Below are 72,089 nucleotides of genomic sequence, written 5' to 3' on the forward strand. Positions count from 1 at the left end.
TGAACGAATGGTACACGCTGATCCTCTATGGAAGGGACTTTCAGAAAAAGGGTGAGACAGCACCTGTTTAAAAACAGACCCACAGATGGCCCTCCCAATTCATTTTATAGGTCATTATACCCAAAGATTATCCAGGTTATAGCGACTATAGAATCTAACTGGCAGTGTGGATGACACACCTTACAAAGGATTCAGTGCCACTCTGAAAATAGTAAAGGTGTCTATTGTTTACAGTATGATGATGAAAAATTATCAGTGGCCTACAAGATAATTCTATTAAGGTGAATGACTGAATTTTGTATGTATTATTTTTAGAATCATGGTTATGTGTTAGAGACTAGATGTGACAATCTTTCCATTTATTCCAGATGTTTTATATCTCTTCTACTCAATCTTGGTAGCTCTTGGTGTAGTTCTAAAGAACTGGAGCTAGAGTATTTCCCTGTAACTAATACAAGACCCTGATTGTCTCACTTCCTATCCTTTTCTAAGCACATTCACATTCTGTATTCTGTATTAGATGCAAATAGAAAATATCCCAGAATCACAGGACTCTTGATTACTTTGCTAGCTGGTAAGAGTATTGCTAGTTTATAAATCAAAGCCACTACCTTTTATGGTTTCTGAGAAGGACTCAAATAATAATATAGTAGAATGGTAGAGTAACTTATATTGTTTTCAACAGTAGATCAACTGGATTATTTCTCCATGTTTAATCTGTCTGATGGCTGATCTGACCTGATTTTGTTTTACATTGTTTGTATTAGTAGCTTATTTCCTCATACTTAAGAAAACATTACTTTTTTTTTAACTTTGTTAAAAAAGTTATAATTTACAAACAGGGAAGTTTGCTCTTTTGGTGTACAATTCTGAGTTTTAATAAACACACAGAGATATATAACTGTAACAACACTCAAGATACAGAACAGTTCTCTCATTCCCCCCAATTCCTTTGTCCAGCCCCTTTCTTTTCCTGGGCTTTTCTGCCTCTTTCCTGTGCTTACCCATTTACCTATTGAACGACATTTGTGTTGTTTCCAGTTTCTCACAATTATGAATAAAGCGACTATAAATATATAAAATAGACTCCACGACTATCACAATGTCTAAGAAAGAATGTTAAATACACTCTTAAATTGGAAAGGAGATGACAATAAGGTGTTAAGAAGTAAAACAAGCTGTAAGGAAAAGAAAACAAAGTGTAACTAATTAAACTGTTGAAACTCATAAGCCAGCCTAGTAGTGAAAATGTTATAATCCTACTAGATTTCTTTGTTTTCTGCATTTATAAGAAAGATCTTAACTTTTAACTTCAGAGCACTGACCCCATTTCTTTGGAGTCTGTTTCCCAGATGGCCATTCCCAGCTTTCTCCTTGAATAAACTCTTGGTGTTTTTGTTGTTGTTCTGAGACAGGGTCTTGCTCTGTTACCCAGGCTGGAGTGCAGTGGTGCACTCATGATTCATTGCAGCCTTGACCTCTCAGGCTCAAGTGATCTTCCCACCTGAGCCTCCCGAGTAGTTGGGACTACAGGTGCATGCCACCATGCCTGGCTATTTTTTTATTTTTTTAGAGATGGGGTCTTGCTATGTTGTCCGGGTTGGTGAATAAACTCTTTAAAACTGGATTTTAAATTTTTTATTATTTTTTTTTTAGGGACAGGGTCTCACTCTGTTGCCCAGTGAGAGTGCAGTGGTACGATCACAGCTCACTGTAGCCTCACCTTCCTGGGCTCAAGTGATCTTCCCACCCCAACCTCACAAGTAGGTATGAGTACAGGCATGTGCTGCCATACCTGGCTAATTTTTTAAATTTTTTGTAGAGATAGAGTCTTGCTATGTTGCCTAAAACAAGATTTTTGATCCTTTTGATTATTTCAGGCTGACACAGGACAACTCCTCCAGTTCCATGCTTCATACCCCTTACAAAACAGTAAACATAGCAGGGAGAAAAGGGGAGAAAGTGACTCTCTATCAGGGAAGAAGACCTCTCCCTGAAGCCTCAGCATCTTCCCTCTGTGACTCATCATGCCCAACCCATATGGATCACTGGAAAAGAAGAAGGGGGATGCCATGACTGACTTAGGTCTATCAAGAATCATGCCACAGGGTACATTGCTACAACAAAAGCTGAGTTTTGATAACAAAAGAGAAAGGAAGAATAGCTGTTGGATAGGCAACTAACATTTGCTACAATTCTTACATGTGTTTCCTGAAGATTATTAATGAAAAAAAAGTATCAGCCCCTTTATCTACCATTTTACACTGATTCTTTCAACTAGTATTTATAACATCTACTATACGTTGGGTACTGTGATAGAAGCAGGAGCCTCAAAGATCATCAAGATATAGTTCCTGTCCTCAAGGTCGAATTAAATGAGAGAAAAATTCATCAATAATTCAGAACAGTATAGCAAATGCTGTTAGATAGCATGTGCATGGTATAGTGGGGCAACAGAATAGACTGCAGCATCTTGAAAAGCAATCCTTGAATTGAGTTTTAGAGGAGAAGCAATTAAACAGAGAAAATGTAGGGATGAGTAATGATGTTCTAGATAGAGAAAAGAGCATGTAAAAAGATACCGATGATTGGAGAATACTACTATGCACTTATACAACTACAAACATTTTAATGTGGCTAGAGAACTGTGGGGAGCAGGAGGTCAGGTCAGATTGGTGAGGTGGGCGGAAGCTAGATGGAGAAGGGCTGTCTGTGCTGAAATAAGAAATTGATACTTGATACCAAAATCCATGAGGAGCTATTAAAGTATTTCAATCCAAGGGATTAACAAAACAGATTGTTTTACAGATTATTCTGGCAGTAGGTGGATGGTTCTGATTGTGTGACTGGGTAGATGGTGAAGGGCAAATAATAGTAGAGAAATGAGAATTGGGAAAAGTTATTGCATTCAGATGTGTATTTTGAAGTTTAAAATACCTGGCCCAAATGGGTCTCTCTCTCTCTTTCTCTGTCTCTCTCTTTTTTCCCTGAATAACTTCTAATATACATGCAACTTGCAACCTGTCACTTTTTTATGGAGTTTTAGGCCTCTATTGTTTTACATTATTTCCATTTTTAAAAAGAGATGCCCTTGGATTAAGAAAGGGATATATCAGAATGTTACGGGGAACTCTGTGGTGAGATTACAGATGAGTTTTAAAAAAATATATCTTTCTGTATTTCCCAAAGTGACCATTCTATACACACTTAAGAAACCCAAATCCGTCAAGTGTAACTGCCCAAGATGTTTTTCATTCCAGAGCCAACGTTTTTTTCTCCTAGACATGACATCTTCTTGGGTAATTTTAAGTAACTTCCAAGTTTCTTGTCACTTAAATTTTAAAATTTTACCTTTCAATATTTTTCTTGTGGTCATACTTTCAGTGTATCAATATACTTATCACAATCTTATAATCATTTGCTTATCAGTCTTTCTCACTGGATTATGAGGACCTCGCAGAAAGAAATCTGGCCTTAATTCATCTTGGTAGACCCAGCACCTAGTGGAGAGATAATTAATAAACATTTACTGAATTGAGGTGTATAATTTGCATCTGTGTGTCCCTAGTTTCCAGCACAGTGCCAATGCCTAATAAACATTAATGAAGCTGTATTTCAACTTTCAGAATTCTACTAGTGTTCTACCAAAATCATGGAGTGATTGGTTGGCAAAAACAAACAAATTCCATTTTCACAAAACACAGTATTCTTTTTGTCATACAATATACTATATATAATGTGTGTGTATCATTCACTTACACACACACACACGTGTATGTGCACATACACACTTTCCTCCTCTGTCAAATAGGCTCAAAGATCTTTCTACTTTTGTACCTTTGAAAGACTGCCTTGTCAGGTACCTTTTCTAATTTTTTTAAAGTATTTTTGAAAAGTCTAATTGCTTTAGCTAGTACTTCCATAACAATGTTGAAAAGGTGTAGTGAGAGGGAACATCCTTGTCTTCTTCCTGATCTCAGTGGGAAAGGATCAGGTTTCTTACCACTAGGCATAATGTTAGCTGCAGGTTTTTTGAACATGTTCTTTACCAAGTTGAGGAAGTTCCCTCTAGCTTTTCTAATTTATTAGTAAAAATATTAAGGCTGAAAGTTACCTAAGATCTTATTTATTGTGTGAAATATTTAAAAGCATTAGAGACAAATTTCTTTGTCTCTATATTTCTTTCATAAACTATATTTATAATACTATGTTCCAGATATTGTGATGTGTTCAGCATCATCTCCACCTACCCTTTTACTGTATTGCAGGGGCTAGGCAACATAGAAATTTCCTCAGACTCTGTTGCCGGCAGGGTTCCTGTTTCTGTTTTGGTTTGTTTTTAATGTTTGCAGGTACATAGCAGGCGTATATATTTATGGGGTACATGAGATATTTTAATACAGGCACACAATATGTAATAATCACATCAGAGTAAATGGGTATCCATCATCTCAAGCATTTATCTTTTGTGTCACAAACAATACAATTACACTCTTTTGTTTTTAAATGTACACTTATTGTTGACTGCAGTCACTCTACTGTGCGATCAAATACTAGATCTTATTCAGTCTATCTAATTATATTTTTGTATCCATTAACCATCCCCACTTCCCCACCCCCTCTCCCACTACCCTCCCCAGTCTTTGGTAGCCATTATTCTACTCTCAATCTCTGTGAGTTCAATTGTTTTAATTTTTAGGTCCCACAAATAAGTGAAAACATGTAAACTTTGTCTTTCTCCAACTGGCTTATTTCACTTAACATAATGACCATCAGTTCCAACCATGTTGCTGCAAATGACAGGATCTCATTCCTTTTTGTGGCTGAATACTACTCTATTTTGTATATGTACCATATTCTTCTTTCATTCATCTGCTGATGGGCACTTAGGTTGCTTCCAAATCTCGCTACTGTGAACAGTCCTGCAATAAACATGGGAGTGCAGAAATGTCTTTGATATACTGATTTCCTTTCTTTTGGGTATATATATAGCAATGGGATTTCCGGATCCTATAGAAGTTCCATTTTTAGTTTTTTGAAGAATCTCCAGACTGTTCTTTAAAATGGTTGTACTAATTTACATTCCCACCAACAGTGTACAAGGGGTCCCTTTTCTCCACATCCTCACCAGCATTTGTTATTGCCTGACTTTTGGAAAAAGGCCATTTTCACTGGTGTGAGATGACATCTCATTGTATTTTTTATTTGCATTTATCTGATGATCAATGATGTTGAGCACCTTCTCATTTGCCTGTTAGCTATTTGTATGTCTTTTGAGAAATGTCTACTCAAATTTTTTGCCCATTTTTAAATTAGATTATTAGATTTTTTCCTATATAGTTTTTGTCCATCCCGTTGATATATCACATTGATCTGCATATGTTGAACTATCTTTGCATCCCTGGGATAAATCCCACTTGCTCATGATGCATGATCTTTTTAATGCTTTGTTGAACTCAGTTTGCTTGTATTTTGTTGAGGATTTTTGCAGTAATGTTCATCAGAGATATTCGCCTGTAGTTTTCTTTTTTTGAAGTGTCTTTGTCTGGTTTCGGTATCAGGGTAATATTGGCCTTGTAGAATGAATTTGGATGTATTCCCTCCTCTATTTTTCAGAATAGTTTGAGTAGGATTGGTATTAGTTCTTCAAATGTTTGGTAGAATTTGGCAGTGAAGCCATCGGGTCTCATGTTTTTCTTTGCTGGGATACTTTTTATTACAGCTTTGGTTTCATTACTTGTTACTGGTCTGTCCAGGTTTTGACTTTCTTTATGGTTCAATCTTGGTAGGTTATATGTGTCTAGGAGTTTATCCATTTCTTCTAGGTTTTCCAATTTATTGGCATATAGTTGGTCATAGTGGCCACTATTGTTTAATTTCCATCTGTTCGTATAACCATTTCCAAAATTTCTCGTTATTGATTTCTAGTTTTATTCCATTGTGATCAGAGAAGATGCTTGATGTTATTTCAATTTTTTTGAATTTCTTAGGACTTGTTTTGTGACCTAACATATGATGTATCCTTAAGAATGATCCATCTTCTGAGGAAAAGAATGCATTTTGCAGGCACTGGATGAAATGTTCTGTAAATATCTATTAGGTCCATAGGTCTATAGTGCAGATTAAGTCCAATAATTCTTTGTTGATTTTCTGTCAGATGATCCATCCAGTGCTGAAAGCAGGGGTGTTGACATGTCCAGATATCATTTTATTGCAGTCTATCTCTCTTTTAGCTCTAAAATATTTGCTTTATATACCTAGGTGGTCCAGTGTTGGGTGCATATACATTTATAACTGTTATATCCTCTGGCTGAATCGACCCTTTTTCATTATATAATGACCTCTTTGTCTCCTTTTATAGTTTTTGTCTGGAAATCCATTGTGTCTCATAGAAGTATAGCTACTCCTGTGCTTTTTGGCTTTTATTTGCATAAAATCTTTTCCCATCCCTTTATTTTCACTCTATGTGTGCCTTTATATTTTCAGCCTATGGTGCCTTTATTTTCAGTCTATGTGCATCCTTATTTTCATTCTATGTCCTTCTTGTAGGCAAAAGATTATTGGGTCTTCTTTGCTAGTGTGTGTGTTGGGGGAGGGAGCTGGCGGGAGTTGGTTCTTGAGACAGGGTCTTGCTCTGTTCCCCAGACTGGAGTGCAGTGATGTGATCACAGCTCACTGCAGCCTTGACTTCCCATGCTCCAGTGATCCTCCTGCTTCAGTCTCCCAAGTAGCTGGGACCACAGGCATGTGCCACCATGCCCAGCTAATTTTAACATTTTTTGTAGAGAGGAGGTATCATTAGGTTGTCCAGGCTAGTCTCAAACTCCTTCACTCCAGTGATCCTCTAGCCTTGGCCTCCCAAAGTGCTGGGATTATAGGTGTGGGCCACAGTACCCAGCCTGGTCTTGTTTTTTTTTATTTTTTATTTTTTTTTATCCATTAAGTTACTCCATGTCTTTTGATTGGAGGGTTTCATCCATTTACATTCAATATTATTATTGATAAGTAAGGCCATAGTCCTACCATTTTGTTATTTGTTTTCTGGTCTTCCTTCTTTTCTTCCTTCCTGTCTTCCTTTTAGTGAAGGTGATTTTCTTTGGTGGTTGTTTCAATTTCATTTTTTGTGTATCTTTTCCATATTTTAAAATTTACCATGAGGCTTGCAAATAATGTCTGACAACCCATTATTTTAAACTGATGACAAATTAACATTGATTCCATAAACAAAGAGAAAACTAATAACTTTAACTCTGTCCCCAACTTCTTAACTTTTTATTGTTTCTATTTATTGTACTATGTCTTGAAAACTTATTTTTTTTTATTGGTTTATCTTTTTGTCTTTCTACTTAACATATGGGTAGTTTACACACCACAGTTTACAGTGTTATTATATCCTTTGTTTTTCTGTGTACTACTACCAGTGAGTTTTGTACCTTCAGATGGCATGATCTCAGCTCACTGCAGCCTCCACCTCCAGGGTTCAAGCAATTCTCCTGCCTCAGCCTCCTGAGTAGCTGGGACTACAGGTATGCACCATCATGCCCAGCTAATTTTTGTATTTTTAGTGGAGATGGGGTTTTGCCATCTTGGCCAGGCTGGTCTTGAACTCTTGACCTCAGGTAATCTGCCTGCTTCGGCCTCCCAAAATCCTGTGATTACAGGCACGAGCCACCACGCCGGCCAGGAATGTCTTTTCTTCCCTTCTCATTTGAAGGATATTTTTGCTGGATATACTATTCTAGGCTAAAAGTTTTTTTTTTTTCCTTCAGCACTTTAAATATGTCATGCCACTCTCTCCTGGGCTGTTAGGTTTCCACTAAAAAGTCTGCTGGAGACATACTGGAGCTGTGCTGTGTATTATTAGTATTTGTTTCTTTTCTCTTGCTGCTTTTATGATTCTTACTTTATCTCTGACCATTGGGAGTTTCATTTTTAAATGTCTTGAGGTAGTCATGAGCCAATAAGTCTTAAATTTGTCCTTTGGAGGGCAAATCTATATCTTGCAGTTGTGCTTCATTCTTTCTTATTGTTTCCTTTTGTCTCCTCTGTGCATAGTTTGTCTTCAAGCTTAGTAATTCTTTTGCTTGATAAATTCTGCTGTTAAGGCTGATACATTCTTCAATGTATCAATCACATTTTTCAACTCCAGAATTTCTGCTTGCTTCTTTTTATTTCAACCTCCTTGTTCAGTTTATCTGATAGAATTCTGAATTGTTTCTCTGTGTTATCTTAAATTTTGTTGAGTTTCCTCAAAACAGCTATTTTGAATTATCTGTCTGAAAAATCACACTATCTCTGTCTCTCTGATTGGTCACTGGTGCTTTATTTAGTTTGTTTGGTGAGGGCATGTTTTCTTGGAGGGTCTTGATGCTTGTGGATGTTTGTCAGTGTCTGGCCATTGAAGAGTTTATTGTAGTCTTCACAGTTTTGACTTGTTTGTACCCCTATTTCAGGCCCTAGCTTTCAGACTTTCTTCTTGAGAAGGCTTTCTAGGTATTTGAAGGAACTTGAGTGTTGTGATCTGAGTCTTTGTTCACTGCAGCCATATTTGCTTTAAGGGGCACTCCAAGCCCAGTAACGTGGTGGTCTTAAATAAGTTCCAGAAGAATTATCTGGATTACCAGGCAAAGACTCTTGTTCTCTTCCCTTAGTTCCTCCCAAACCAATGTAGTCTCTATGCTGAGCTGCGTGGAGCTGGGGGAGGGGTGACAACACCTGTGACTACCACCATTGGGACTGTGCTGGGTCAGACCTGCAGCCAGCACAGCACTGGTCCTTGCCCAAGGCCCACGATAACCACCGCCTCGCTACCAGCTATGTTTGCTCAAGGCCCTAGGGCTCTACCATCAGCAGATGGCAAAGTCAGGCTTGCATCCTTCCCTTCAGGGCAGCAAGTTCTCTCCCCACCCCCCACCCCAAGTCCTGGGCAGGTTCAGAGATGCCATCTGAGAACCAAGGCCTGGATTTTGAAACCTTAGGAATCTACCTGGTGTTCTATGTTACTGCAGCTGAACTGGCATCCAAGCCACAAGACAAAGTCCTTCTCACTCTTCCCTCCTCTTTCTACAAGCAGAAGAGTCTCTTTCCATGGCCACCACTGCCCCAGGCCCACAGTAAGTCCCGCCTGTCTACCTCCAATGTTCATTCAAGGCCCAAGGGCTCTTCAACTTGTGGTGAATGCTGCCAGGCCTGGGACTCTCCCTTCAGGGCAGTGGACTCCCCTCTGGTCCAGGGCAGGTCCAGAAATGCCTTCCACAAGCCAGAGCCTGGAACCGGGGACCCCAAGCGCCCGCTTGGTGCTGTACCCCACTATGGCCAAGCTGGTACCTAAGGATGCAAGGCAAAGTCCTCTTTACACTCCCACTTCCTTTTCTCAAGCAGGAATTCTTCCCTGTAGCTACCACAGCTGAGAATGTGCTGGCTAACATCTAAGGTCAGTATGTCTCTGAGTCTCATTCGAAGCCTATAGTGGACATTGCCTAGGTACCCACTGCTTATTTTTCACAGCCCAAGGGCTCCTTAGTCAGCAGGTGATGAATCCTGCCAGAACTTGGCCTTTCCCTTCAAGGCAGAGGGTTCCTTTCTGGCCCATAGTGTGTCTAGAAATGTCATCTGGGAGTTAGGGCTTAAAATGGGGACCTCAGGAATCTGCCTTATGTCCTATTATGTGGCTGAAGCGGTATCCAGGTTGCAAGACCAAGTCCTCTTTATTCTTTCCTCTGGAATGGTGGCCTCAGGACTCCTCCTGGTGTCCTCTCCTACTGTGGCTGACCAAACAAAGTCCTCTTTATTCTTTCCTCTCGTCTCAAGCAGAAGAAAGAAGCCTCTCCTAGAGCTGCACTGCCTTGGGTTGGGGGAGGGATGGTGGAAGCATTCCCTTTGCTGCCCAGCTGGTGTCTCACTGGGTTGCATACCCCCAAGTCTACTGGCTCCAAGTCAAGTACAGCATGAGGACTCACCTAGGAACTGCAGTCTTTGTGGCCTAAGCTGCCTTTCAAGTTTATTTAGAACCCTTGCAGTGGCAAGGCTTGCCAGAACACAGGTTCCAACCCCTGCGGTGGGCAATTCCCTTTGGACTGGGGTTCAGTCATGCTCCCTCTGTGGGCACTGGCTGAATTCTGCCCAGTGTTGCTTTCTGCTGTGACATGACTGTGCAACTCATTCAATGCAAAGTCCCGTAATCACTGTGCTCTCCCTTCTCCAGCACACAGATTCTCTCTCTCCATGCCACATGATGCTGACAGGCGATAGAGGAGTTGCTGGCAATTCAGTCTAGGCCACAAGGGCTGCAATTCTTGGGCAAGTCCTCATGCTGTACTGGGCTTGGAGTCAGTGAACTTCAGGGGCATGCAACCCAGTGAGATGCCAGCTGAGCAGCCAAGGGAATACTTGCACCACCCCTCCCCTAACCCAAGGCAGCACAGCTCTGGGAGACCCCTTCCTTCTGCTTGAGAGGAGATGAAAGAATAAAGAGGACTTTGTTTGGTCAGCCACAGTAGGAGAGGACACCAGGAGGAGTCCTGAGGCCACCATTCCAGGACCTAGCTCCCAGATGACATTTCTAGACACATCATGGGACAGAAGGGAATCCTTTGTCTTTCCTATCCTCTTAAGTGCCTTTCAGTAATAAAAAGGTAAAGCCAGGTGTTGTGATCACTGACCTGATTTTTGGTTCTTATGAAGGTGCTTTTTTTGTGTGGATAGTTGTTCAATTTGGTGTTCCTGTGGGGAGGATGATTGGTGAAGGCTTCTATTCAGCCATCTTGCTCCACCTCACAGGGTTCCTGTTAGGGTTCTGTCAACTGTAGGCATTTGCAAGAGATTGGAAAGCAAAACGACATGGAAACAATCTTCTGGCTCAGGTAGTGGTGGTACCAGCAGACTATGGTACCCAACTGTCATAAGAGTAGGCTCCTGTAGAACCTGAGTAGCAGCTGGACATTGGATCTTACAGTGGCAGCACGGGCTGCATGGGGGACAGAGGAGCACAACTCTGTTAAAGTCATTGTGTAGTATGGCTCCAGAGGAAGAAGTAGCTTATTATACTTCCTCATTTCTGGGCAACACCACCTCGTTTTGCTCCACCAGCCCTTCTAACAATTTCATCATCTAGTTTTGTCTATTAAATCCCTCCTTACTTAAAATATCGCATGTGACTTCCATTTTTCTTATCAATTATATGGCATAACATTTTATCTGGCATTCCTAGAATCAGAAAATGTGCTATGCTGGAAAAATTATTTTTCCAGGTAAGTTTAAACCTTTCAAGACTAAAATACCGATTTTCCTGAAATTTTTAACTAAATGTTTCATATATGGTCCTTTCTTCCTAAACAGAGTATTTCAAATACAATTTTTTTCCCTTTTCCATTATCCCCACTGAATATTCACTATCTTTTGTGTTTTAAATGGCCTCAGGTTGAAGCTCTATGAACAGATGGTATGGTACTCCAGGTGAAATTAGTACTGACCAGAAGCGGGTACTTACAAGTTCAATTGCAAATACCTTCACTGTTGCAGTTACTAGAGACAAAGAGTTGGTGACAACATGGTTACTTTTCCCTGGACACTCTGACAGAAAAATATCTAAGCAAATAAATGATAAGGAATGATGGACATAAAAATAGAAATATATACAACAGGCACAGATTATACAGAGGAAAAGACTACTGACTATAATCTGGAGATGACAGAAAAAGCGTACATGGGTACTGAATTATAAGCTGCATCTTGCAGTATGAACAAAGGTTTGACAGGAAAAGAGCATTTCAAAGCAGGGAAGAACCTGTGCGACAGGTGTGGTAGCTAGTCTCCAAAGACGGTTTCCAACATTTATACCCATTCTATATGCTTATATCTTCTCCCCTTGAATCTGGACTGGCTCTGCAATTGCTCTGACCAATAGAACGTGATGGAGGAGCTGTTTTGGGATTTCTGAGCCCAGCACTTAGGAGGACTAGCAGTTTCTACTTCCTTCCCCCGGGAATACTCTTGAGATGTTCATTCTTAGAATCCCACTAAGCTAAATAAAGCTCAAGCCACATGGAGGAGAATCAGGGTGCTGCAATTGACCACCCCAGCTGAGATCCCACCTGATAGTACCAGCTAACGGTCATACAAGTTAGCCATCTTGGACCTTTTAATTAATCCCTCAAATTAAATCATATATCATATGAAGAACTGCTCAGCTGAGCTCATTCAATTATCAGAATTGTAAGAGATAATGATTGTTGTTTTAAGCTGCTAAATTTTGAGGTTTTTTTTTTTTTTTTTTTTTTTTGAGACAGGGTCTTGCTCTGTCACCCAGGATGGAGTGCAGTGGCATGATCTCAGCTCACTGCAGCCTCAAACTCCTGGGCTCAAGCGATTCTCCCACCTCAGCCTCCCACGTAGCTTGCACTACGGGCACATGCCACAATGCCGACTACTTTTTGTATTTTTTGTAGAGATGGGGTTTTGCCATGTTGCCCAAGCTGGTCTCAAACTCCTGGGCTCAAGCAATCCACCTGCCTTGGCCCTCCAAAGTGCTGGGATTATAGGTGTAAGCCACTATGCCTGGCCAAGGTGATTTCTTATGCAGTGAAAAGGCCCTGTCTGGGTGCAGTGGGTCATGCCTATAATCCCAACAATTTGGGAGGCCAAGATGGGAGGATCGCTTGAGCCCAGGGGTTCGAGACCAGCCTGGGCAACATAGTGAGAGCCTATCTCTACTAAAAAAAATTAGCCGGGCATGGTGGCACACACCTGTAGTCCCAGCTACTGGGGAAGAAGAGTAAAGCCACTGAACTTCAGCCTAAGTAACAGAGTGAGACCCTGCCTCAAAAAAAAAAAGGAAAAAAATAAGGCCCTGGCACGACTGAAATTTACAGATGATCAAAGGAGTTCTTACAGTTTCTCATATCTGGGCAATAGTGCCTGCCTTACCTTTTTTGCTCCTCCAGTTCTTCTTGTAATTTTATTATCTAATCCCTATATTTAATTACTTTGCTTGAAGTATCTTTTTTTTTTTTTTTTTTTTTTTTGAGATGGAGTTTTGCTCTTGTTGCCCAAGCTGGAGTGCAATGGCATGATCTTGGCTAACTGCAACCTCCGTCTCCTGGGTTCAAGTGATTCTCTTGCCTCAGCCTCCTGAGTAGCTGGGATTACAGGCACCTGCCACCAAGCCAGGCCAATTTTTGTATTTTTAGTAGAAACGGGGTTTCACCATGTTAGCCAGGTTGGTCTCGAACTCCTGACCTCAGATGATCCGCCCGCCTCAGCCTCCCAAAGTGCTGGGATTACAGGTGTGAGCCACCGCGCCTGGCCTGCTTGAAATATCTTAAGGTGCTTCTGTTTTGCTAGCTAACCATGTGGAAAACATTGTGTTATCTTGTATTTCTAGAACCAGAGAATGCTATGACAAAAAAATAGATTTCTTCTGCTAATTTCAACCTTTTCAATATTGAAATACTGTATTCCTGAGTTTTTCTTAAAAGGTTTATTCATGCACCTTTCTTTTCTTTTTTTTAGAGACAGGGTCTCACTCTGTTGTCTAGGTTAGAGTGTGGTACAATCATAGCTCACTGCAGCCTCAAACTCCTGGGCTCAAGTGATCCTCCTGCCTCAGCCTTCCAAAGCACTGGGATTACATATGTAAGCCACCATGCCTGGTCTAGACCTTTCTTCTTAAACACAGCATATGAAATGCAATTTTTTCTTCTTTTCCATTATCACCATCAAATATTTACCAAGTTCCTATCATGTATTGTATAGTAGTTCTAGGAACAAATGGTATGGAATATCAGGTGAACTGAGGGGTAACCACAAGTAGATACTTGTAATTTCAAGTGCAAAAACCTTTACTCTGTCAGTTGCTAGGGTACTGAGAGGATAATTAAATGGTCCCTGTCCTCTAGAAGCTCCCACTATAATAGAAATGGATTTGTCAACAAATAAATTATAATATGCTAGGAAGAATTCAAAAATAGAAATATCTACCACACATAAAGAAAGGGTGATTACACACAAAAGTATCAGAGAAAATTTCATATAGGAGCTAAAATTTAAGCTGGGTCTTGAGGTATGGTTTAAAGTTTGCCAGGTAAAGATGGGAAAAGGTTACTCCAGAGTTGGGAGGAAGCATGCACAAAGGTAGTTAAAGTGATAGCATTATTTAGCCCAGATTTCATTACAATTAAGAGATTATAGAAAACAAAGTTGAGGTGTGCTGTGAAACATACCTTTTATGTAATACTTAAGAGTTTGGACTTTATACTATGATCACTAAGGAGCAGAGAAGCCTCATATTCGCTTTCGTATTTCAGAAAAATAACACTGGTGGCAATGTGAAGGATAGACCGGGACAAGGAAGGATTGGCAGGAAGGCAAGTTAGGAGGTTACTGCAAGCTTCAGAAGAGAATCAATAAAGCTACAAAGTGAGGAATTGTAGTTGCCTAACCTCCAAGGCAGCATGATTAGAATTCTGTGTAAAATAATTCCTAAAATAGTTCTTTCTCCAAGGGTTATCCTTATATATTGATAGCTGCTGACTCATCAGTACCAATGAGATCATGATCCTTAATTTCAAATTAAGAACATGATCCTCAATTTCATTTATAGTAGTTAGGGCTCATTTAAATCCTAAATAATGAGCCATAGCTATTAATTTATTTATTTTGCCACGTCCATTGCTAAAGTAGCTACTAGATGTTGTTTCCTATTTGTAGAACAGTAAGTTTGTTACTGGGATATGGAAAACAGGGACCCTGCAATTTAAAAAACGCAATTTGGCCTTGTTTTTATTTTATTTTTACTCACCACTATACTAAAGCTGATGGGCTTGTTTTTAAGAGAAAGTGTACTCCAAAAGATTACAAAATTCTGCAACATTTGGATAAGGATGAAACTAAAAACCTGACACCAGGTCACTTTTTCTATAAGCTTTCTTTAGTATTTTGACCAAAAGAAAAGACATATATAAAGCCTACACCACAAATAAACTTTATAAAATAACTTCTCATATTCTGCACAACATTGAGTGAATCACTTAGACAACAGTGGACAGAAAAAGGGAGCTGAAAATAGTACCAGACATTACCTCTGCTTCCTTAGAATGAGTTCTACAATTACCTTGCAAAAGCACACAATTTTGCTATCCTCAGGCAGGCTTATAATTTTTTTTAAAAGATCTTCAAATAAAGGTCATTTATTTTAGTATTTGTTCCAGTATTTCCAGAGTATTTTTGGGGAAAAAAGTTCTAGTGGAAGAAAAGTAGTTTTCATAATTACTTATATTGGGGTTCAAAGCCTTCACTTGTTAGATGTTATATTACAGTCATCCCTTGGTATCCGCCAGAGATTGGTTCCAGGATACCCCAAGGATACCACAATCCAAAATCCAAGGATGCTAATCATCTCTAGATTATAATATCTAATATAATGTAAATGATATATATATATTGTTATATTATTTTTAAAATTTATACTATTTCATTGTTGGGTTATTATTTTTTGTTTTTTCCCCAAATGTTTTCAATCCATTAGTCCATGGTTGGTCGAATCTATAGATGTGGAACCCCCAGACACAGAGGGCCAACTGTACTTAATTTCTTGGAATCTTAGTTTCCTCACTTATAACGTGTTTATAATAAAGACAGACCAAATTTTGTAAGGGTTACTAGTATATGTGTAAGGCAACTGCACATGAAAACCTAACACTATTTGGCTTAGAAAACATACTCTATCCTATGTAATATACCAAATAAGTGTTTCGGAAATAAATACCATTGTTCTTCATAGCTTAACCACACTACTACACCCTACTACATGGATTCTAGAAGTTTATTAGTGACATAAATATGAAGTTAATGGCATCTTTTACAGGCACAACAAAAGAAACAAACGTATTAGAAGGTATTTGCATCATCAGACCATTTTAAGCCTGGTATGTTTTCCCCAGTAATTGGAGGATCCTTAGATGCCTTAACAAGGACAGTTTCTCCATCCTTTGCTGCATACATACTTTCTAATACTATCTCTCTCCTTCCACTCCCAATTCCTAATAAAAATCTCTGATTCACACTAAAAACTTATTCTGGCAAGTATCCCTCTTCCACCTCTACTGCTTTCTATGTTAGTGACAAGTGCTATTCATATAAAATATACAAAGCCAAGAAACATAAAGGGAAACAGTATGTACTATTCTTCATACTCAATACATATTTTATGTATGAGATATATACATAAAATATGGAGTTTCATAAGTAAAACAAAATACTGCATACTATATGTCTATTACTTTTACTGGTGTGCCTGTGTTACCAGTCTATGACTGGACTATCAATACTTACCCTCACAGAGGAAATAAATGAAATAACATATGTAAAAAAACTATTACAAAAAGAGTTGATCCTCATTGTTCATATCACATACAGCAGGTCCTCAACTAATGTAATCTCTTTTTTTGTTTGTTTGTTTTTTTGAGATGAAGTCTTGCTCTGTTGTCAGGCTGGAGTGCAGTAGCACGATCTTGGCTCACTGCAACCTCCACCTTCCAGGTTCAAGCAAATCCCCTGCCTTGGCCTCCCAAGTAGCTGGGACTACAGGTGCACGCCACCAAGCCTGGCTAATTTTTTGTATTTTAGCATAGACGAGGTTTCACCATGTCGGCCAGGATGGTCTCGATCTCCTGACCTCGAGATCCGCCCGCTTCGGCCTCCCAAAGTGCTGGGATTACAGGCATAAGCCACCACACCCGGCCTGTAATTTCATTATAACATTGATGAAAAACAATTATTTACAACCAGGGCCACTGCCTGTGTGAATTTTGCATGTCCTCCACATATCTGCATGAGTTTTCTCTGGGTACCCTGGTTTCTTCTCAATTCCCAAACATGCACGTTAGGTGAACTAGTACAGCTAAATGGTCCCAGTATGTGTGTGTGTGCTGTGTGAGTGCACCCTGCGATGAAAAGGCATCCTGTCCAGGGTTGGCTCCCACTTTGCTCCCCAAGCTGCTGGGATAGGCTCCAGCTACCCAAGACACTGAACTGAAATAAGCAGGTTGAAAAATGAATGAATACAAATTACTGTAAAACAAAAATTTGTAAAGTATATGATAATCATACAAATGCACAATAAATGATGCAGTATGAAAGCACTCAGCAAGCCCACTTTCTTTCTTACTTTTTGTTTTTGAACTGCATGGTGGTAGGAGATGCTCCTTACAATTTTCACTTCCCAACAGTTATTCCTTGATTTAACCCACTACCACTACAACTGCTGTCACTCACCGATTCGCCAAATATTGGGTAAATAATTTTTACTTTTTTTTTTTTGAGACAGGGTCTCATTCTGTCACCCAGGCTGGAATGCAGTGGTACCATCACAGCTCACTGCAGCACCGACTGTGGGATTGTTTAATGCAGGGTCTATCAATAACAACCCCATAAACATTTGGGGCTGGATAATATATATATATTTTTTGAGATAGGATTTTGCTCTGTTGCCCAGACTGGAGTGAAGTAGCATGATCATGGCTCACTGCAGCCTCGACCTCCCAGGCTCAAGGGATCCTCCCACATCAGGCTCCCGAGTAGCTGGGACTACAGGCGCAAGCCACCACCTCTGGCTAATTTTTGTATTTTTTTGTAGAGACGGGTTTCACCATATTACCCAGGCTGGTTCCAAACTCCTGAGGTCAAGCCATCTGCCCACCTCGACCTCCCAGTGTTAAGATTACAGGCATAAGCCACCATGTCCGGCCAATTCTTACTTGTTTTTATCCTTTCTAAATGTATATAAAGCTCACATTAATCTCAATGTTTAATTTTAGAAGTGTTTTGGGTCTTTATTAGAAATTTGGTAGTGTTTTTGTGACCAGAAATGTATGCCATAGGGACTTAACTCTTATTTATATCAATTCACCTATGGTAAAATTATTTCATTATATGTTGTTTTTCTTAAACTCACAGTTTCCCAGAAACTATCAACAACATTGAGGACTTATTGTATTATAAATTATGTTTATATGTATATAAAGACTTTCCCTATTTCAATTGCGAATATACAGATCTGTGCACTCAAAAATAACAAGCCTATTAGGACTCAAACAGCTATTTGTATACCCACGTTCACAGAAGCATTATTCACAATAGCCAAAAAGCAGAAGCAACCCAGTGCCCATCAATGGATGAACGGACAAACAAAATACGATATTTACATACTATGGCATATTCAGCCTTTAAAAGAAATTCTAATACATGCTACAACATGAATGAACTTTGAGGACATTATGGTAAATGAAATAAGAATGAATCCATTTAGATATCTAGAGTAGTCAATTCATAGAGACTGAATGCTGGTTACCAGAGGCTGAGGAGAGGAGGTAATGAGGGGGGTTATCGTTTAATGAATACATAATTTCAGTTTGGGAAGATGAAGAGTTCTGTAGATGGATGGTGGTGGTGGTTGCACAATAGTATGAATATACTGAACACCACAGAATTGAACACTTAAAACTGGTTAAAGTGGTGAATTTTATGATATGCATATTTAATCACAATAAAAAGTGCTTATTAAAAGATGTACTAGTTATGAAATAGCATACCTCATCTGTTTCAAACTGGGTGTGGCTAACAATGAGGTAGAAAAGCAGCAAGCAGGTACAGAGATTTATAATAGCTGCTCTAGGTCCTATCAGGTAAAGGGATCAGCAGATGTGAAGTCAAGAGTCTCCTATAAGATTTGACTTTCTTGGAAACATATTTTAATCCTGGGCCTCTTCTTTCCAAATCACCTATTTCTTTTAGTCTTTTTGCAGTGATACTGTGTGTTGCTTCTAAAAGAGGTTCAGTTTCACAGCCTTTCCCTCAAGTGTCTTATCCTAAAAGTAAAACGTAGATGATCTAAGGTGGTGGTTTTCAACAGGAGGCAATTTTGCCTCCTATACTCAAAACACCCAGGGACATTTGGCAATGTCTGGAGACATTTTTGGGTTGTCACAACTGGAAGTAGGGTGAGGAGTAGTGCTAATGACATCAAGTGGGTATAAGCCAATTATGCTGCTAGAAATCCTACAATGCACAGGATAGTCTCCCACAAACAAAGACTTAACCAACCCCAAATACTAACAATGCTTGGTTTGAGAAACCATGTTCTAAGGTTTTTCTAAGTTGCTTGATTTATGGTAGAAACTGATCATAAGTTAAAAGTTTCCTCCTTTTGGATTGCTTGAGCCCAGGACTTGGAGGCTATGGTGCATTATGATTATGCCTGTGAATAGTCACTGTAATCTAGCCACTGCAATCTATATTAAGAAACATAGGCCAGGTGCAGTGGCTCACGCCTGTAATCCCATCACTTTGGGAGGCCAAGGCGGGCGGATCACAAGGTCAGGAGATCAAGACCATCCTGGCTAACATGGTGAAACCCTGTCTCTACTAAAAAAATACAAAAAAATTAGCCAGGCGTGCTAGCGGGCATCTGTAGTCCCCGCTATTCGGGAGGCTGAGACAGGAGAATGGCGTGAACCCGGGAGGTGGAGCTTGCAGTGAGCCAAGATCGCGCCACTGCACTCCAGCCTGGGCGACAGAGCGAGACTTTGTCTCAAAAAAAAAAAAAGAGAAGAAAAAAGAAACATGGTGAGACCCTGTTTCTTTAAAAAAAAAAAAAAATTCCTTCCTCTTATTCCTTACTTTGTCTTCTCATTTCTTTTGAGGAAATAGGATAAGAATCAGTGGTAATAATTTAGGTGAAAGGAGGCTACTTATGTTATTCTCTTCACCCTGGCTGATCCTAACCATGACACTTTATATCCTGGGGGATGGTGAAAAACAGAGGAGCTGGGGTAGGACTTGTGGTCAAATTGTTGGGGACAGAGGAAAAAAACAAAACAGCAACAAAAAAATACAAGTGAGGAAAGTGGAAGGCAGTGCCTATGCAATCTGAATTGGATAATTCTTCCTGATGGCCATTTGGATACAGATGAGTTGGACAGACATAATTTAGAAACCTATATAAGGAAATATCATGCATTTTAATGAGGTTATAACCCAAAATTTAAAATTCAATTAAAAAATTAAATCACAGATTTTCCCACAACATACTAATTCAACATACTACTTACGATTACTTAAAATTCGCATTTTTTCTAAGGAGCAATAACCTAATGAGTATGCAATACTAATGTGTCAGTTAATAAGGGCAATTACTTTTGCTCTTATTTTCCTCTTATACGAAATTAAATAACAACATACCTGCTGCAATATAACTCATTTGGTACAATTTAGGTGTTTTGAGAAATTCAGCCCACTAAGATCATTAGGGTAATTAAGGGTACACATTAAAATGGTGCCTTACAGTTATTTTGGAAAACTGTTTGACAGTAAATACTAAAAATGAAAATACACACACCCTACAATCTAGCAATTCCATTCTTAGGTTTATACTCAATGGAAATGTATACACTCACCAAAAGACATGTATAAGAATGTTCTCCACAGTACTATTCATAATAGCTCAGGACTGAAAAATTCTCAAATGACTATCAATGGGAGAATGAATAACTTTTGGATGTAATGAAAAATGGATAAACAAGTGGAAGACTACACAGCAATGAGAATGAATGAACTACAAATACATGCAACAATAAGAATGGATCTCACTTTGGCAGGTTGAATAATAGCCTCCAAAGATAGCCAGCATACAAATCCCTGGAACCTGTGAATGTCACTTACATGACAAAAGAGATTTTGCAGATGTGATTAAATTAAGTATTTTGAGATAGGGAGAATATCCCTGCTTTATGCATGTGAGCCCTGAACGTAGAGGCAGGGAAAGATCTGACTATAGAAGAGAAGATGATATCATGACAAAAGCAAGCTTTGATCATAGAGAGGAAGGGGTCACAAGCCCATAAATACAGGTCGTCACTGGAAGCCAAAAAAGGGAAGAAAACATTCTCCTTCACAACCTCAAGAAAGAGCCAACCCTGCTGATACTTTGATTTAGGCCTAATGAAACTGATTTTTGGACTTCTGATCTCCAGGACTATAAAAGAATAAATCTGTGTTGTTTTAAGTCACTACGTTTGTGGTAATTTGTTACAGTGGCAACAAGAAACTAAAATATTCACAAAATGAATGAAAAAAAGTGTATTATGTATGATTACATTTACATAAAATAAACAGGCAAAACTAATCTATGATTTTAAAAGTCAGCATAGTTAACTTTCAGCAAGAAAGAAGATAGTGTTAAGACGGGCAAGAGGAGGGCTTCTGGGGTACACATAATGCTGTGTTTTGATCTGAAGACTGGTATGTGAGTTTGCTTAATTTGTGAAAACCTTTATTTGTGTACTGTTTTGTGTGTGTGTGGTATATGCAGTTTTAAAAACTGATGCCTTTTAAACACTTATTAATCTGATAATCTGCCGAAAAATATATATAACATATATTCAAGGGGGTGGAAAAATACTTACTGAACAATAACTTTATTTCTCAAGAACGCTCAAGATTTTGTTTTTCTCTTCAAAAGATTTAAAAAATTTTAACTGGCAAAACATAATAGTGACTCTTAAATGCTAAAAAAAAAAAAAACAAAAAAAACCTAAAAATAAAATATTGCATAAGTAGCTTTGTTATGCCTTGATCTTAGGACTGTAAATTACAAAAACACAAGTAAAACCACATTTTTTGAAATAACCGTAAACAAAAACAAAAGGCAGGTACTACATACTAAACGACCAAAATGTCTTTTGGGCCTAAGATTCTTGAAACTAGTAAAAATGGTAATAATAGAAATCTCTCTGTAGATCATTAAATATTAAAAACCATTTATAAAACACATAACAATTTTATTGCTTGAAGAATACAGCATATGAAATCACAAGAATGTCAAAATGAAAAGTCACTAGGCTTCAAACTTATAATACATTATCAGATGCAGTAAAAAATTAACCTGAACTCTGCATCAGAAAAAAAAAAAAGGCGTGGAAAATATCTAAGCTGTTTACCTAAGAAACGGATATACTTAAAATAGAAAGTATAAGGATGTTACAGTACAAATTAGAAAAGCCAACACGTATTAACTTATTGTTCTAGACTAGACTACCTTTGGTACTTAAACTTTTTAAAAAACAATTTCTTCTATCTCATCCAAATGCACTTCATGGGTATGACATCCATGAAGTAACTTCAACTTAAAACCTTCAGCAAAATTAACCTTTTCACTTCATGGGGGAAGTATATTTAATAAATGTATAACAATATTTCCCTTTTACTAAAACTGCAAAATATGATCATTAAGAAACCTAATAGTTATAAAACTTTACTTACTTAGCTCTCCAATTAAAATTGGAATCCTGGGAGCCACAATCTATTTTTGGGCTTGGTGAATACATACGTTTAAAAGATTTGGCAACTGACATAGGAATTTAATTACTTAATACTATCTTAAGTGACTTTTCCTTTCTGTTTCCAAAATATAGACACTATGCCATTTCTTCAACATCCTGGATTCCTATAATCACTACCATACTTTATTTATTAGAACCAAATTAAAGCTTCTCTAACAAGCAGGTAGAAACTATTTATGTTCCATATATGGCTGATCAGTTATAACACAACTTATGTTTCATATAGGGCTGATCAGTTAATTCATATAGGGCTGATCAGTTGTAACATAACTTCTTAAGCAAAACTAATCTTTTTTTTAAAGCTATCACTTAATTATGATGGAGACAATAATGTCATCTCAAAAGGTAATGTTGGACTCTAGGCCATCTAGTCGGGAAAATGCAAAAGTAATTCTAAAAACAGTAAGTAAACTATAACTACAAGTTAAATTAAAAATCCCTTTCTCATAGCAAGCATACTCATTAAGTTTCATTTCTTTCCCCCAGCAAAGGTTTGAATATTCATAAACCTCAGTTAAACCAAGGGAACCAATGCAATTGTTTCAAAAGTCCCACCTATATATTTGAATAATATGAGTATGGATGGACTAGGTAAGTAATACTATCAACAATTACTGAATTGGAGTGAAAGAGTAAAAATCATGACAGACTTCCAAACTGGGCAGTCTTTGAAATGTCATAGTGGAGCTCAAAATGAATTATGCTATAATAAAACTATAGTTTTTACCTCTACAAAAAACAGAAACAAAATAAAAAAACATAACCACCAAATTTATACAACTACTATTAAACATACTCCTTCCTAGTTTTTGAATGTCTTGAAGTTTTTCTAAACAAGTATATTGATCTGAGCACATATATTTATTGCCTATATATGTACTCATTTTAAAAGACAAATTCAGATACTTACAGAACTGAACTCTTTCACCAACCCAGTCCAATGTCTACTGATTCACACAGCACCCCCCCTTAATAATTTAAAATTCACAAGTTTTAGTTTAGTTAAAAGGGCAGAGGAAATGCAAATGCAGATTTAGAGCTTTGTATAAATTTCACTGTATTTTTATAAACTTGAAGTTTTCTGTAACACTGTTTATTGATCAAATGAAGGACTCGCTGCTATCTAAAATTTCATAAACACCATTAAAAATTCAAAATTGATATACTGAACCTTAAATTTTCAATAGTTCAAAGAGACAGTTTTTACACGTATAGCACACAATAGATGAAACTTAATAGCAGACATCCCTAGAATACCAATGACAAGTCCACCAAGATGCATACAAAATTACAGATAAGCATTTCTTTCACTGTTTTTGTTGTGCAGGGAAAAACATTTATAGAAGAAATAGAAACTCAGCTGGTGAATTTCAGATATCATCATCATCTTCTTCATCCTGAGAAGATCCCGCCTGATTAGATGCACTGGCTGAGGCAGCAGCAAGCTGGGCTTGTTGGGCAGCTTGCTGCATTTGAAGCCATTCCTGTTGGGCCAATTCTGCTTGTTGCTGTCTAGCCTAAACACCCAAAACATAAAAAAAGATAACAATTTTTTATAAACCCACAATATATACACTTTGGTTAAATGTAGATTAGGCCAATTTCAGACAGTTTATTACCATACTTGAATATTGTCCAACTACTATGTAATTGTCACACATTTGGAGAACATAAACTCTACAGGTAAATATAATTAGAGATTGCTTTTTTCTAACCACACAGGTCTAAGAAATTTCTCAAACTTGGATCTCTTATAAATGGCCCTGTTTTATTTCATGTAATTTATGACCTTCGGTTCAACTGAAGAAGTTGAAAAAGTTGACAAAACCCACAATATTCCCTGGCTCTTTCCCTCTACTTTTCTCTTCCTTTCATTTCACTTGACTCTTCTGTACCCTCACATTACAACTTTGATATAAACATTTTTCAATCTAAAATTTATTTATATGGTTTAAAAGTTATCTAGTATAGTACCTCTACCTCATAGGAAAGAAGTACTGTACATGTATGCAGTAGCTACGCTGTTATTTCTTTCTGAGTTTCTATTACAATTCCCTAACCTACTATATGCCTATCTCTCTGTGTCCCTCATTCCCTCTCTGGTACACACATTTGCATATACACACATACAAATATACATATCCTTCCCGTATACACACTAGTAAAAAGATACTACTTAAAATCCATTCATCTGATATATCCTCTATTAAAAACAGCCACAGGATTTTAGAAACCAGGATGCATACATATTAATTACCTATGAAACAGCTAAGGCTCCTTCACAATTTAATTTCATCTGTTTGCAGAAAAACCACACCAAAAGGGAAAAAACGAACCCGTTCTTAAAAAGGTCTTACAATTTCCCATTAGACTCTGCCAAAATAATCTTTTTCTCCTTCTCTGTCTGTTCTTGGAATTGTTCTTTAAGTCCAACTCATACCCTCCCCTTTATGCATAGCTAATTCCTAGTCATCATTTGAAATGCAAATCAGTTAGTCTTTCTTGACCTTTCCAGGCCTTATTTTATGCTTTATTTCATATACCATAATTCCCTATGCATTCCCATATCCAACCACTTTGTTCTAGAATTATCTAAGTTTATATCCTTTTTTTCCACCACACTTGAGAATAGAGATTGTTTCCATATTCTTTGTTGCATTCCTAACACAAAGGCCCTCAGTATTTTCTGAATGAACATGCTACAGGAAAACACTGATGCCCAGCATAACCAGTAACATTTAAGATTTTACCATGTACAATCCTCACTCTTCTGAATAATCTGTCATGACTTTATTATCCAAACATTTCTAGATGTAAATTCTAATCAGGTCATTATTTCATTTTTTTAAAAAAATCATTTGTTATCAATCAAATCCAAATTTCCTAGCCTAGAGTTCAAGATCTTCCAAATTAGTGTCTACCCCAACCTCTCTCTAGTCTTTTTTTGTAACATGTACTTTGTGCTTCAAAAAAGCCTAGAATACAAAATGTTTCCCAAATGTACACCATACTTCCTCATCTTTGCTACCTTTACTCATGCTGACATTCATCCTATGTGAAATTTCCTGCCACTTACTGAAATTCTACCCTTCCTTCAAGTCAAACTGAAATACTATTTTCTCCTCCTGGTATCAGTCAGTGTATAATCAAGAGATAGAAGTCACATGAGTTACTGGAATGGAAAAAATTTAATATAAAGAACTGTTAAACAAGTATAAAGTTGTTATTAGGGAGCTGAAAAGGCAGGAAGAGAACATGAAGATGTCATTAAAGTAGCAGCTACAGGAAGCAGCCACCAACCCTAAAACTGAGGGAATAAAGGAAAATGCTGGAATTTTTAAAATTTAGAAGCTTAAGAAACCACTTCATGGAACTGAAACTCAGACCTCGGAAGAATGGGCATAGATAAGCTAGTACTAATATATCTGCGCTTGGACGAGGGCCCCAAGGGTTGGGATCCACACCGCCAGAGTGGGGGGATGGGGTGTGGGTTCAGGGTGGTCATGTATTAGAGAAAATGCAAACTGTGTTCAGTCTATGCTACAGGAAAACTGATGCAGGATGAAGAAGTGTTGCTGGGTTGTTCAAAGGAACTGAAAGACAAGAGAAAGTAAGAGAAAGCCCTTTCTCTTCCTCCATCCATGCAATCTCCCACGAGAGCCCCATACTGGCAAGAGTCTAATGAAGAGTCAGCTAGCAAAGAAACATGTGGCTTGCAGAGTACTAGGTCCAGTCACAAAGCAGAGCATAGAAAGGTGGGTCTGGAGCTAAGATAATTGCTTACTAGTTGGCATACTCCTGTACCCCCAAAATTTGATGTAATGTTTCCATACTTGGGATTTCTTTTTCCTCCTTCTTTCTATTTTTGCAGAGATAGGGTCTCACTATATTGCCCAGGTTGGTCTCAAACTCCTGGGCTCAAGTGATTCTCCCACCTGGGCCTCCTAAAGTGCTAGGATTACAGGTGTGAGCCACTATGCCCAGCCAGAATCTCTTTCTCATAAGTGGTCAGCCTTATATTATAGTTATCTTCCTCATCCAAGTAGTCAGTCTCATAATGATATATTCTTCATTTTTTTTATATCTACAGTACCACATATGTCTTGCATACAGTAGGGACATGTTAACCGAATTCTGACTTAAATTTGTTGACTGAAGGTCAGGAGTAGGGTGGTGCTGGTGTAGGTGGCAGTAGTGAAGTGGAAGAAGAAAAGCTATTACCTTGGGGGAAAGCTATCCAAGTAGCCATAGTATCAGAGACAAAGGAAGAGGTCTACATTAAATGTTATTTTTAAAAAACCAGATGAGTAAGAATTGAAAGGAAAAAAAATTACTGAATTTGGTGATTAAATGTCTCTGTGGTAGGACAGAGGTTAAATTTGAGGAATAAGTGATTGTACATTTTCAAAAAATGGTAGCACCGATCATTATTTATTTATTTTAGAGATGGGGTCTTGCTATGTTGTCCAGACTAAAGTGCAGTGGCTATTTACAGGCATAGTTGTTATGCACTGCAACCTTGAACTCCTAGCCTCAAGGGATTGTCCTGCCTCCATCTCCTGAGTAACTGGGACTACAGGAAGGTGCTACCTTTCTTGGTGGGTAACATAGATCATTATAGCAAAAGATGAAAGGGTTTGGGGGATACAAGGAGATGCAGAAGACCCACATATGGTTAAAGGCAAAGAGGAAGAAATAAGTAAGGAAAAGACTATAGATATTAGAAAAAACAAGGATAAGACAACTTTTACAGTAAACAAAAACTTTATTTTGCTTAGGAAATTAGAAACCAGCCATTCTCCCTAATAATGACTGTCATCCATTTTTGTAAAGAAATAGGAAAAATAGTTGATTCTAACACACTAGCATATTTACTTTTATGGCAGGAATACACAGAGTTCAAAACCAACTAAAAGAGCTTCGCTAAAAACATTTTAAGGCCGGGCGCGATGGCTCATGCCTGTAATCCCAGCACTGTGGGAGGCCAAGGCGGCGGATCACCTGAGGTTGGGAGTTTGAGACTAGCCTGGCCAGCAGGATGCAACCCTGTTTCTACTAAAAATACAAAAATTAGCCGGGCGTGGTGGTGCATGCCTGTAATCCCAGCTACTTGGGAAGCTGAGGCAGGAGAATCGCTTGAACCCAGGAGGCGGAGGTTGCAATGAGCTGAGATAGCACCATTGCACTCCAGCCTGGGCAACAGAGCAAGACTCCACCTCAAAAAAAAAAAAAAAAAAAAAATTGTAAGAGTTCATAAGAAAATTGCAGGGCAAATCAAATATGTAAATTCACCCAACTTAGGCATACCTATATTTTGTGGTCTAATCAACTACAAATTGGTATAATTTTGTGACATGGAAAAAATTCAAATAATTTCAAGTCTCTACAAAGGTTTTATTGCAAAGGTGCTTGATTTGGTAGTTCATTCAATGGTCTGCAAAGTTGTGTACTAGTTACATTTCCAATTTAATTGACTTTTAGGTGCCATGGCCCTGTATCAGCTCTGATACTTTTCTCTGAACATAAAAGCATTTCTATGCCTTTAAAACTAACTGTTGAGCTGGGCTCCCTAGTGCACATCTATAGTCCCAGCTACTCGTGAGGCTGCAGGAGTTCTAGGCTGAAGTGTGCCTGATCAAGCCTGTCAATAGCCACTGTACTCCGGCCTGTGCAACAGGGTGAGATCCTGTCTCTTAAAAAAAAAAAAAAAAGTTGATTGATAAAATTTGATTTGTATTCATTTCCACAAATTGAACATTTTTCAGTGATACTTACTCTATTTTTTTCTCTCTTGCCCCCTACTCAATCCATCCCAAGTATTTTTCTTCTAAAATTGGCATGTGAAAGACAGGTAAGCAGGCATATATTTCCTAATTCATTTTTCTTTAGGAGGTTTTCATTATGTTTTAAGACTCTCACTCCCACATATTAAAATGACTCATTTATAATTTAAAGTTAACTTTAATCTTGATGTATGAAAGGTTCCCTCCTTCCAAATATTTGCTGCTAGCTTCAAATGAGACTGTCGTGTTAATATTTAAAGTCTAAAAAATGAAGTGATAAAAAAGGTGTATTTACTTATCCATTCTTTCATATTTAGAACTTCAGTGCTCTAGGGAAGAAGTACTAGGCAACTGCTATAATTTTACCTCTCCGCTGGTCATCCTCACAATAGTAAAGAAATACTAGATCTTCATACATAAGCCAGGGTAAGAAACAAGGGAGATAAAAAAGAGGAATAAAAAACAGATAATAGGGATAGAGAGGTGAAGACAGATACAGCAGGCAGTCAATTATTTCTTTATATTTTGCCCTGGCAAGGATAACACATATTCTATTTAAAAGCCCCATAATAAGTTTAAGCAGATAAAATGGAGGCTAGAGCACCAGCATGGTATTGTAGAAACAGTACAGGCTTTTGGGCCAAAATACCTAAGTTTAAATATAGACTCCAACACTTCCTAACTTTCTGAACTTACTGTTTTATTTAAGTCAATCTTTCCCACTCAATCCTCCCCAGTAGACTAAGCTCTATAATGACAGGAACCCTGTCTCCTTATTCACTCTTGTAAGCCTAGCACCTAGCACGATGCTTGGTAAATAGTAATGACTTCAGTAAGTAACTGTAGAACAAATGACAAATAATTTTAAGCAAGTTTTTCCACCTGAGTCTATTTCTTAATATGTAAATGAATACAATAAAATTTGTATTTCATAAAAACTCTGCCAAGTTTTTATGTATTTAAAGTATCCAGGAGAAAATCTTCTGTCACTAAATGTTTAATTTAGCATTCTCTAGATGGTCTGCAATGGCATAAATCAATAAATAGCCATCAATGTTTTTAAAACATCAACACCTCTTCTTTCGTACCTCATATTCATATGGATTATAACATTGCATGTACTCACGCCTGCTTTTCCTCTTTAGTGCCTATGATAAGTTGTTGTGAGGATTAAATGAGATAATGCAGGAAAATTACTTGGCAATGTGATTAACACGTGGTTAGAACTTAATAAATGTAAGTTTTTCTTTTTATCTTAAGTTTAAATGGTACTTGGTGTCTAGTGACTAACAATACTTAAAACTAAAATGCAGTTTGATGTAAACCAAACTGATTGTTATGGCTGCAGAGAGATCAGCTACAGGACTAACCTGGAAGAGTTTACCTAAAATGATACTTCGCAGTTCTAATGGTTACTACAGCTTCTCTTCTATTCAATCCAAAGCTGCCTTACAATTTCAAATGAGAGGCCAGAACTTAGAAGGGAAAAAATAGCCTTGCCACCAATTCCCCTCCCTTTTCTTTTTGAAACAGAGAATATTAGTATTTGGTTCTAATCCTTCAGAGTCTAGATATTAGAATTATTACAAGCAAGGAAGAAGAAATTTTCTCCCTTTGCTCTACTAGCTTTAAAATATTTTTTAAGATTAAAATGCTTCAAACGTGTATATTAAAGACCTAATTTAACTACACAGTTGATATTAATCAATTTTGCTTGTATGTCACGCATCATAAAATTTGATATAGTATTTTCTCATCAGCTCATCATTCTAAATCTTAAGAATATTTAGGTATACTTTTCATGCCTTAAAATGGTCATTCTGTCTGAAAAAATATCAAAGTGAAACTTCAATAGGTATTTGGAGTTGTTCTCTTTAGAAAACAGACTGCTGCAAATATTTACTTTCACATAAACCAGAGTCAAATTGGTCAGCTCTGAACACCAGATTCTATAATCAACTACCTAGAAAAAGGGAATCCTCTGGGTATGTCTGTCAATTTAGGAAACAATTTCAGTTAGCAAACAGGGTAAGATGCAGAGGAAAATAATTTAAATAAATTACTTACTTTTGCAAATAATTCTTGTTGCTGTCTCAATAACTCTTCTTCAGGAATGCCAAGGTTTTCCAAACGAGAACTGGCCTTTCTTCTTTTTAATGCTACTGTTTTACACTCTTGCAAGACTTCTTTTACTTCACTGATGTAAGAGCCAAATCCCAAACTTTCTAGTGCTAGAGAAATGAACATATTAAAATATGAAAGGGTGATAAAACAGCTTTCCGCCAACCTGTGGACCATGAAGTTTTTGTGGGCTTTTCTTTGGGGGAGGGGAATGTTTTGCTGTTTTCGAATAATTTTACCTATTTTATAGATGTACAACAATTGTCTGGGCAGCCAAGACAAATATTTTATCAGATTTATCAATCTGCTAAATATTAGGTGGCAAATCAGTTAAAACTTGAAGAACCAAGGCACATGCCTTCACTTTTCATTCTGACTAATTTTTAAAAGACTAAAGCACTTCCTGTAAGCAGGAAGGAAAAAAAAAGCCCATTATAAGAACATATGGTTTTAGTAAGAAAAAACATTTTGTGTCATTTGACTTAGAAAAAGTAGGCTGGTAACACATTCTCTACTAAGTCCCAGTAGGACAGAATAAAAGAACAGAAGTTTTTCTTTTGTCCAATATACCAACAGGAAGCTATTTTTAGCAGATACTCAAACTGCCAAGTTTAAAAAATACTGGTGGAAATAAAAGTCATGAAATTCAGCACTTACAGTCAGCCAACAGGTTTCTCTTGAAAATAAAACTTAACAGGAAAAATAAAAACATATTTAAATGATGTGGCAAAAAAAACTGAGCTGAAAGAAGACTATAAGGATATAAGAAGCACTAATAAAGATTTTTCTCCTCTTTTCATATTTAGAAAGGAAATTTTATAAGGAAAAAAAAATGGGCTAGGCATGGTAGCTCATGCCTGTAATTCCAGTACTTTGGGAGGCCAAGGTGGGAGGATCCCTTTAGTCCACGAGTTCAAGACCACCCTGGGCAACATGGCAAGACCTCGTCTCTACAAAAAGTAAAAAAATTAGTCGAGTGTGGTGGCTTGTGCCTATGGTTCCAGCTACTCAGGAGGCTGAGGTGAGAGGATTTCTTGAGTCCAGGAGATTGAGGATGTCATGAGCCATGACTGCGCGTTACTGTACTCCAGCCTGGATGAGAGAGCAAGACCCCGTCTCAAAAAACAACAAAAAAAATCACACACCCTAAATACCTTCTATAATCCAGAAAAGACAAGGCATAAAATTTCCTTTTGGCTCATGGTATTTAAAATTATATTTTATAGTTTTGGTATATTGACTAATGCCCCAAAGGCATATTTTGTATTGTGAACCATTGATGAAATATAGGTGGTGAAAAACACAGTAAATCAATTTAAGTCATCAGTTCTTGAAGTCTTTCAATCATTATGTTGAACTAGACTCCTTTTAGTATATATGTTCTCACTTCTAACTTCACGGATTTGCACTTCTGGGAGAATGCCAAAAACACCTTTACAAATCTACATGCCCATGCAAACTGTGGTTTTTAAGACATTTTGAATGATTTACGATTTTAATTACTTCAAATGTTAAACTGTTTTCATCAACCTTCTTTAGAAATAATCTGATGCCAAAAAGCATAGTACTGTCCTATTATTAAGTTAACTCACCTCCCCTGACCTTCCTAAAAACTTCAGAAAGGCATTATTCTAAGTTCTGTATATCAAATTCACCAACATGGCTGGGCATGGTGGCTCACGCCTATAATCCCAGCACTTTGGAAGGCCAAGGTAGGCAGATCATGAGGTCAGGAAATCGAGACCATCCTGGCTAACAGGGTGAAACCCCATCTCTACTAAAAATACAAAAAAATTAGCCAGCGTGGTGGCAGGCGCCTGTAGTCCCAGCTACTCGGGAGGCTGAGGCAGGAAGATCGCTTGTGCCCAGGAGTTTGAGGCCACAGTGAACTATGACTGTGGCACTGCACTCCAACCTGGGTGAGAGAGCAAGACCTTGCCTCTTAAAAATTAAAAATAAAGCAATAAATATCACATTGTTATTAGTTTTAGGGTTGTAGGAATCAACAGGTAATTAATATAAGGCACTTAACAGTGTCTAGCACATAAGAATCGCTTAAACAACTCAGACTGTGTATTTCTCATCTTTATTTTTTATTTTAAATTTAAAAGAGTACCCTCATAAGTGTACAGGACCTAAATGAACGTATAGCTATACAATATCATATTTAAATTCAAGCTGGACGAGCATATTTATAAAATATTAAATTTATAAAATTAACAAATCAACACAATGGAGAGACAACCCTTCAAAATACCATAAATTACTATACTATACATTAAGGAAATCCAAGCCAGCCGGCCATGGTGGCTCATGCCTGTAATCCCAGCACTTTGGGAGGCCAAGGCGCAAGGATTACTTGAAGTCAGGAGTTAGAGACAAGCCTGGCCCACGTGGCAACACACTGTCTCTACAAAAAATACAAAAATTGGCCAGGCATGGTGGCACACGCCTGTAATCCCAGCTACTCAGGAGGCTAAGGCATGAGAATTGCTTGAACCTGGGAGGCAGAGCTTGTAGTGAGCCGAGATCATACCACTGTACTCCAGCCTGACAGCGTGACTCTGTCTCAAAAAAAAAAAAAAGAAAATCCAATCCAAGGTATTTTTAACCATGGAAGGCTTGGATTAAAAAAAATTTTTAATATATAACTACCTTTAAAAACATTCAAGGCTGTGAATGAGAACACTGCTTTCAAGAAACTGGCAAGTAGGTCCGAGGTTAATATTTAATATTATTCAAAGAGTTGCCATATGTAAAAACTATACTCTCAATAAAATGGTTGAAAAGGAGCAGCCATAAATTTAATTTCAAAAATTTCATTGACTTTAATTTTAAACACATTTGGCTAACAGATATCAATAACTGGACATAATACCTTCTAAATAGAGAGATATTTTACATCATTTGCTATCATGTATTAGTTATCATTCCCATTTTACACAAAGAGAATATTAAAGGATAAAAGAAATGACTCCCAAGCAGGGCCACCATTTACATACAGTTAGGTAGGTTGTTCAGTACACAACATACTAGAGGGCCATTCTTATTGTAAATACCATAAATTCGTATGTTTACTGTGATACTTTTTCTGGCAGACAGTAGTAATACTTTTTAAGGAAGGAGTGCCTTTTTCTAATTTGTACAAAGAGACCTTATGCACTATTGATGGCCCTATTTCTAAGGATCTCATCTTTCTAAAACAGAAAATTTTTTTTAAACATTTGTGAGAAAAACTAACACACATCACTATCTGTCACCCTATGCCGTGTATCTCAAAACTACAACCAGAAAAGTCCATGGTGTACATTAGGAGAAAAAATACTTAGCACATTTTTCAGCTTAAAAGACAGATGCTAACAAGACAGCTACTCAAAAAACAAAAAAAAAGTAAAAATTTCTTCCAAGCAACAATAATCTTCATATAGGCTTATCTTATTTTACAAAGTGATGTATTCCTGAAAGGTTCTGTCATAACATGAATTTATGTGAATCACTTTATACTTCATATGCATAAAACACGTTTTTCATTTTTAAAATTATGTGATATACAGTACCTTTTAAATATATAAATCAGCGTTCTCTATTTCTCCATTTTCTTTTGTTTGTGGGAAGGAAGCAACTAATGTATTTCACATAAAATACATTAAGAGGATGTAGGCCAAAGTGATTTCTTGGCTCATTAGCCTGGCAAAGGTTTCTGAAGACCCTTAAGAACCATGTCCTCCATGGTGTCACTACTGGAAATCTTGGACAACAATGAGAGACTAATGGCAGAGAAGGAATTGAGTATCATTTACCTTAATATCCTTAGTAGTATCTAGCACGATGCCAAATACTTGGTAGTATTCAATAAGTAATTGTGGGGTGGCAGAAGGAAAACGGAAACAAAAGATATATTAATTTTAAGAAAAGTATTAATAAAATCCTAACTTGAAAAGCATTTGATTATGTGATAAATTTTGCAGTGCAAATTAGATGTGTCCCTTCGGAAAAAAATATCTGTATAAACGATTATTTACTACTTACGTCCACTTTCCAACAGAGACTGTGGTTTAGACTTTAGAGCAAAGGTTCTCAAACTGTGGTCCATGGACTTATGCCAGAACTGCTCCTAATGGTTGACATTAGTTAAGTATGGAAATTCAAAGCATTTTAGTACCTTCATTGCAATTTAACAAAATAATTTTATGTCTATTGAATCGAATAGTAAAAAATTGAGTGTTGGTCTTTTCCTCATCTTTTCCAGTGATCTATTTTCGTGTTATCTTACAAAGGTACCAGTGTGAGAAGGACAGGAATTTTTTAAAAACTCCTTCAACATAAGACAGCTTGGAGCAACTCAACGGCTGAAGATGCAAATTCTCAGATACTCTTTCAAACTTTTACTACTTTCGGTTACAATTCTCATAAATGTGAGGGGAGATATTTCATGTAAGGTTCTTAACCCCTGACTAATTCTCAAAAATTACAAGTAATACCTGAAATCAAGTATTATTTGTACATAAATAAGAAAACCTTTGTTAAAAGATTTTCCTAAGGTTAAAGAATTCTCAGTGCAGAACTTACAGCTGACTCTCAATGTCAATTCTTTCTACAAGGCAACAGAACATGTTAGAACTCATTCAAGGATACGTGTTCACAAAAAACTGCAACAAAACAGGAACACCTTTTATAGCTTAGAACTCCCTCTATTCATGTATCTATGGTCTTCAATACCAAGTCTACTTTCTTAAACTCAAAATAAGCAAAACAGAAAAAAAAATTTAAGTTATTTCATAGATTTACTGGTGATAACATTAGTTCAACTTTAACATGCATTTTACAGAACTATCTCAGAATGCTGAATTTGCTCAGACAAGATAAAGGTGGGAAACGAACAAGTGAAATGTCCTGAAGCAAAGTCTAATTCATTACACTTATCACTAAAAACCCAAACTTCAACATGTGAGAATCATACCACTTTAAAATGTACATTATTCCATTTGGATATATTCTACATTCCTAATCAATGCTGACAGAAAAGTATAAAAATGTCCTATCTATTATGATTAGTGTATAGAAACACACTTCAAACACCTAAAACACATAAACCTTAAGAATTTCTTTAAAAATGTAATCTCTCAAAACAAAACTTCTTTGGAATAATTAAGCAATATGAGATTATAAATGTATAAAGTCTACAACCCCAATTAGGGAGAATTCTTGGGCGAAAATGTAGATTCTTGTCCACTTTTAAGAACAGCATAATACAAGAAAAAAAGGTAAATTTTTAAATTTAAGGTAACACGTCAATATATGATTTTTAAAAACAAATAAATCATCTTCATTACACAATGGAAATGCTTTTTCACTATAGCTTTCTGACTCACACATTAAACTGAATTTAGCATATTCCATAGTTGAATTATTTAGCATACTGCTTGCTACAGCTGCACTTCTATTCCATCATGTCAATCAGAAATCTAAATATACCCTAGAAAAGAAGCAACTCTCCCCAAGAAGACAGACTGTAATGTGTTATTAGGTTTTTGGAACGATCCCCACTTCTGTAGTGTAAACAAATGTTTAGGCAGACCCTGTTGAAATCTTTTGCAATTTTCATTAGAAAGGCAATGTTGATAAAAGGTTCTTTTTCCTTTTCATGAGTTGTAAAAAGAAATTATAGCTATCTGTGCTGGATAATCTTGTGAAAGACTTATGACAGCAATCACACATACAATGTAAAAATAAATACACAAGGGAAAAAATAGACAACTTGGCTTTCATTTTACTTGCTAGAGTATTCAGCACATCAAACAAGTAGAAAAAAAAAAACTAGTACTAGTTTTAAGAATCAAATATGCTTTTTCCTAGGGATTTTTCTCCTTATGTACTGAAATGGCAGGATATATTTTAGAACTACTTTCAAGACGTCATAAAGAATTAAAAATGAATCATTTAATCCTTTTGTCAATATTGACAGTAAATTGGATATGGTCAATATAAGCAGATGTGTTCTCTACTTCAGTACAACAGGAAAGTCACGTTTTAAAAAGTTAAATTATAAAAATTAAGTGACAGACAACCACTTGCCTATCAAAATCATTAAAATTAACCATTTTTTCCCTGATTTCACAAGCAATCAAAAATTTTAATTAGATTATTACGAAAGGCAAGTTCTCACCTCAAACTGAGCACAACTTTTTCACAAGAGTACATGTAAAAATATCGCAAAAGGTACATTCCCGAAACATTATGACTAGTAAATATGTTTCTCCTCTCTGAAACCATCAGAATACAGTCCCCCAAATCCCTATTACGGGACCAAATCCTTTCCAGGATAAAAGAAACTGTTGAAGCTTTCAGAAGTGCTGTTCCATAAAAGCCTACGTGTATACATTCAAATAGGAATGACAGCAGGAAAGGACGGGTAAATTTTCCGTTAAAAAAAAAACTTGCATAAACTTTCAATCAAAGATTTTAAAACTTACCTCCCCAGAATAGAACAAAGCAAACGACATAAAAGCAAACGAAAAGAAAAAAACGAAAATTTAAAGTTCACCCTTTTCTTACAGAATGGAACAGGAGCGCTTTGGTAACTCATTCATGAACATACCATCAAACCATTTTTAGAGCAGAAAACATACTCCTTTTATTCAACAACGATAAACTTGACAACGCTGAACACATTGTATGTTAAGAATTTTTTAACTCATGTGTTCAGAAAATAAATCTTTTCCTCTACATTGGTAAAAGGTCAGGTGGGGAAGGGGTGCTCTGTCTCCACCCATGCTTGAAGTTCCTCCGTCTGAATTTTAACTTTCCAAAGAACTTCTGCGTTCCTTAATTATCTAAGTTCAACTTCAGGCAAGCAATTCCTGTTGCTTCGGCTTACCTGGCTGTAAAGTGAGATCACTCTTCTTCCTTGTTTTGGGGACGTTGACCTAAATGTTTGCACTCCTTACCTGTATTCGCTGGATGAAAAGTACTGCAAAAATGCTACAAAGGGATTGTTTTTAAAGCACCGGCTGCCTACATGCCAGTCTGGCTTTTTCATTAAGTTACTTACCAGGGAAGAGGAATGAAGGCTTTAACACGAAAGGGTCACGCGATTAACAGACTGCTACCCTAGAACCTCATTCAAACCAATTCCCACACATAACTTACCTTGTATGACATGCTCTGGTGAGATGGTCTTCTTTTCCGATTTGTTACAAATTTCATTGGCTTCAGAAGATATAAGGTGAATGAATTCAGTGCAGCAGTTCACCACCAGCTCTCGAGCATCGTTGGCCACCCGGACATTAGGAAGAGTCTCTTTGATCATTTTATTGATAGCAGCTCTGGGGATAGTGAGATCATCATCGTTGCCAGACGAGGAAGCCATAGTACCTTCCTGTTTCTCGCGCCCCGGCTTTTAAAAACTCCCCAGCTCTGGTCCACTACTCCACGGAGATTTCTCAAAAAGCCGCCCTCGGAGAGTGATCCCGGGGGGTGCTTTGCGAAGAGGGTGCAGAAAATGAACGGAGGAGCAGCTGGCTTGAGGGCTGGGAACACTCGCGTGTGTGAGAGATTTAGGATGAGTTTGGGAAGAAAGTGGGGGCCTGAGGATTCTAGAGAGAGCACAGCCCAGGCTGAGGAGGGGAAAGCGCGGTGGTCCGGAAATCTGAGAGGCTGGGAACCACCTTCGTGTCTCCTCAGAGGGGCGGGCGCTGTCGCCTAACTGGTCCCCAACGACGTCGGAGCAGAGGCAAGATCCAGGGGCACTGGCCTCGCCGCGGTACCGGGCGGGTACCCAGCGGGCTCGGCTCTATAGAGCCCGAGGCCCCGCTGCCGCTGCCGCCGCCGCCAGCAGCCGTTGCCGCCGCCTCGGCCAAACCATCCTTCAGACACCCGCGCCGCCGCCTCACAACATGTCCGCCGCTGCCGCTGCCGCTGCTGGAACGGCGTCGGCCGCCTGGGAACTAATATGGACAGAGCCAGGCACAGTGGGAGTCGCAGTGGCTGCCGCCGTGGCCGCGTAGCCCGAACGCAGATAGTGGAAGCCGAAGCGGCGGCAACGGTGGTCCCTCCAGAAGCCAGGGAAGGTTTGCAGGAAGCCGCTCCCGACACCCTTTGCGCCACCGGAAGCCTCGTTCCCTCAGATTTCCCCCTCCCTCCCGGACCGACTTCCGGGTGTGGCTGCCGCCCTTCCCCCACCCACGCCGGCAGGAGCCGCCCGTTCGCGCTGCCAGCAGCTTCCGCCTGCTACGGTCCTGGCAAGCACCTCGGGATCCTATTCCTTCACAGGGGCCCTAGCCGGGCAAGCGCGCGTCACTGTACCGGAGAGCTCCAAGCACGCGCTTGGTCTGGGGCCCGGACGCTAGATCTGGGAAGGGGTGGGTGGCTAGGTAGATGGGCGAGGAAAGATCATCTCTACCCTCTCTCAAGTAGCTGAGGCCTCTGAACCCTTCCCTAGCTGGATTTGGGGACAGAGGAGCGCTGGTATTGATAAAATAACTCTCTTTGCTATTCCTTTAGGAGCCCAAATGAGGATTGAAAGTGAGAAGAATGGGACCTGGGCTTGGAAGTGAGAGGTGGGGAAAGCAGAACCCCGTGTGCCTGTTTCTACGTCGTCTGGAGAAAAAGCTTTTGAAGAAGTCTGATAGACCTTATTCGGGTCAAAGCTCTCTAAAGTCCTCCACCTTTTTTTTTTTTTTTAAACTTCATGGAAAATGAAACATTCAGAGAAGTTACTTGCCTAGAGGCAACTAAGTCGCCTAATGGCTAAGTAGAAAAGTAGAAGTAAGTTCCAACGTAGTGGAAATGCATGGCATACAATGAGCTATATTAGAAGGTTCCCATTTAGACAGTTTTAATGGTGTATTCCATTGTTGGCTTCTACAGGGGAAAAAAAGTGTTAGAGTATCTTAACTGTTTTTGCTTCTTTCCATAGTGACTAGTAATATCAACAGGTGTCAAGGTCTAAACAGAAATTGCATTTAAAAAAAAAAAGTGTGTCAGCCGGGCGCTGTGGCTCATCATACCTGTAAAACCAACCCTTTGGGAGGCTGCGGCAGGGGGATCACATGAGCCCAGGAGTTCAAGACCCGCCTGGGCAACATAGGCCTGTCCCTACAAAAAAATATATATATATATTATATATATATTCCAACATCCCACTGTTTACAGTATAGCCTCCTCTTCTATATGACAGTATGACACACTTACGGGTTTTTTTTTTTCACCAGGCTTGGTGGCAGCCATCCGTAGTCCCGGCTACTCTGGAGGGTGAGGTGGGAGGATCGATTGAGCCCAGGGGGTCAAGGCTGCAGTGAGCTGCGATTGTGCCACTGCACTTCCAGCCTGGGTGACAGAGCAAGATTCTTTGTCTCAAAAAAGATTAAAAAAAAAAAAAAGACAAAAAACTGAGTCTGTCATACTGTCATGTAGAAGAAGAGGCTATACTATAAATAGTGGGATGTTGGAATTTCTAAAAACTAAACAAGACACCGTTGAAATCCATTTTGTCACTTTGGTTCATCAGATTCATTACTCTTGATACATATGATGGCAACTGGCTTGTTGACAATGTTTTCTTAAAACGTTCTGTCTGAGCCCTATATGCTGCTCTCAAGAAGACATTACAGTTTATTACGCTGTTTTTTCATTTAGCATTTTCTCCAGGACAACTTACTGGTTCTTTAATTTCTGAAGTGTAGACACTTCTTTTTCAGTGCTACTAAATTTAGTCAAAACAAAATTTCTTTGATTAAAAACAGTATTTTAATTAAACTTTCTTCGGGCTGGGCATGGTGGCTTCATGCTTGTAATACCAGCACTTTTGAGAGGCCAAGGTGGGCGGATCACTTAAGCTCAGGAGTTCGAGACCAGCCTGGCCAACATGGTGAAACCTCACCTCTTCTAAAAATACAAAAATGAGCTGGGTGTGGTGGTGGGCACCTGTAATCCCAGTTACTTGGGAGGCTGAGGCAGGAGAATCGCTTGAACCCTGGAGGCAAAGGTTGTAGTGAGCCAAGATCACACCACTACACTCCAGCCTGGGAGACAGAGCAAGACTCTATCTCAAAAAAAAAAAAAAAAAAAATCTTTATGAAGTGGTGGGTTTTTTTTTTGTCAGTTTATTGTTTATTTAAAGATTTATTATGGTGCCTAAATTTATCTTGACCTTAACAAGTTTATCAATCTGAAAAAGCTGGCTGGCAAAAAATGTCCCAAATTGTCACAGTGTCACTGACCCCTATCTTGTCTCTCCTGAAAAAACTATAATAACTTTGCTTTTTCATGTAACATTTATGTTCTTTATAGACTTATGCTAAATAGATGAGTAGAGCACACATTATTTCAGTAATAGTTTATTGCTACAGGCTTCTGTGGTAGCATAAGCAGAATTGAATGTGTAGTAAAGAGTTGTAGGTTCCAGTCCCAGCTTTTTTTTTACTTAGACAAGTCACTCTCCAAGCCTCATTTTCTTCAGTTCAGATATAGAAATATTATGTAACACACAGGATTCAAAATCAAATGAGAGTTGTGTGAAAGTACTTTTTATAGTGTGAAGTGTTATATAATGTTAGTGTCTATTATCATCTTTATCAGGCTTGGTCAGTCTTCAACTAGTAATGAACCATGTAACTAGTTTATTACATATGTGGCTGAGAGAAATTTAATTGGATATAAATACCAGTGTGATATGTCATAAAATATGCTAATCCGTAGCCCATATTTAAATAGTTATTTACAGTACACTATATGTATCTGTATTATAAATAGGCTTTTAAGGACAAAGAGAACATCTCCTTATTAAGCTTTAAGAGTTTCAGAGAGAATGCATATATATGAAACATTTTTTTTTTTCATGTTATCTAGGTGTGATAGTGCACACCTGTGATCCTAGCTACTTGGGAGGCTGAGGTGGGAGGATCACTTGAGCCCAGGAGGCTGAGGCTGCAGTGAGCCATGATCACGCTGCTACGCTCCAGCCTAGGTGACAGAGTGAGACCCTGTCTCAAAAAAAGGAAAAAAAAAAGTTTAGCCTCAGACTAGGGGTAGGGGAGTGTCACTGTCAAAAACAGTGGAGTTGAAAGGGAGCTGTTTAGAGAAGACCTGCTTGCTTTTGCACATGTTTGGGCAGGCATCTATAGAAGTGGTGTCCTATAGAAAGTAAAGAGAAGACAGCATCTGGTTTCTACATTCATTCAATAACTGTCTAGTGTCCTGACTATGATGTGGGAGAAATAAAGATGAATATAACTCCCACCTTGTTCTTGAAGACCCTATAATCTGGTGGGAGAAGCAGAATATAAACCAGATTGAAATAAATACTGTGATAAAATATACAGGCTAAGAATGCATGGGAAGAAGTAATTAACACACTAGCTGTGAAGTACAAAGGGTTTTATGGAGGACTGAATATTTTAACTGCACCTTGAAGATTGAGTACAATTTTGATAGAGAAGGAAAGAGCATGTAGCTGAAGAAAAAACACAAAAGTACATTGTATGGCTTGGGGAAATAAAGTAGTCTAGAGTGGCTCTATTAATAGGGTTTGTAAAGAGGTGTAGTGGTATATGCTGCAGGAAAAGTAGGTTAGGGCAAAAAGAAAACAGATCGGTGCCTGATATGAATTATACACTGGGCCAAAAGTTTTCATATTTGCTATTTCATTTAATTTCCGTATAGCCATGCAAAATAGGTGTTTTGACATGGGGGGAAAACAGTCTCAGAGAGTTTACTAATTTGTTCAAAGTCTCACAAATAAGTAATGGAGCTGAAATTTCAAACCAGGTTGTTACTTAACTCCAAAGCTGAAGCTATTTGTAATTTGGTAACTATCTCTAAATTTAAAAAAAAAAGGAAAAAAGGTTATATTCATTATAGGACTTTAAAAATATAAAGCACTTTCTCATATATTTGGTCTTTATAACTAGTCATTAATCCCAATTGATGGATGGGAAAATTGAAGCCCAGTGTGATTATTCAAGGTCACAGAGTGAGTAAGTGGCAAATTGGAAATGCAACCCAAGCTTTCTGACTACAAAGTCTCAAGTCTTTCCACATCCTTTTAAGAAGTCTGGAGATCCTTTTGTAAGCAGTGGAAAGAGTTAGTGAACATTTTTGAGAAGGGGGATGACGTAAACAATAATGTTTAAAAAGATTAGTTTGAGTTCGCATATGAGATGGTCTGGAATGGACAGAGACAAGAACATTAATTATTAAGCTATTGTAAAAACAGTAATGATGTAGACCTGAACAAAGAAAGTTTGGTGATAATAAGATAGAAGAAACAAATTAGAGGCATTTGGAAACAGAATTTACAGGATTTCGCTTTTGCCTGCATCTACTGTGAGATAGGAGGACCATGCCTAAATAATAATGGAGGTGGGGACAATGATAGCTAAGAAGAGGTAGATTTGGATGGAGAGAAAGAAATAGCCATCCAAATGGATGTATCCCGTGACAGTTGGACAGCGGAGATGTGGGATCATATAGTAGGGCTATGTAACAATTCCCTCTATAGCTGGGTTTGTTTAAGCTAGACTGTAAGTACCCAGAGCCCGTGAGGGTCTGGTTTATTTCTGCATCCCCAGGGCCCAGACAGTCCTTGGCACTCAGTAAATATTTGTTAGCTTTGAAACTGGATAAAGACCTTTAAGGATGGTAGAATTTTTTGAAAAATGTTTAAAGACAGAAAGCAAAAAGAAGAAAATATTTGAGGAAAGATTTGATAGAAACCAAAAAGCATTATGTAAAGGAAGTCGTGGGGAGAGAGTTGCAAGAGTGTGAGATGCCACAGAGAGGCATTATTGGAAGGGGATCAAAGATAGTGTTACTGAAGTAAAAGTTCAGGAAGATTTGCATTTCTCTGATGGCCAATGATGATGAGCATTTTTTCATGTGTTTTTTGGCTGCATAAATGTCTTCTTTTGAGAAGTGTCTGTTCATGTCCTTCGCCCACTTTTTGATGGGGTTGTTTGTTTTTTTCTTGTAAATTTGTTTGAGTTCATTGTAGATTCTGGATATTAGCCCTTTGTCAGATGAGTAGGTTGCAAAAATTTTCTCCCATTCTGTAGGTTGCCTGTTCACTCTGATGGTAGTTTCTTTTGCTGTGCAGAAGCTCTTTAGTTTAATTAGATCCCATTTGTCAATTTTGGCTTTTGTTGCCATTGCTTTTGTGTTTTAGAAATGCAAATCAAAACCACAATGAGATACCATCTCACACCAGTTAGAATGGCAATCATTAAAAAGTCAGGAAACAACAGGTGCTGGAGAGGATGTGGAGAAACAGGAACACTTTTACACTGTTGGTGGGACTGTAAACTAGTTCAAACATTGTGGAAGTCAGTGTGGTGATTCCTCAGGGATCTAGAACTAGAAATACCATTTGACCCAGCCATCCCATTACTGGGTATATACCCAAAGGACTACAAATCATGCTGCTATAAAGACACATGCACACGTATGTTTGTTGCGGCACTATTCACAATAGCAAAGACTTGGAACCAACCCAAATGTCCAACAACGATAGACTGGATTAAGAAAATGTGGCACATATACACCATGGAATACTATGCAGCCATAAAAAATGATGAGTTCATGTCCTTTGTAGGGACATGGATGAAACTGGAAAACATCATTCTTAGTAAACTATCGCAAGGACAAAAAACCAAACACCGCATGTTCTCACTCATAGGTGGGAATTGAACAATGAGAACTCATGGACACAGGAAGGGGAACATCACACTCCGGGGACTGTTGTGGGTTGGGGGGAGGGGGGAGGGATAGCATTAGGAGATACACCTAATGCTAAATGACGAGTTAATGGGTGCAGCAAAACAACATGGCACATGGATACATATGTAACAAACCTGCACATTGTGCACATGTACCCTAAAACCTAAAGTATAATTAAAAAAAAAAAAAGTTCAGGAAGAGAGATCGGAAGTCAACATGCAAAGAACTGAAGAGAAATGAGGGGGAGAACTGGAGCCAGGCAGCAGAGAGTACTCTTAAAAAGTTTGGTGGTAAAGGAAAAGGGAGCAGTGAGAAAACACCTTAAGGAAGAAGCAGGGTCAAGGAGAAATTGCAAAGGCACATGTAGCTCAAGGGAAAGGAGCCAGAGAAGAGAAGTAGATTGAAAATACAAGCAAAATGAAGCTCAAGGAAGTGGAGGAGGATGATATTGAAAAGACACAGATGGAGTGATCAGGATTAGGTATACAGATCTGAGCATGTTTCACAGAAAGGACAAGTTGAAGCCAAATTATAGGTGAGTGATTATAGACAGTGATTGCAAAGGGAGAAGAGCAGAAGACTAAGGAAATATTTAGAGAATGACCACAGGCAAGACCAAAGGAGGGGTCAAAGAAACAGCATGAGAAGCTGTGTAAATTCACTGTCACAAAAACAGATACACAACCAACCAACTTTGAGAAAAAGAAACAAGTAGCCCAAAGTGTCAAGCGTTGTAAAGGAGGATGAGAACTGGGAATAAATGGTATGTATCCAGTATATTTGTACAAGCAGTTCATGGACAAAAACCTTAGAATTCTTTTTTTTTGTTCTTTTCAGTTAAAGCTGATGCATTCCTGTGGGTCAACTATGCAACTAACTCAGATTTTGAGGTGAATAACAAATCTCTTTATCTATAGATGATAAGTTAAAATTGTGATGCAAATAAATTTTTCTTTCAAATGGTGTGAATGTTGGATCTAATTCAGTCCTGCTAATTTTGTTTAAAAAGCATTTGAAGCAGATGGAACTAGAAAGCCTACTTCTGTAAATTCCATTTGCTCATTCATGCATTGCTTTCATTCAAGAAATGTTTATTAGTGTCTACCATATACTTTGCTAGTTACTGGGGTTATGAGGGGATATGGCAATAAACAAGAAAGACAATGTTTATTGCCTGAAGAAGTAATACCAAAAGAAGAAAAAACTATTTGCTATATTGTTGCTAATAGAAAAATATTAATTTAACTTTTAAAAACAATTGAAACAATGATTAATTATAGTAAATCTATTTGAATAACTTATGTAGGCATGAAAATACTTATGAATATTATATATGAATATGGTAATTTTCCTCTAATATTAAAACAAAATACAACATTGTTATTAGAACAACGTGAAAATACATATGTACATGGAGAAAGGCTCAATAGAAATGCAAACGTGTGTGCTAGAAAAAAGAAGTTATTGGTGGTTTTACTTTTGATTATCCCTTAAATTTTTTTAAATTTTAAATTATTCTTTTAAAAAATGGCATCTACTAATCTTAAAACATAAGTAGTGAGAAATATTATTTCAACTGGCTTATAAATATATCCATTCTTCACATTCACAGTGGGATTTGTAAAAGCAATCCTTGGATTTAAAACCTTTTTTTTTTTTTAGCAAACAAAGCTCTCAAGTTGGTGATCCTCAGGTAAAATCTAACCCAGAGATATTACACCAGCTATTTATTGCCACAAAAATGCTGCCTAAGGAGCCACCAAAAGGGCAGTGGGTTACAACAATAACTATACCTTTTTTCTTAGGAGTCTCTGCCTTAGTTGGACAGCTCTTCTGGAATTACCTTCTAAGTCAACTGTGGGTTGGGTAGGTGGCTGTGCTGATTTTTCGCTGGACTTCCACATTTGGGACCAGTTGGCTGTCATCAGCTCTAGAAAGGGTATGGCTGTTTTACATTGGCTGTTTTCCTCACATTCCTCAAGCAGGTAAGCTTAATTATGTTCTCATATTGAAGCAGAAACTGTTTACTCATTTATCTATTTACTTACTGGGTCTCCTGGGCACTAGGTACTGTAATAAAGAACTGGAGAAATAAAGTCAGATGGGAAGTAGCCCCTACTATCAAGGAGCTTGCCATCTAATGGGGGAGACAGGCAAGTAAACCAAAGACTACATAGTGCAGTATGGTAAGTGCCATGATTTTGATATGACAGGGCACAGTGGAAGACCTTCCAAATCAAAGCAAGTAAGTAGGGGTTGACAATGGTAAGTATCATAGTTGAAGTATCCTTGAACAAGGTTTCAGGAAGAAGAAGAAGGGAATTTCATGCAGGGAAACAGCCAAAGCTCAGTGAGTCAAAATATCACAGCATTCTTGGTAAGCCCAATTTTTTTTCTATTTTGCTATTTTGGTGGAGAGAAAGGAACACAAAGGAATAACATGAGAGAAAGCTATTTGGGGAAGTGTAGTAGTTAAGGTTCTGGTTGCAAACAACAACTCCAGCTAGTTAAGTTGACTTTAGTGGAAGGATACTGGGGTATCTCATGGAATCTCGGGAACTGTTGAATAACCAGGGAAACTCTGGGAAACTCACTGGTCGGAATCCATAAACTGTCCTCCTGGTGGGCTGTAAACAACTCACCCTCTATGCATCTCACATCAAAATTCCATTTTCTTGGGAAAACAGACTTGGAAAACAAGTCTGTTTGCCCAATTTGGGTCATAATTCCACCTCCATGTTACTCAGGCATGATTCTTCTGCAAGTTATGTGTATAGATATTTTGCTACTGTTCCACCCTTATGCTGTGCTGGGGAGGGAGGTGTCACTGTGAGCTGTGTGGCTGCCTTAAGAGATATCTGTTGTGTCTTATTACTTGGTTGCCTTTCCCCACACGTACAATGACAAAAATGCCTTCAACCTATTTAATCCAGCCGTTCCAGTACAACTCCTATACTTGCCATCTTTCCAAGCCCAAAGGTACATCCAGCTGATGGAAGGAGCATCTTGGTGTTAATATTCTTTTAGTCATGATCTCTGAAAGTAAAATGTCTATTCTTCTAATTCTGGCACAATCTTATCTAGCTATAGTTCCTCATGGTCCTGCACTCCATGGACTAAATTGTAAGTATAATTACTACCAATGTACTCTATAAATAACTTTTGGGGCCAGGGTGGCAATAGTTGCTACAGAAAAAAAAAAAAAAAAAGGAAGGAGAAGAAAACAATAATAGTTCTTATTTTAAAAGGAAAAAAAGAGGCGGGAGGCTCTCTTGAGGCCAGGAGTTTAAGACCAGCCTAGGCAGCATTTCAAGACGCTGTCTCTACTAAAAAGTAAAAAAAAAATTTAGTCAGGCATAGTGGCATGCACCTGTAGTCATAGCTACTCAGGAGACTGAGGTGGGAGGATTGATTGAGCCCAGGAGTTCGAGGCTGCAGTGAGCAATCATCATGCCATTGCACTCCAGCCTGGGCATCAGAGCAAGACCTTGTATTTTAGGAAAAAAAGGCAGGGAGGAGGAATAGGTAATTTTTCAGTGTTCAGACATTCCAGCAATATGTGTGGACTACTCATTCTCACTACAGCTTATGAGGCCATAGCTAGTATGTATGATTACCCATCCAAGTTTCCCTGCTTACAGTTAATATTCCAACTGATTGGGGGGCTTTGCCTAATAGAGTGATTTAAGCCTTCATTTTTAGACATCTAAGCCCTTGGTGATCAACAGCATAAAATGTGACAAATTAAACAAAAGCAAGACAGCAGGTCAGAGAAAAACTCTGAGGTGGAATGATTGGGAACCAATGAATAGTTGTTCAGTAAATGGTTTATATTTTACAGATGATGAAACTGAAACACAAAAAATTTAGATTAACTCTTAGGTGACAAAGCCAGGATTGAAGCTCATGCAGTCTGGCTCCAGAACAACTCTTCTTCATAGTTATGTTATACTGCCCCTGCATTGTTGGTATTGAAAGTAAGTGTAGGCCCTGGGCCTTCTATACCTGGGATTAAGTCACATATTCCTATTCCTCTTCAACTTTTACTAGCCTTGTGAGCGAGAAAAAGCTACTGAATTTTTCTAAGCTCAGTCTTTTTCATTTATAAAATAGAGATATCCTTTGTGGGCCGGTTGCGGTGGCTCACGCCTGTAAATCCCAGCACTTTGGGAGGCCAAGGTGGGTGGATCACAAGGTCAGGAGATCGAGATCATCCTGACTAACACAGTGAAACCCTGTCTCTACTAAAAATACAAAAAATTAGCCGGGTGTGGTGGCGGGCGCCTGTAGTCCCAGCTACTCGGGAGGCTGAGGCAGGAGAATGGCATGAACCCGGGAGGCGGAGCTTGCGGTGAGCCAAGATCGCACCACTACACTCTAGCCTGGGCGACAGCGAGACTCCGTCTCCAAAAAAAATTTAAAACAAGAAAAATAGAGATACCCTTTGTGGAGGCATGATGGTTATCATGTGATAAGCAGATTTCTAAAAATGGTGGTGGCTTTAAGCCTAGCACATAAAGTTGGGGTTTTACAAGAAAAATGGAGAGAATTGATCAAGAGATTTTTGTGACAGAACAGGAAGTTAGAAGAAGGCGAAATGAGAAATGATCTGTGAGAGACTTGAGATGAAGAGGTAGATATTCTCAATACACTGTAGAAAGCATGATTAAGGGGAAGGAAGTGAGAAACATTTTTTAAAAATCATCCTCAAGAGCTAATTTGGAGAACAGCCACACTTTGTAATATGAGCCAAGAGATAAAATCAAATTTGTCTCTCGGGAGGGGAAAATAAGCCTCTTTTCAAGCTAAATTCCCCTGCCACCTGGTTTGTTTTCTTCACTGTAAATGAGCGCTGGGAAAAGAACAGGCTTTAGAGATTCTGCCCAAGCAATTCGCAGACCATTTTCTTGGTAATCACATTGTAGCTCTTTTTTCAGTCAGGCTCACACAGGATTTAATGCTGTTTTTTGACAGCAAGTATTATTTTTGACATCTATCAAATGCACCAAAATATGCCTGAAATGTCTTACTGGAATGTATATATGGGCAGAAAAGTGAGTTACATATATCTTTGAAATGACCTAATATAAAATTCTGCAGATTCACCTTTATAAGCTTGGTTATGTAACTTGACCTAAGTCATTGTTTTGGTTAAAACCTATTTATTCCTAATGTTCCATTATTGGAACGCTAAGCTTGTGGGAGTTATTTATATCCTATGCTCAAGGTCATCGTCTGATTTTTCACACAAAAAAATTTGCAACCTCTGGCATAAATGGGTTAAGGCCAACATTTACCACAATGAGCTAGTACATTGATTAAGTGACTAATTCTAGTATTTTCAGGAGCATATGATGGCAAGTGGCATGTGGTTAAATTACAGGCAAAGTGATTGAGAAAGTCACTGTTCCCAAATAAATACCAGTTTACCATGACAGCATTCACCATCAAACTTATCATCTTTATTAAAACTAAAATTAGGGTTACTGTTTATATTTAGAACAGAAATATGTATCTTTGTGATTTTCATGTATTTGGGAGAAAGGAACAACTTAAGCACAACTTAAACCTACACAGATGTTTTTCTATGTATTGGGAGCTTTAATTTAAAGGATAACAAAATCGATTTCTATTTCTTTGGTATAATTATATTGATTATGTTGGAAAAACATGAACCAATACGTTTGGCTTTAAGATCTACCAGCTGGTCACATACAGGTACCCATGTATACAAAATGTGTTTGTTTTTTTTTTGGTTTTTTTTTTTGAGTTGTTGTCTCGCTCTGTCACCCAGGCTGAAGTGCAGTGGTGTAATCTTGGCTCACTGCAACCTCCGCCTCCTGGGTTCAGGCAATTCTCCTGCCTCAGTCTCCTGAGTAGCTGGGATTACAGGCGCGCACCACCACGCCCAGCTAATTTTTGTATTTTTAGTAGAGACGGGTTTCACCATGTTGGTAAGGCTGATCTCAAACTCCTGATCTCGTGATCTGCCCGCCTTGGCCTCCCAAAGTGCTGGGATTACAGGTGTGAGCCACTGCGCCCGGCCTTGATCATTTTAAATTCACAAATAATACTTAGCCCCTAAGTAATTATAATAAATATATAATTAATGCATATATCACCCATAGTTAATTAGGAATATTTTATTGGCTTAATGAGCAAAATGTGACCATAAAATATAAGCCATCATAGCCCAGATGTATAGCAATAAAAAAGCTTAGATTATAATATCTGTTATAAAATATTTATAATACTTTCTGATTTAATTTTAAATAGAGATTCATTCAGTATCTTTTTGGCATTTGAAATGAAACCTTATTTTCCCTCCACACAATAGCTGATTAAAAATAGCTCTTGAAGAGGTCCCAGGCAACACACACAGAGGGGAAATGGTTAAATACGTGGGGCATCTTTATATTTTCACATTAAAAATTCAATGTTATTCAGACCCAAGTAGATAGATAATAAAAGTGGCATTCAAGCTGGGAATGGTACCACAAACCTGTAGTCTCAGCTACTCAGGAGGCTGAAATGGGAGGATCACTTGAACACAGGAGTTTGAGGTTTTAGTGCACTGTGATTGCACCTGTGAATAGCCACTGCACTTCAGCCTGAGTAACATAGCAAGACCCCATCTCTTTTTTAAAAATGTTACATTTATAATCAGTGAGGAAAACATAAACTATACAATAAATGAAGGGGTCATCGGCCAACTGTTTGGAGGGAAAAAATACACCATGTTCTAAAATAAATTTCTAGTGATTTATTGTGACTTTCATGCATTTGGATAATTTTAAAGATTTTATATAAAAATGAAACCATAGCCTTACTAGATGAAAATATAAAGAAAAACTTGTATAGTCTTGGGAGGGGGGATTATATTACATGAAACATTAAATATTTGTTTTTTAAATATTTAAAAACTGTGCTTTAGAAGTCACCAAAAAGTTAAAGGGCAGGCTGGGCATTATGGATCACATCTGTAATCCCAGCTTTGGGAGGCTGAAATGGGAGAATCACTTGAGGCGGGGAAGTTCGAGACCAGCCTGTGCAATATAGCAAGACCCCTATCTCTCCAAAAAACAAAACAAAACAAAAACAAAAAACAAAAAACAAAAAAACAGGCATAATGGCATGTGCCTATAGTCCTAGCTACTCTGGAGGCTTGAGCCTAGGAGTTTGAGGCTGCAGTAAGCTATGATTGCACTATTGCACTCTAGCCTGGGTAACAGAGTGAGAACAAGACCCTGTCTCAGAAAAAAGAAAAAACGAAAAAGAAAAAGGGCAAGTGCCAAATGGAAAGAGAAAAAAAAGGAACTAACAATTAGGAAGTCTTACATATCGGTAAGGAAAAGATAATAGCCAAACAGAAAAATGGGCAAAAGACTTCTACCAGTAAATCAGAAAAGAAGAAATGAAAAGGGTCAGCAAAGATTTTTTTTTTTCATTTCCATCAATAATAAAAGATGCAAATCAAAGCAACATTAAAATACCACTTTGCCTATCTAATTGGTAAGGATTATTTTTAAAGATAATACTCAGTATTAGAGAAGGTACTACATCTGTTCTGGAGAGCTCTCTGACAAAATGTCTGAAAAGTACATACCTTTTAACTAGCAATTCCACTTCAAAATAAAGCTAAGGAAATACATGCTAAGGAAATAATTAATGATATGTGCCACAAGATGTTCATTGCAGTGTCCTCCTTTCCTCCCTCCCTTTTTCCCTTCTTTGCCCTCTCTTTCTTTTTTCTTTATCTTTTTTTGGTATATGTTTGATACTGGTGAAAAATTGAAAAATGAAAATGACCAACAAAAAGAGGACTGGTTAACTAAAGTATGGTAAAGTCCTTCAACCAAACATCAACACTATTCAACCAATAAAAATGACACTATAGTTAATATATTTGAAAAGATGTTCATAATATATGAAGTTTTTTTTTTTGTTTTGTTTTTTTAGACGGAGTCTCGCTCTGTCGCCAGGCTGGGGTGCAGTGACACGATCTCAGCTCACTGCAACCTCCACCTCCCAGGTTCAAGTGATTCTCCTGCCTTAGCCTCCCAAGTAGCTGGAACTACAGGCACGCACCACAACACCCAGCTAATTTTTGTATTTTCAGTAGAGACAGGGTTTCACCATGTTGGTCAGGATGGTCTCGATCTCTTGACCTCGTGATCTGCCCGCCTCGGCCTCCCAAAGTGCTGGGATTACAGACGTGAGCCACCATGCCTGGCATATATGAAGTTTTAAAAAAATCAGAATACAGAACAAAATTTTTTGAGAGATGAGCTTCTTTCTTTCTCTCTTCAACACTATCGCCACATCACCTCCACATATACACACACTGAAAAGATACTGAAAAGACATAATAACCATGGGAAATTGAGATTACTGGATTGTTAAATGTTCTTTTTGCCTGTCTTTATTCTCTAACTTTGCTATAATGAACAGAAATTATTTTTTTATAAGCAAAAAATATTTTAAATTTAAACATGTAAAGTAACTTAGTAGTTGCCTTTTCAAAATATGTAAGCATCATTAGTTCACTAGTTGGTTAAATATGTTTTTAATCCCAACATCTTGATAATTGTCACAAAATTGAGGGAACATTTTTTGAACTCTAAAATGCTATAGAATTGACAGATCATTTTTCAATTCATAAGTTATTACTTATAATCAGTATTTTTTTATTGTTACTATGGCAATATTTTATACACAAGAATGGCTGAGGTTAGGAATTTGTGCCCTGAAAATCATATCAACATATCAAATATGAAGTAAATAACAATTTCTTGCTTTAAATATAACAAAGATGTGGGAAGAAGTGGTAGGCAAGAGGCTCTGTGTTACCATGGGAACGATTAAGTTTTCCATGGTGCAAACCAACCTCATTCCAGCTTCAGGGTCAATGACTCACTAGCTCAGAGGGAAATGTATAAATATTTAAGTACATACCTACTATCTGTACAGAGTGACTCTCATTACCCAGAGAACTGCTGTAAAATATTATTTATTCACAGATTACACAAAACCAATCTAAATTAGTACTTTTATACATTCTACTTGGGGAGTACTTAAGGTGTATGAGCAAACAAATTGTTATCCAGGTCACTCCAGAACTGTTGTATACAGATCAAGAATTGATGTTGGATACTAATTAAAATCATTAAAGCAAAATCAAAAAACATTTTGGCTAGCATTTCAATTATTTTTTAAAAAGGATTTCTTAAAACAATCCCCAAAGTAGTCTTGTAATTTGTTCATTTTAAGGATCTATGTTACTCTGAGGCCAATCAAGGGGGCTAACGGTCTAGTTGGGGAGCCAAGATAGCCATTCATCCATTCATTCATTCAATAAAATGTATTGAGAACCTACTATGTACCAGTCAATGTGCTGGGCACTAAGCATTAAAGAATACCTGAAACATGGCACCTGACCTCAAAAAGCTTAAAATTAGGAGACATAGTAAAGTAAATAACTGCTATAGGCAAATCTCAGCAACTGCCACACCTGCTTGCTCCTTCTAGCAGAAATTCTCTGATTGGCCATATTCTGCACATAGTGACCAACACACCTCTTTTCCCTATCTGCTTTCCTTGCTATAGCTGAGAAAACTGGCCCAAAAGTTTCTCCCCTGAGAGGGACAGAATCAGATTGTCTCTTCAAGAGTTCCCATGTGCATTACAGAGCTGAAGTTGAAGCTGAAATTATTCATAGAGAAAGACCAGTATAAATCTTCAGTGTACCAAAATTATGAGAAAGGAGAAAGCTTGCAATGCATATATAGAGGAGGTGCTGAGGAGTTGGTTGTAGCAGCAGACAAGGGAGGAGAAATGGATAGAATCATGGTTACTGTAATGGTAGAGGATCCGTGAACTGCAACTGAAGAGGACGAGTGACATGACCTAGTTCTTAGAGCTATCTCTATTTCTGAATATTTACTTAATATAAGACAATTCTTATATAGCGTTAGGGTAAAAAAAAAAAAAAAGGATTCGAAGTTTCCGAGAGACTTCTGTTTCAGCCATAACAGAATAGTGAATTTACCTTCCCCCAATAAATAGAACCAACTGTTTTCAGACATTGGACAATAGAAAGCACAGAACTCTATGATCCTTGAGAGAAGGGGAACAAAGAAGGTGTTAATCACAAAGCAATTTAATGTACATAACAAGCAAGGAATATATTAAACATCTATTTAGAAATCATTTGCATGAATGTTCAATATTCACTTTATTTCTAGAGTCATCCATATGTAATCTGGATTACATAGAGGCTGTCACAGGTTAGCCAACATTAATGTATAATGAAAGCGCATCAGTGTAATATAAGCATCCACAAGTGACCATACAGGAGAAGCAGTTAACATTGAGCTTGCTGCAATATTAAGGGAGTTACTTTTATAAAAATTAGGCTATAAAAAAAATTAGGCTATAGTCTCCATAATGTATTATACAACTAAATTAACTCTCTGGAAACCTACCTATAATCCTACAAAATATTTGCAGATAATCAACTGCAAGTTCAGACTTGGAAATAAACAAAAGAACTACCCACTGTTTGCTTAAATCCACTTAGGTCAGTGATATACCTGAAATTCAGTAGCTTGCTGTCAGTTAAGATGCCGTGCATTAACACTGAAGGAACTGTTGTGGAGAGGAAGCAGGGAATGATTAGCACTGAAACCACTGCACTTTTATAAGGAAGGAAAATTTTCTTTATGCGGGTATGAATAATACTAACAAATGAAATATTGGAACATGTAGGTGGAGGATACATCATTTTGGCTGTTACGGGTGATGTCAAGTCATACCTAACCTGCTCATTGTATAAAACTAATTAGTACTCCAAAGTGCCTTACTGTAACTAATAGAAGATGTATTGACCCCCCTGTGCTATTAAGATACAGACTGAGATTCTGTAGCAAAGAGACATCTCATGTCAGAGGTAAGAGGTCAGAGGTCAGTGCTTCAGGCTCCAGCAGGGTTCTGTTCCATGCAATCATTCAGGGTCCTAAGGTACTTCAGTCTTTGTTTTGCCATTCCCTAAGGTGTTGTCCTCATTTACATGGTCTGGGTTGGGTTTGAGTTCCAATACGTGGGAAGGGAGAAAGAGAGGCCCTGAAGGGCTGGCAATTTCCTTTTAAAAAGAAACATCACAGCTGGGCATGGTGGCTCATGCCTGTAATCCCGGCACTTTGGGAGGCTGAGGCTGGAAGATCTCTTGAGGCCAAGAGTTTGACACCAGCCTGGGCAACATAGCAAGTCCCTGTCACTATGAAAAATACAAAAATTAGCTGGGGTGTGATGGCGTGTGCCTATAGTCCCAGCTACTCAGGAGGCTGAGGCAGGATGATTGCTTGAGCCCAGGAGGTGGAGGCTGCAGTGAGCTATGATCATGCTACTGTACTCCAGCCTGGATGACTGAGTGAGACCCTGTCTCAAAAAAAAAAAAAAAATAAGTAAATAAACATCATTTAGTTTAAGTAAGTGATGTGCACATCTCATAATTCAATGGTAAGAACTTAAGTTTTGTGGTTACACTTAGTGGCAAGGGAAGCTGGGAAATGTCAGCCTGGGCAGCTATGTACCCATCTAAAAACTCAGCTGTTACGGAAGAAAGGGAGAATGGATTTGCGGGACAACTGGCCATCTGCTACACTGATATGTTAGACATACACTGCTTGTGGAGGTAACTAGGTTCAATGTTTTGGAAGGAATTTTATCAATAGGCATCAAAAGCCAGCACAATGTACCTGACCTTTGACTTAAGAGAAGTTTATCCTAAGAAAATAAAATATGTGGCTGGGTGTGGTGGCTCACGCCTGTAATCCCAGCACTTTGGGAGGCCAAGATGGGCGGATCATGTGAGGTCAGGAGTTCAAGACCAGCCTAGCCAAAATGGTGAAACCACATCTCTACAAAAATACAAAAAAAAAAATAGCCAGGCGTGGTGGTGGGCCCTTGTAGTCCCAGCTACTCAGGAGGCTGAGGCAGGAGAATCACTTGAACCCGGGAGGCGGAGGTTGCAGTGAGCTGAGATTGTGCCGTTGCACTCCGGCCTGGGCGACAGAGTGAGACTCGGCTCTAAAAAAAAAAAAAAGTGTGCTTGAAGATTTAGTTACGAGGTTGTTCACTGCAGAATTATGTTAATAGCAGAAAAATTGAAAACTGTCTAAATATTTATCTCATTGCTTCCTGTGGAAGACAGCCTTAAATGTGTCCATGGATACCAAGTGACAATATCATTACGGTTACTGCTCCAAGAACCATAATCTCTGAATGTTTGTTTATAGGTGACCATTCCATGCTGTGTCTACAGCCATCAGATGTTGAGTGCCTACTATGTGCCTTACCCTGTTCTAGAATTTTGACATAAATTATTTCATTTAATCAATCCAGCAAGGCAGATGTGAATATATAAATAAGCAGAGGCTCAGCGAGCTTAAGGAACTAGTTTAAGGTCAAACAGCAAATAAGTAATATGGTTAGCTTTCAACTCAGTTGTGTCCAGTTCTTCCCACTCTGCTTCGTGCATCTTTTCTCATTTGTTTTGCCTAGCAGGACTGATGAGTGGAGCATGTTGCTAAGGAGAAAGCAGTGTGCACATCACAGGGCGACTCTTGATAAACAACTGCCTCACCAGAGAGATTGGTGGGAACAATGCCTAGCCCTCAGGATTCATCAGGTTGTTTGTTTATCAAGAGTAGAAACCAACTTTGAACTATTTTGGGTAGAAAAGGGGAAACATAAGAAAATAGAAGCATCTCACGAAGCTAAGGCAGGAATGCAAGCAGCCAGGCGTCAAAAGAGCTGACACTGAAATGGAAATATCAGCAGGAACTCAGAGATAGAGAGCTTACTTTGTTTCTCACTTCATTTTTTTCTGCAGCATCTGGCTTTCTCAGTTATTCAAGCCATATGGCAGCTGGCAGATGGCAGCCACAGCTTTCATATTTACTTTTTACAGTTCCAACCACATGGAAAGACACATTCTCTCTCTGCTCCCATCCCCACTTCCAGATTCCCTGGGAAGGAACTCTGCGCAGCTTGAGTCAGCAGCCAATTTCTAGTCCAGTCACTGGCCAGAGGGAGGATGGGGGACGTTGTACACAGCTCTGCCATAGCTGAGGGACCAGTTAATGGGTTCATTGTGAGCCATCAAGATATTCCAAAAAGTGCCTAGGAGACACTTCTCCATGTGACTCTGGACTGACCTAGTTCTCCCCCCGACCACCATTTCTTGGTTGTAGTTCTCAAGAATAATTTTAAAATGTGCTGGGAATGCAATACCATTAGAGAGGAACTGCCTGAAACAGCCTGGGCCTTGTGCTGGGGCAGTCAAGGATGTGATTTTCTGCAGTTACACAGATATACTTTCTTGATGCATCTCTTGACCTTGAAACTCAGACTAAAAGGGAATTGATAGAAGTATTGTTTTTTGTTTTTGTGACAATAGTTGCTACAAAAATAAGCAATTATCTTTCTCTACAAGTGACAGTAACCAAGTTTGTCCAAAAGAATTTATTTCACCCCCTTAACATATTGCTCAACTGATTTGGTGGTAGCAAATTTAAATGCTAATAAATGGACTAATTCAAATAATCTATCACTAAAAAATATAGATGTATATTCTGATATTTGTAGTACCGCTTATTTACAAGTAGCAAGGGTTTGTTTGTTTGTTTGTAGTTTTCCCCAGAAACATCTGGCCTTCTTGTAATGCACATTAGCCATAGATTGCACTGGAAGAAAGGCAGAGAAGGATGGAAAAGACTCAGGCAGGGACAAAGCTGGGATAGCATTTCCAGTATATCAAAATAAGGCCAGTTCTTTTTATTAAATCTCAAAAGTACTCTATTTGGAGAATATACAAAAATAATTCATTTGGAAAATTATACCAACAATTAATAGCTTGTGTGGCCTAAATTAGTATGGCATAAAGTAATACAATCTTAAAACCTTGAGCTACTCTAATCTGGAAGGATACTTAATAATGTTACACACGAAGTTATGTGGCAACTATTTTCTGTCCAATGGGGAGAAGGAGTTTTCAGCTTAGATTCTACATACAGTCCCCGATTTAAGATGGTTTGATTGAGGAGTTTTTGAATTTACAATGTTGCAAAAGCAAAATGCAATCAGTAGAAGCCATACTTCTAGTAATCACACAATCATTTTGTTTTTCACTTTTAGTACAAAATTAAATAAATTACATGAGATATTCAAAACTTTATTATAAAATAGGCTTTGTGTTAGATGATTTTGCCCAAATGTAGGCAATATAAGTGTTCCAAGCATGTTTAAGGTAGTCTAGGCTAAGCTATGATGTTTGGTAGGTTAGTTGTATTAGGTACACTTTCGACTTAAGGACATTTTCAACTTATGATGGGTTTATTGGGACTTAGCCCTATCATAAGTTGAGGAGCATCTGTAATTTGTAAATTATTCTTTTATATAAAAAGATTTAAAAGATCTTTCTCCTCTTCACATTATGGGAAGAACACTTTGGAGACAGAGAGAGAGAGACAAAGGCCACACCCCGGTAATGAGCAGAAAGCATTTTGCAGAAATAATTAAATTCTAGTTAGAAATGCCATTGATAAGAATTTGGCACATAAGGTAAAATTTAGGTTTCAGTTTAAATGTCCCTTCCTCCAGGAAGCCTTTTATTATCTTCTTGGACTAACTTTGAAGCTCCTGCTCTGAACTTTCATAGAGTTTCCAGATTGTATGGGACATATTTATAGTAATTAATAGATTATACATTATTTATCTGAAATTCAAATTTAACTGATCATCCTATATTTTATCTAACAACCCTATCTATATTTCATCTTTTCTTTTTTAAGAACCTACCAAATTTTATTGTGATTGCTTATTTAAGAGAGTAAGCTCTGTAAGGTCAGGGACTATGTCTATCTGGCTTACATTTGTATTTCTTTTTTTTTTTTTTTTTTTTGAGACGGAGTCTCCCTCTGTCGCCCAAGCTGGAGGGCAGTGGTGCCATCTCAGCTCACTGCAACCTCCGCCTCCCGGGTTCAAGCGATTCTCTTGCCTCAACCTCCTGAGTAGCTGGGACTACAGGCGTGTGCCACCACGCCTGGCTAATTTTTTTGTGTGTTTTTAGTAGAGACGGGGTTTCACCGTGTTAGCCAGGATGGTCTCTATCTCCTGACCTCGTGATCTGCCCGTGACTGGCTTGTAAGATTTTTAAAAATATATTTATACATCATGTAATTTCAAGTACTCAAACTTTGTTTATGCTCTTCTCTTTCCCTAAATAGAATTTCCTTTCATCTCTGGTAAAAGTCAACTCTCTAACTACTGCATCTCCCAGCTGAACAGGTAACCATGTTCACTGGACCTGCTTTAAATACATATCCCTTAATGCTGCCCATAGCCAGACTATGTTTCCTTAGTCCATTCGCTCTTCCACTACCTCTTGCCTTTTCTTTTCTCAAGCCTTCAATACCTCCTCCCTCATCCTCATTCTCAGCAGATGATCTTGTTTCCTATTTCACTGTAAAAGGAGAAGCCATGGGCTGGGCGCGGTGGCTCATTCCTGAAATCCCAGCACTTTGGGAGGCTGAGGTGGGCGGATCACCTGAGGCCGGGAGTTCGAGACCAGTCTGACCAACATGGAGAAACCCTGTCGCTACTAAAAATACAAAATTAGCCGGGCATGGTGGCGGGTGCCTGTAATCCCAGCTACTCAGGAGGCTGAGGCGGGAGAATCGCTTGAACCCAGGAGGCAGAGGTTGCGGTGAGCTGAGATCGCACCATTGCACTCCAGCCTGGGCAACGACAGTGAAACTCCGTCTCAAAAAAAAAAAAAGGAAAAAAAAAAGCTATAAGAAGGAAACTGGCACAAAAAGGATAGCCCATCATGTTCTTTTTGGGCCTAATTCTGTTCACCCATTTCCCCTGTTCCCCAACTCTTAATAGACCCCAGGCCATTTTGGTACTAATCTGTTGGGCCAAAGGAAAAAAGTAATGGAGAACTAATGAAAATAATAATGTGTTTGTTGTATTTGTAATGTATTTCAAATAACTGATATCGTGCTTCCAGAAGATTTTTCTAACTGTTTGCAGGCTATAAAATAGTGCTTTCACTTAGAAAAGGCTAGACATGGTGGTTCATGCCTGTAATCCCAGCACTTTGAGAGGCCGAGGTGAGTGAGTCACTTGAGGTCAGGAGTTTGAGACCAGCCTGGCCAACATGGCAAAACCCTGCCTCTACTAAAAATATAAAAATTAGCCAGGCATGCTGGCACATGCCTGTAATCCCAGCTACTTGGGAGGCTGAGGCAGGAGAATTGCTTGAACCTAGGAGGCAGAGGTTGCAGTGAGCTGAGATCCTGCCACTGCACTCCAGCCTGGACAACTCCGTCTCAAAAAAAAAAAAAAAAAAAAAAGGCAGAATTACCATTCTCATCCACCTTAATCCGTAATAGCCTCAGAGCCCTGACTAAAAGGGCTATGAGGTCAACCCAAATCCTCTCCTAGGACTACCACATAGTCTCCTTTCTAAGATAAGATATTATATTAATGCTCATTTAGGCAGTGGCTTTCAGACTTTTGTTATTTCCCACAATAAGAAATATATTTTACATCTACATCAAGACAGTTCAAACACATCCAGTCACATTTATGACTGAAACGAAAGTTCACAAGACCATAATTATCTTTATGATATGCAACGATAAGTCAAAGCGTATAATTTAGAAAATACTACATTAAAGAATAATTAGAGGGAGCATAGGCTGGCGCAGTGGCTCATGCCTCTAATAGACAAAATCTTTAAGATTCCACAAATAGCTAGATGAACATTAGTTTGGAACCCACTCAACTATAACTCCCCACCCTCCACATACACACAAAAAGGAGTGTCCACATGCATGATTAAGCTGCTTGGCTATGAATAAATGACTCATATGACTATTTGTCTAAGCAGTAAAAAGCAAAGCTGATGTAGGAACAAGTAGGGTAAAATCAATTAGGGGAAGGGAACAGCTCCTCCCTATTGTTCTTTTTTTGTTCTGCACCAGCATAAACACTGCTATCCAAGTAGCCTCTGCATTACAGAGGGCTGAAAATTAAGCCCTGAATTGAGGGGAAAGGGACTAGATGGATTCGATGGTTTCTAAGTTACTTTTAAATTCTAAAACTTTATTTTCTCAATAAACATTTACTGATTGCTTAATACGTACCAGGCACCATGCCAGGAGATAAGGATCCAACAGTGAATAAGACAAACAGTGCTGATGCTTTTGGAAAGCTCATATTCAAGCTGGGGAGACAAACAACATACAAGTAAGTAAATACAATGAAATTAATGTTGTGAAGGAAGTAACAAAGTCCAATGATAGGGAATAATAGGGGTAACCTACTACTCTTCTTATCTATTATTATTATTAATTACTACCATTACTATTATGGTAGGAGTTTGACTCTATGCTGTGTCAAATGGGCAGCCATCAAAAGGATTTAAACGGCCGGGCGCGGTGGCTCACGCCTGTAATCCCAGCACTTTGGGAGGCCGAGGCGGGCGAATCACGAGGTCAGGAGATCGAGACCACGGTGAAACCCCGTCCCTACTAAAAAATATAAAAAATTAGCCGGGCGTGGTGGTGGGCGCCTGTAGTCCCAGCTACTCGGAGAGGCTGAGGCAGGAGAATGGCGTGAACCCGGGAGGCGGAGCTTGCAGTGAGCCGAGATTGCGCCACTGAACTCCAGCCTGAAAAAAAAAAAAAAAAAAGGATTTAAACAAGAAAGTGACATGACATAGTTTTAAAAGAACACTATATTGTGTGGAGAATGTGTTGGGAGGTGGAAAGAATAAAAGTAGGAAAATTATTTTAGGAATCTAGGCAAGACATGATAGGGGTTTGGATTATGGTGGTGACAAACTAAAATCCTGTTTTGTTTGCAATTAATAGACAATGAAAAAGTATTTCTCAATATTGATTTGAAAATCTTGCTTATTTTGCCTCCAAAGCATACATTTTTTTTCTGTCTTTGCTAAATCATTTAAATCCAAGGGTTCCAAACTTTTTTTTTTTTTTTTTTTTGCACACAGTATGCTAGTGGTGGTTGCTTTTAATATCCCAGAGCTCTGTAGTCAAGATCTTGAGTGTAGGAGTTGGCTGGGGTGGAACGACTGGAATAAGTTGAGACTAGTGGAAAGAAGAAGCTGTTGCCAAGTTGCTGTGCAGAACAGGGCATAGGTGCATACTATAGCTCCTTGGGAATTCTATGAAGCTTGGGACAGTGTTAAAGATTCTGTGTGGACAAGGCCCACCTTAGTCAAATAGGGGAAAAGAAAGATATATAATCTACAAGTTCACTTTGGAAAGTCAGAGATATCAGAATAAGAGAGTATTATTTGCATGAGGGTCTCAAAGCGTCTTGGAAGAAATGATACAAGAATTTGGAGTGATGATTATTACCCTAGAATACCATGATTGTATTTCCTAAACCAAATAAGAAGAGACTTTTTCCAGCCATTTTGGGGGAAAGTGAATGGGGCTGCCTGGGAGGGCAGGAAATTCATCTAAGGTAGCAGAAAACTAAGATTTGTGGCTAGTGTTAGGACAGCAGCTGTCTGCATGTGATGAATTATTTGTTATGATACAGATTAATGTTTCTCTGGCCTAGTCTGAGAAAACTTAAGTCTTTAACAAAGAACTGAAGAAAAGCTTAAAGAAAAAGACTGCCTCTTGGAGGATTAAATTGAGTTAGCCTAAGGGCCAGCTTTCAGCTAAGAGAGCTGTTATAAGCACCAGAAGGAAGGAGGTAGGAATCCGTCTCCCTACCCCACCCCTATCAACTTTGAGTACAGCCCCAGCCGGAGCAGGGGGAGAACTGGTGCAGAGCCCTGGCTGGAGCCTTGGCAGAAGGCTGAGAAAGCTCCCAGGGCTGGGAGGCCACTCGGGACCCATGAAAATGGGAGAAACCTCACACGTTGGTTGTCCTTATAAAGAAAGGACAGGGTGGGAACTTGTTATCCATGTACTCAAAATCCCCAAGTGTGGTCTCGGAAAATAAAGGTTCATTGGGTGGGTTGGTGTAACAATTGCTGTATCCCAAAACAAGCTGCAGAATCTTTGGAGATTCACAAGAATTAATTAAACCAATATTAGTCTAGAAATGGTTTACATCCAGATTCTGCTTGGATCCAAGAAAACAGTTTTCCTAAACTTCCAGCCCCCAGTTTGCGAGAGAACAGTCATGGACACACATTCGGAGTGATACTGTGTTCTTTACTCCCACACATGTAGTTGAACAAATGCGGAAAACTCTAAAAATAAGTTCTCTAATCAAGATTCCAGATCGGGAGCAGGCTAAAAGAGGTCTGAGCAATGTTTTCATTTCTTAATGCTCTTGGTGGGTTCTTGGTGAGAGGCTTATTCTTAAAAAGCCCATTTGTAGGCTAAGAGCAAAGACGCTACAGGAATTTACCTGGTTGCTGACCAGTTACCGATGCATGTCCATGTCCATTCTGGTTCTTAAGCCACACTTGTAAAGAGCATATAGGCTTTCGTAAAAAGGCAAGTCAAAAGCTTTCATGAAGATATTGACATGCTATATCATGTATAAACATATTTGGCTCTTTGAAATGTCTCAGGAATGAATCATACATGTTGCTTTCCACTTTTGGAATATACTAAAACTGGTTCAGCATGTCCAGCAGGTTGGTCTGGCTTCCAAAAGTTGTTTGGCTATGTATTTGGCTAATGCAAAAGTAATTGCGGTTTTTGCCATTGCTTTCAATGCCATTACTTTTGCACCAACCTAATATATTGTGCATTTCTTTAAGGAAAATAATTAACCATGCTCTTACCTGTCAGAAGTAGTTCTTAGCTTAATTGCTATTTTCATCACCTTCATAAATTCACATCTAGTTCACAGCAACATTCTAGAGGAATGGTATATGTGAGCCAATAAAAACCACCTCATTAGAAAGTGTTAAAAAAGTCATTTTAAGGAACACCATTCAAAATTTGAGTAAGAAAATTAATTTTGCAGCACAGATATACCTTGAGTAGAACTTATTATTCAAATATAGAAAATGACCAATACATATAAGAAAAATATACTTATTTAATTCTTAAAAAATACATAGATTTTGCTGATAGGAAAAAGAGAAGCATGGATATAAAGGCTTAAATTGCATGCTTTCAAAACACACAGGCTCTGTTGATGAGAAAGAGAGATGTGTGGACATGGATGCGTGAAAGGACTCACTAAGGCTATAATGAAGGGCCATGACGAAAGAAAGCATTGACATTTGTTCTTTCCTGGGCCTTGACCCTGTGTTATCAGGACCAGATATAGCAGATCTTATAAAGAGGGTGGAAAACAAAACCAGTGGATTGAGATAATTCAATTCCAGGCCAAGAATGTAAAAGACGTGAGATTGGTGTTTTTGAAAGCCAATGCTACCTAAAAGGGTAAAAATTCAAATTGTTTCTTCCATAAAATTACTTTTTAAGAAATGATAATTAGAATTGAAACAACAAAACTTTCAACTACTGGTTTTTTACAAATACAACTTTTGAAGGAAGAGTCTAGAATAATTCATTACCCTTCTGAAAACCCTGTCCCACCTGTTTCTCATTATCAGCCACTTTATGTCCCAAATCACAGAGAAAAGGTGGTCTTCCTTCTTTTTCCCACCCCCCTTTTTTTTTTAGACAGAGTCTTGCTGTAACGCCCAGACTGGAGTGCAGTGGTGCGATCTCAGCTCACTGCAACCTCCGCCTCCCGGGTTCAAGTGATTCTCCTGCCTCAGCCTCCTGAGTAGCTGGGATTACAGGTGTGCACCACCATGCCTGGCTAATTTTTGTATTTTTAGTAGAGACGGAGTTTCACCATATTGGCCAGGCCGGTCTCGAACTCCTGACCTGAAGTGATCCTTCTGCCTTGGCCTCCCAAAGTGCTGGGATTACAGGCATGAGCCACCACACCCTGCCTTTCCCACCTTCCTTTAACCTTCTTCCAGAAGAAAGAAATAGCCAATTTAAATAAACATCTATTGTGTGTCGATTTTGTTGTCTATAATGTTCAAAGTACTGGAGAATGAGCTGTAAATAAGACACACAGCAATTGCACCCCCCAGGAATTGACATTCTAATGAGGGCTGACAGCCAATAAACATATAGAAAAAAGTGAATAAGAACTTCAGGTGCTGATCAACATTATGAAGCTATGATAGGGTATTGTGAGGAAAGTGACTCAGGGAGATGAGATACTACATTAGCTGTGATAGTCAGGAAAGGGCTGAGAAAGTGACATCTGAGTCACTTTGTATCACCTAAATCAGGGGTCCTTAACCCCCAGGCCACAGACCCATACAAGTCTGTTGCCTGTTAGGAACCGGGCTGCACAGCAGGAGGTGAGCAGCATGTGAACACGAAGTTTTATCTGTATTTACAGCCATTCCCCACCACCCGCATTACTGCCTGAGCTCTGCCTCCTATCAGATCAGCAGTGTGGCATTAGATTCTCATAGGAGGGCAAACCCTGTTGTGAAATGTGCATTCAAGGGATCTAGGTTGCATGATCCTTACGAGAATCTAATGCCTGATGATCTGTCACTGTCTACCATCACTCCCAGATGGGACTTTCTAGTTGTAACAGGTTCAGGGTTTCCACTGATTCTACATTATGGTGGGTTGTGTAATTATTTCATTATATATTACAATGTGATAATAATATACATAAAGTGCACAATAAATGTAATGTGTTTGAATCATCCCAAAACCATCCCCCACAATCCTAGTCTATGGAAAAATTGTCTTCCATGAAGCTGTTCCCTCATGCAAAAAGGTTGGGGACCGCTGACCCAAGTGATAACAAGAAGGAAGCACATGAGATCCAGGGGAGCTCTCCAAGCAGAATGAGCAATAGGTGGGATGGCCTGAAACATGAACAAACTTGGTGTGTTCATGGGACAGAGTATCAGAGTGGTTGGAGCTCAACAAACAAGGAGAAGAGTGGAGAGAGATGAGGTCAGAGACACAGATGGGGCAAGATTTGGAGAGCCTCATAGACTCTGATGAGAAGTTTATTGATTATTCTGATGCAATGGGAAGTCTTTAGATAATTTGAAGCAGGGAAATTATATTCTTTGGTTTACGCTTTAGAAATATGACTCTGGCTGCTATGTGGATAGAGGAAGGGCAATGAGGAATCAAGAGTGCAGCCACAGAGACCAGTGAGAAGTGATGATGGCATTGACCTATATTGGAAGAGTAGAGATGGAAAGAAGTGGTTAGGTTCAGAATATATTTTGGAAGTTGGAGCTAATGGAACCTATTGATGAATTGGAAGTAGATACTGATGGATTGAATGTGCTGTGTGAGGAAAAGAGAAGAGACAAATAGGGCTCCTAGGTATTTGTCCTGAGCAACAGAGTATATACTTGTGTAATTTACTAGGACCGGAAAGGCTCAGGGGAAGCAGACTTGGGGTGTGATAGAAATCCAATAGCTTGGTTTTGGCCATGTTAAATTTGAGATGCTTTTTAGACATCCAAGTTATATGCTGAGTAGATAGTTGGATATATAAGTTCTGGAGCTCAGGCAAGAGCTTGGGTCTAGAGATGTACACTTGAAAGGTATCAGTATATAAAGTTCTTTGAAGCAATGGGTCTAGATGAGATCACCTAGGGAGACAATATAGAAGGGGTATCCAATCTTTTGGCTTCCCTGGGCCATGTTGGAAGAAGAAGAATTGTCTTGGGCCACACATAAAATATGCTAACACTAACAATAGCTGATGAGCTACACACACACACACACACACACACACACACACACACACACACAATATCTCATGTTTTAAGAAAGTTTACGAATTTATAAATGTATAGCATTCCCTATACTTGGATAGAACACACACACACACACACACACACACACACACACACAATATCTCATAATGTTTTAAGAAAGTTTACAAATTTGTAAATGCATAGCATTCCCTACACTTGGATAGAAAGAGAGGAGCTGAGGACCAGAGTTCTGCATACTCCAACATTTAGCAGTATTCTGTCTTCATGTTCAAGGCAAATCTTTTATTATATTCTCTGATCTTATCCAGTTCACCTCTTCTGTAGCAAATTTAAAATGACTGTAAATTCTTTGACACTCCTACCAAGAAGTGGGGTCTAATTCCCTTTTCCTTGAATCTGGGCTGAGTCAGTAAGGCCAGTCAGTGACTTGACCAACGGAATTAATCAGAAATGACATTCTGGGATCCGAGAGATGAGGTAATAAGAAGACTTATACTAATAGTTTCTGCCCAGGATATTTGGAATATCCTCTCTGGAAGCCTGAACCATCATTTAAGAAGGCCAGTCACCCTAAGAGTACCCTGGAAAGACCATCTGTAGGTGCTCTTGTTGACATTCTTAGCTGAACCCAACCTTCCAGTCACTCCTGCCAAGATATCAGACATGTGAATGAAGCAATCTTGGAATTTTGAGACTAACCCATCTACCAGCAAACCTGGCAAGTAACCACATAGGATATCATGGGGCAGAGAAATTGCCCAGGTGAGCCCTGCCGAAATCTCTGGCCCCTCAAATCATGAGATATAATAAAATGGGTAAATTTGGGATAATTTGTTATATAGCAATAGAAACCTGAAAACACCTTCCCTCTTTCTCTGGGACCTTATTTTATGATCAATTCTCATCCCTTCTGGTTCATGCTACCTTCTCAACACACACATTATTTTATTACCAACTTTTCCTTCCTTCTTGGTTCTTTTTTCTCCACCTGCAAGCATGCTCAGTCTTTTCTACTTTGTTAAAAACTTTCTTTAACCTTCAGCTCCCATTCATTCTTAAACCTACTGCACAATCTTTTTCCTTTAACACACCCCTAAATTGATCTCACTGAGTTTACCAATATCTAATTGACAAAACCATCAGATATTTTTCTGTCCTTATATTTAACTGTATCCGGTTTCAGAAGTTCTCATCATGATACTTTAAGGATGGAGAGCTGACATGGCTGGCCTGAAAAGTAAGGTAAGAACCAGAACTAATCTGCACAGTCAGGGATTTCAGTTTTTTTAGGCCTGAGTTTCTTTAGCTGAGACATGAGAAGCACCTCAAAATCAGAGTTCCTGAAGACAAGGTGGATACAGAGTGAATGAATCAAGTAGAACAGAGCTGGATAGGTGAGAGGAAAATAGCAACCATGAGAAATTCCTTGATCTAGAATTTTTGTCCAGCATTTGAGGAACAGCAGGATCAAACTTCTGAAAATAGAGTAATAGACTGTCAAAAAGAAGGGTAGGCTTAGATTAGTGTGGAGAACAGTCAGGAGAAAGCCCTTAACCAGGTTCTTAAACTTTATTTTCCTTATGAATCAATTGGAAAAGTTTTGTTAAAGATACTGATTATCCTGCCTTGCCCAAGAAATTCTGGGGTTGGACTGACAATTTTTCTTTCAAATAAACACCCCAGGTCATTCTGATACAGTTGGTCTTCAGGCCAGACTTTGAGAAACATCATCCTAAAGAAAGAGGAAGGGTTTGGGTAGGGCATTCTGGAATGGGACCATTTGGTTATTTCTTCTTTACCTAATTGTTTAACTAATTAGTTTGCTCATGATTCCACAATCTAGGCTGGGCCCCGCTGGAACACTGGGAGGCTGAACTGAGTTTCTCTCTTTCTCCATGTAGTTTCAGGGCTTCTTCCTCTTTACATGGCCTCCATATGTAGCTCTTTCCATGTGGTCTCTGCAGCAGAGTAGCCAACTTCCTATACGTGGCTCAGAGCTTCAAATAGCACAAAAACGGAAGCTGCCAGGCTTCCTTAAAGTTGAGGCCTTGAATTGGCACCATGTCACTTTTGCTACATGCCACTTGAAGCAAGTCACAGGCCTAGCCCATATTTAAAGGAAAAGCACTATACAAATGTGGGAGCACTGTGAGATGTGGTTCACTAAGGGGCCATAATTTAACGGGTTAGCAGAGAAAATACCAGAAAAAAAAATAAGATAAAGCTGGGTTTGTTGAGAGTAGAGATGTGTAAGGTTAATATATATAATAAGCACAACCACAAGGCATGCTCAGTTTTTAAAGATGAACCACAAATTAAGCTCTGAGTTTCCTAGTAGCCAGGAAAATCAGTTAGGGTTAAATTAATAAAGAATTAACAATTATTTATTATGGGTAGTTTGCAAATCTTTTTTCCCATTCTGTGGGCGATCACTTCACATTATTATTTGTCTCCTTTGCTGTGCAGAAGCTTTTTAGCTTGATGTAATCTCAGTAGACAACTTTGCTTTGGTTCCCTGTGCTTTTGAGGCCACAAAAATCTTCCCAGACCAGTATCTTGGAGCATTTCCCCAATGTTTTATTTTAGTAGTTTCATAGTTTCAGGTTTTACATTTAAGTATTTAATCCATTTTGATTTTATTTTTGTATATGGTAAGAGATAGGGGTCTAGTTTCATTCTTCTGCATATGGTTACCAAGTTTTCCCAGCACTATTTATTAGAGACTGTCCTCTCCCCATTGTATGTTCTTGATGCCTTTGTGGAAAAAGTTTGGCTGTAAATGTGTGGATTTGTATTTTGGCTCTTTTTTTTTTTTTTTTTTTTTTTTTTTTTATGGAGTCTCGCTCTGTCTCCCAGGCTGGGATGCAGTGGTGCAATCTTGGCTCACTGCAAGCTCCGCCTGCCGGGTTCCAGCAATTCTCCCACCCCAGCCTCTTGAGTAGCTAGGATTACAAGTGCGGGCAACCATGCCCAGCTAATTTTTTGTATTTTTAGTAGAGACGGGGTTTCACCATGTTGGCCAGGCTGATCTCGAACTCCTGACCTCAAGTGATCCACCAGCCTCAGCCTCCCAAATTGCTGGGATTACAGGTGTGAGCCACTGTGCCCAGCCCTTGGCTCTCTATTCTGTTCCATTGGTCTATGTGTCTGTTTTTATGTTAGTACTATGCTGTTTTGGTCACTATAACTTTGTAGTATATTTTGTAGTCAGGTAGTGTGATGCCTCCAGTTTTGTTCTTTTTGCTCAGGATTGCTTTGGCTATTCAGGCTCTTTTGTGGTTCCATATGAATTTTAGGATTGTTTTTTCTATTTCTGTGAAGAATGTTATTGATATTTTGGTAGAGATTACATTGAATCTGTACATTGCTTTGGGTAGTATTGTCATTTTAACAACATTAACTCTTCCAATCAATTAGCAAGGAATATCTTTCCATTTTTGTGTCCTCTTTAATTTCTTTCATCAGTGTTTTATAAGTTTTCCTTGTATTGATCTTTCCCTTCTTTGGTTAAATTGTTTCCTAGATATTTTATGTTCTTTGTAGCTATCGTAAATGGGATTGCTTTCTTGATATCTTTTTCAGATTTTTTTGCTCCTGGCATATATAAATGCTACTGATTTTTGTATGTTGATTTTGTATCCTGCTACTTTACTGATTTTGTTGATCAGTTCTAAGAGTTTTTTTGGTGAAGTCTTTCTTTAGGGTTTTCTTTTTTTTTTTTTTTTTTTGAGACGGAGTCTCGCTCTGTCGCCCAGGCTGGAGTGCAGTGGCGCGATCTCGGCTCACTGCAAGCTCCGCCTCCCGGGTTCACGCCATTCTCCTGCCTCAGCCTCTCTGAGTAGCTGGGACTACAGGCGCCCGCCACCACGCCCAGCTAATTTTTTATATTTTTAGTAGAGATGGGGTTTCACCATGGTCTCGATCTCCTGACCTCGTGATCTGCCCGCCTCGGCCTCCCAAAGTGCTGGGATTACAAGCGTGAGCCACCGCGCCCAGCCAGGGTTTTCTAAGTATAAAATCATGTCATCTATGAACAAGGCTAATTTGACTTCTTCTTTTCCAATTTGAATGTCTTTTCTTCCTCTTGTCTAATTGCTCTAGCCAGGACTTCCAGGATGATACTGAATGAAAATGGCAAAAGTGGGCATCCTTGTTTTTCCTCAAATTCTTAGAGGAAAGGCATTCAATTTTTGCTTGTTCAATACAATGTTAGCTGTGGGTTTGTCACATATGGCCTTAATTATTTTGAGGTAGGTTTTTTTTTTTGAGATAGGGTCTTGCTCTAGGGAACCCAGGTTGGAGTGTAGTGGCATGATCTCCGCTCACTGCAACCTCTGCCTCTCAGGTTCAAGAGATTCTCTTGCCTCAGCCTCCCAAGTAGTTGGGATTACAGATGCACACCACCATGCCTGGCTAATTTTTGTATTTTTAGTAGAGATGAGGTTTCACCATGTTGGCCAGGCTGGTCTCGAACTCCTGACCTCAGGTGATTCACCTACCTCAGCTTCCCGACGTATGGGTTTACAGGCATGAGCCACCGTTCCCGGCCGAGGTATGTTCTTTCTATACTCAAGTTACTGAGGGTTTTTAATCATGAAGCGATGTTGAATTTTATTGAATGCTTTTTTTGGCATCTATTGAAATGATCAGAGGTTGGGTGTGGTTGCTCACGCTTGTAATCCCGGCATTTTGGGAGGCTGAGGCAGGAGGATTGCTTGAGGCCAGGAGTTCGAGATCAGCCTGGGAAACATAGTGAGACTCCATCTCTACAAAAAATGTTTAAAATAGCTAGGGGTGGTGATTTACACCTGTAGTCCTAGCTATTCGGGAGGCTAAGGCAGGAGGATCACTTGAGCCCAAGAGTTTGAGGTTATAGTGAGCTATGATCACACCACTGCACTTCAGCCTGGGCAACAGAGTAAGACCCTGTCTCAACCATTCAATCAGTCGTATGGTTTTTGTTCTTGGTTCTTTTCATGTGATTTATCACGTTTATGGATTTGGATATGTTGAACCATCATTGCATCCCTGGAATAAATATGAGTTGATCATGATGAATTGTCTTCTTAATGTGTTGTTGAATTCAGTTTACTATAATACTGTAATAGTTTGTTGAGGACTTTTGCATCTGTGTTGGTCAGGGATATTGGCCTGTTGTTTCCTTTTTTGGTTATGTCTTTGTCTAGTTTTGGTATCAGTGTAATACTGGTCTTGTAGAATGAATTTGAAAGTATTTCCTCCTCTTTGGAGCTTGCAGTGAGCTGAGATTGCGCCACT

General features: G+C 38.6%; 1 protein-coding gene across 1 annotated transcript; it reads right to left on the bottom strand.

The window, feature by feature from the left end:
• Nucleotides 1-19,994: 19,994 nt before the first annotated feature.
• On the bottom strand, nt 19,995-38,399 carry DR1 (down-regulator of transcription 1). The gene is made up of 3 exons (XM_032155334.2): nt 37,448-38,399; nt 30,245-30,408; nt 19,995-23,911 (listed from the first exon to the last, which is right to left on the bottom strand). Exons 1-3 carry the CDS (start codon nt 37,665-37,667, stop codon nt 23,765-23,767), a joined length of 531 nt encoding a protein of 176 aa, XP_032011225.1. The 5' UTR covers nt 37,668-38,399; the 3' UTR covers nt 19,995-23,764.
• Between the last annotated feature and the right edge of the window lie 33,690 nt (nt 38,400-72,089).

The sequence above is a fragment of the Hylobates moloch genome, unplaced genomic scaffold (genome assembly GCF_009828535.3).
Source record: "Hylobates moloch isolate HMO894 unplaced genomic scaffold, HMol_V3 SCAFFOLD_5, whole genome shotgun sequence".
Classification (NCBI taxonomy): domain Eukaryota; kingdom Metazoa; phylum Chordata; class Mammalia; order Primates; family Hylobatidae; genus Hylobates; species Hylobates moloch.

Coding starts and splice junctions, on each gene's coding strand:
- DR1 (XM_032155334.2), bottom strand. CDS start 37,667: ATGGCTTCCTCGTCTGGCAACGATGATGATCTCACTATCCCCAGAGCT. Junction 30,409..37,447: donor ACCAGAGCATGTCATACAAG/GTAAGTTATGTG, acceptor TCATTTCTCTAG/CACTAGAAAGTTTGGGATTT. Junction 23,912..30,244: donor AACAAGAATTATTTGCAAAA/GTAAGTAATTTA, acceptor TTGGGTGTTTAG/GCTAGACAGCAACAAGCAGA.